Source organism: Cebidichthys violaceus, unplaced genomic scaffold (genome assembly GCF_023349555.1).
Source record: "Cebidichthys violaceus isolate CVI_PGR_0920_01 unplaced genomic scaffold, fCebVio1.0.p SCAF_17, whole genome shotgun sequence".
Lineage (NCBI taxonomy): Eukaryota > Metazoa > Chordata > Actinopteri > Perciformes > Stichaeidae > Cebidichthys > Cebidichthys violaceus.
Genome location: NW_027176340.1, coordinates 9495620 through 9567708, shown reverse-complemented (window position 1 = coordinate 9567708; position 72089 = coordinate 9495620). Strand labels below are relative to the sequence as shown.

Genomic DNA, 72089 nt, shown 5'->3' with positions numbered 1-72089 from the left:
CGAGATACTACAAGCGTCTGTTCAACCATCTGTTAACGGCGCCACGCCAGAGCTGTGTATGGCCATACAGCCAGAGGGAATTCAGTTTCTACTGCACACACTTGTCTCCTCATTAGAGTAAAATGCAGTTGTGTGAATGATCAAAAAGGTCACACCTTGAATTTGATTTGAACTATATTATTTAGCATCAAGTAAATTATACTTCTTCTTTACTTGAGTAAGTTTTATGCTACTTTATGCTTCTACTCCATTCGATAAATATCATACTTTTTACTTGACTACATTGAAAGCTATAGTCATTAGCTACTGTGCAGAATAAGAGTTTATGGGCAAAACGAATTAACATATAGATTATATACATATCACATATATAAGGATCTGAGTATTTCCACCCCTCTGAGTTGTATTGTATTACCACAAAAGAGAAAGACAGACGGACTTCTGTAGTTCATTTGGCCATGTTCAGCTTATTTCACGAGACTAGCTCCACTCAATAGCTTCACATCTATGTAGGACTGAACAGCATGTTCCTCAATGCTCTATTAATCACAGTGATAACACAGTTTAAGGCTGACTCTTGAGAGTTGGGATATTAGGATGGAAACCGAAATGTTTCAGTCAAGTGAAGGTAATACCACATGTATAGCACACTGCTTCCACTTGATTCACATCGGACTGCAGGCTTTCTGGGTGTGATAAGCATTTTGCTACGAGGGCGACTCCGGTCAATGTCTCATAGAACATTTTCAGTAAAGTATTCCTTTGAACGTATAATTCTGCTAAAATTGAGTTTTCCACGGTGTTGAGGCCATGACGGGGACATGATGAATGCCACTTCAGAGTCAGAGACGTGTGAAAAGTAAGCACTCTGGAGGTAAAGTAAGAAGTTTAGCCACCTCTTCTACACCACTAGGTGTGTGTGTGTGTGTGTGTGAGGGTGAGTGTGTGCTTCAAAGAGGTGAAAAGGTTTTATTTACTTGAACATCCTGGTTCAGAGGTGAGATAGAGGCCAAATCTCAGTCTCAACAACACAGTACAACGAGAGATAAAACCATTTCTATCCCCATTTAATGTGTGGCCAATGCATAGAAACATGGAAATTACACATTAATAAATACAATGCTAGTGAACAAACTCCCTGAAAGGCCTGTGCAAAGCTACAAACTCTGAAACATTTTTGCAACTTCTTTTAACACCAAAGGTTTAAGAAATATCTCCTGATTTATATTTGCTGCTGTGGGCTGAGTTCAGACCTGGATGTATCAGCATAGCAAAGCTAGTAGAGCAGTAAATCAGACACATGGCGTGACCTCATCAGCCCCTGGCTTCTTACAAGGATTGGGGGCATTACCTTTCCTGATGGCGCTGGTGCACTCCCTGAAGCTCCCAAACATTATCCACGGTTGATAAAAACGTCTCTCTGATTCTGACACTATTAAAATCATTCTGATGAAAGTGGTGCAGTCACAGACACCTGAGGAGGAGAGATGCTGGACTGCACTGTTGCCTGGAAAAATGTAACCTTTGCAGTTTAGCTGCTCTCAGTGCAAACCCCCCCCCCCTCTTTTTATACTGTAATTTTCAAATAACATTTGACAGCTTTTAAAGCAGCTTTCATGTAAAATTATGAAAACTAACAAAACGATGGATGCTTCACAGACAAATATCAAAAACAGCTACCTACGTCTGGCAATAATGAAGCGGCAAAGTGCTACATTGACCGAGACGGATCAAAATGAAAGAGAGTGAGATAAGACTATTGCTTGAGGGAGCAGGCTCAAAGGAAGGACTGGAATATCAAAGAATAGGTAGATATGGACGGTAAATGAAGTGGAAGGAAGACAACAGGGAGCCAGGGGACGTGGAGTTTGAATTATGACAGAGACGATAAAAACAGATGCAGACACAGTTGTAAGGAGCCAGTAGGCATCTGGGTCAAGGAATTTGGAGAATACTAAGGGATCACTGTACATATACCTGAAAGCTTTAATCAGTAAAAAAGTAAACAGCAGCATGAGGAAGCGAGTAATGGCACAAGAGGGGAGAACTTGGACAAGAATGTTATCTAAGATTAGTGTTTTTAGTGTAAATTCTCCCTTTTTTATGTTACAACCCCTTCACCGCAATTCAGGAAGGAAACACTGTCCGGGGAAACATAGTTTTGAAGTTTGTTAGGGAGGAAATCTCTTACTGGCCAATGTGAACAAGAGGAATGATAACTGCAAGCAAAACCACTTCAGTGTACTGTCTATTTTCTAGGTTAAAGATAGACTTGAAACATGTGAACCTATCCTTTATCAAAGTTTTGCTCTCAGTTTTGCAATGTGAAATAAAAATTAAATGCAGCCACTTTAGGACTGCTGAACCACTCCTTGGTAACAATACACCATTGTTCTTGCATTAATACAAAGTCGATTACATATGATTTATCAAAAATGTTAAATTAAGTTATCTAAGGTACAAGATATGGGATTGGAAGCATTCCTATTGCCTCTTAACAGTTCTCAAAATGGCGGCGGAAAACCGGTGGCTCACAGCTAGTGGTTCCAACAGTGCAAACAACTGCAACAGTGCTGACAGAGCAAACAGTGTTTACCTGAGGGGGAGCCGGAGGGTTGGACGCCACGCTCCCGCGATGACAACTGTTGGTTGGGTCTGCCGTATCAGAGCAGTGCAGAGCGGCGGCCTTGAGCTAACCAGTGGGGCATGCTCACATGCACACAGAGGGAGAGCCACTTCATTCTCTGCTCAGGTAGACATTATTACGTTATATCTTTACAGAGCCTAAATCAAAATCTTTATTTGTATAATATAAAAAAAATATCAAATTCACCTCAAGAGGCTTTACTATCCCCATTGACATAAATGGGGTTAGCAAAATAATGGAATCACCTTTATTATAACGCAGCACAGTTCAACAGCCCCACAAAGTATATCATCAAAATGATCATGCAGTCAAATGAACACCACTAAACCTTATCATTATAACCTTCATGACGGTAAGATATATTTAAGATTGTTGGTCTTAGACTGCATTTGATTTAGCTGGGTGTCCCCAATAAACTGGCAAATAACTTTTATGTATGTATGTGGATTTGTGTACTGCCTAAATAGATAATAAAGTTGTTTGAACACTGACTTGTTACACTATTTGTGGTTTACGATATCACGGTAATCCAAATATAGTTTGAGACCGTTTTTTATGCTCTCCGTCAACCCTAGCCAGACTTCACCCTGACCAGATGACATGGCTACAGTTCCGGCGTATAAACCAGAACACGCCTATGGTGTCATCTTTCCATGCATGTAAACCAATAAGCCAGTTGAGCTTGCGAAAATGTATGTATGTTTAAGCAATAAGCACTTATGATTGTATGACATCTATTAACATGCAAGCAGCTACTGGTGTGACTTAGCGTCTGAAATCACATACAATATATTTCTGAGTAGCTTAACATCATCAACATAAAAGCAGTATTAAATAAAGGTTGCACAGTAGTAATCTTTTCTTACATTTTTTATTTCAAAATAACACTTGAAAGCAGATCAGCACTGCTATGTGCAGTGACTTATATATTTACTAAGCATATAGTTTATGACTTATAGTAACAGAACCGGGATGACCACCTGCTAGAAAATGATACCTGGAGGCAAATCTGTTTAAGTGAGACAGATTTATGGTTGTTTATGTTTGCTGAAGGCAAAGTTTCCCAGTTTTACTGCTGGGGCAAGAAAGTCATGTGGTAAAAACAGGGAGATCTGTCATATTTGATTGTACAAATTAACAATAAATCCATAAAATCCATATGCATCAGCAGATATGTCACATTTATTAGCAAAATGTAGGTGTGTTTTATCATATAAGTCACTCCAGGAATCAAATCCAGGAATCAAAAAGAAACAAAATTCTAAATGCTGAGAAAAATAAAACACATACGTATACTATACTACTTTTTGTAAGGAACTAAGTTGGTTATACAAAAGTGGATGACTTTGTAAGTGAAATGTTGTTTTTATTTCATCGCTTCATTTACTGTATGTGTATTTATGGGTGTTTACGTTGTCGATACTCTTGATCAGGTTTCAGACGTTCATAGGGACATAAACCCGGAACAGCTGCTCTGTGTTTGGCACGGCACCCGCTGGGAGGGAACAATGTGTCACACCTACACATCACTTCTTTATTTAAGCCTCTAAGGACAGTGGCTGGCAACATTTATGGTGTGTCTTAAAATAATACAACTCTCGACACCACATGCAACTGGAATACCAGTCTGTAATAAAAGACGAGAGAGAAGAGCATTCAAGGGCTGCAGCCTTTAAGCCTTAGTTTAGATGTAACATATCATCTATAGGTTTCATTTACAGCCACAGACAGAATAACATTTTATAAGATGACCCAGTGTTTAATAGTATGTGACTAATAACTATTTTCATTCTAATGCGTTTGCTACATTTTCAAATACCTGCTGGAAAGAGTTAAAACTTTACACATGTGAACATGATCATTATATAGTTCCACCCAAGTTTGTCAAATCAATTTTGCCCATTTACACATTCCTTCTTTTGTTAATTGAAGTTGGCAGGATGGTTATTAATATGTCCCAGTTGTCGTTAAGAATGAATCATTTCGACTAAACATAATTACAGGTAATCAGCCTTACAAGATAAGTAAATGCATTGGACAGCATTCTGACATTATCACTGCACACAAACAAATATAGATTTTGATGGGCTTCATGTTAATGTACTTTCTTTAGGTTTTATGCAGTTTGTGGTTTGCAACAAAAGTGTGCTGAATGGCGTCAGATGAGCAGGTGCATAGTTAATCATATGTCTATTCTTATAGGCTGCTGCATTTCATATGTTTTCAAAATTAATATCCTTTAAAATGTTCTTGGAAAAACAGAAACAACGGTTTGATTGCACTCAGTCTTACCTTCTTTATTTCATTAAGAATCTTTAAAGTCAGTTAAACAATCACATTAACATCCAGAGCACACTTACACATACAGTAGCTAACCTAATCAAGTCTTAAACTTGTGAACTCATATATCTAGATTTGAGGCTTGTAAACAAACTTAATCTTCATTTGCGTCACTACATCTGGTTAATGGGAACAAATGATACTTCAAGAGGTATTTAACCTGCCCTCTGACCCACCCTTCACTGTGCCCCCTCTGTGCTTCACCGCCCACCCAACCTCCAATGTCTTTGGAGTCACCACAAATACAAAAAAGCCTAAACAGCCCTTGGCAGTAGAGTTCTACGCAGTAGAGGAGCACAGACTTGCACGCTGCTGGAGGGATCTATTACATTGAAAAAATTAGGAGAAGGCACAGTGTGACCAGAACTGCTGCCTGAAAGGGAACAGCGCTGAGAGCACTGAGGACTGTGAGCAGGTAGGTGGCCCTCAAAACGAAAGGCATGCTGGATGAGAAAATGTTGTGAGCAGAGAGGAGAAATGGATTACTGCTCAACCTATTTCTTGTAAGTCAGCCCCTGTAACATAAACAGGGTAAATACAATGTGTACCATCACTGTTTTGCATCTGGAAGGCATTTTGCGAGCAGGTGCACAAATTGTCGCAGTAAAAAAAAAAGAAAATAGAAGTGTGTAATGAATACACACTTCTATTTTCCTCCACAAAGACCTGAACTTGTGCTTAAAGAGCAATGAAGTGACTCAGAGTACAGTTTTTATGTGCTATCTAATTCCAGATGCTCAAATTACAGTGTATGTAACCATGTTAATAATTTTGATATTCATTGAACATTGTACAGGATTTAGTTACACAGAGGACACACACATTTTGGTGGTGGTGCATGAAATCACTTTAGTAAGGCATGCATGCTTCTCAGTTTGAATTTCACGGTTTTAAATCTGGGAAGCTGGATCACAGCAGTGAGGTCAGAGCTGTGAGGCTGTTGGTTGATGACTAACTTTAGATGAAGGTATCAAATCAATATTTAGCTTGAGAAACAGAGTTCTGCATGAAGGGTGTGGGTTGTGTTTTGGCAGAAAATAGGACCTCTTTTCACATTAAAATAAATACACAAGGCTGTGGTTGATACTATTTGCGCTACAGCCGATCTCTCTCTGCATTATGCACATGCAGAATGTGTTTTTGTTAAAGGCAATTATCCTCAACGCAGTCACGCTTCACAGATCTGAAAGAACACGATTCATTTCTCAGATAAGACCAAAAAGTAAATGAGAATACACACAGACTGATCAAAAGCATGCTGCCACCCACCATGCTACAGCGTAAGCACTTCTTACATGTTTTGAACAAGATATATCAACTTGTCAGCCCTCTTGAGCAAATCCAGTGGGAAGCTCAAATAGCACCATTGTCGCTCATTTGACACCAAAAATCCCTGTCATCAGGTGCAGTTTTGTGTGAGTTACACAGCTCAAGCTACTTTCTACATGTACACTTTGCTGCAGTCAGTGATGTGTGGAGAAATGCAGTGCAGGGACACTGTAGAACCTAGTAGATACCATTTCAAGAGTATGTGGTCAGTGGTGCAGAGATCTGTGTTGGGTAACCGGATCTCTGAGACATATCATGTACGACTGAGACGTTAGGCATAATTTGTTTGTCTGCTGTGCCGCATCTCGAGCGTCTTATATTTATTTCAATCTTCAAAGAACAGTGCTGACACTGTATTTCATGTTGTTAATTCGACAAGAGGTCAACTTCAAGTAATGTCAAGGGATTCGGTGTGCATGCAAAGATGACATTACAGGCAATTATCACAGGGATTTGACCATGCATGGACAGCTAAAGGAGCACACTCAAACTCGCGAATCGTTCTGTTAAAGACAGCAACGAATCGAGCGGAGTTAGTGATATGATAAACTGTCAAAACACTATGGGAGCAAATAATTACCACAAGGACCTTTTTTTTTAATTAAGTTACTGACATCTATTTAGGTAAACATCCATCATATTTATATCAACACAATGTTCTCCTCTGTGATTGTGTGTGCAGAACATACAGTGAGATTTCACACGAGGACTGAATATAACACCTTCAGCTTGTTAGTGACATCAGGCCAAGTACATGCTCATCCATCTGACAGTTGTCAAGAACAGCGATAGAGTCTGGTGATGTTTGGATCTTGTACACACACACACACACACACACACACACACACACACACATATACTGTATGCATAAAGTTAAAGGCAAGGGAAGGCATGTACAGACTCTGACGGTTGACTAAGGGTGAAAAGCTGGAAATATTTTCTTTCTGCTACAGTGGACCAACATTTCAGATAGCCTGTCTCTAATTTGAGGCTTGGTGACTTGTTACAGTATGTTGCCTGCAGTGACAGCCAGCCTGCCTACATACTGGTTAGATGTAATGATGTTATGTAGCACACTAAAACAGTGTTTACTGTAATGCAGCCTGCAGCACAAATCTTTAAAAAACGGCGGCTGGAAAAGATGCTCAGGATCTATTGACAGCTATTTTGTCTACAACGTCCTCTCCCCCACGAGTCAGATTTCATTTAATCGGATGATAGCCTCAGCCAAACATTAAACTATAAATGTTATGAGCTAAATCGGCAAAACTATTCAGTGGGAGGGAAGAGGAGTGTGCTTCCTTTAATGCAAAGGGCGTCCTGCCAAAATGTCTCCTGTTGCAGGCTGTTTGGCTTTTACCATATGTGTTGTGTGGTTCATTTTCAAAATCCACCAACAGCCAAGATCGCTGCTGGAGCCCAGAGCCTTTTCTGAGCACGAGCTCAACTAAAAATGAAATGCTTACTGTTCAAGACAGAGGGTTGTATTTACTAGTTGAAATCAGGACAGGCTGGAAATATTTAAATTTTGAGGTGAAATACTTAACATTCAGTATTTAATTGAAATTATGGAGCAAGATTCAGTTTGATATTTCAGCTTTCGCCCCCATAAATGTATTTCCTCAAACAGCTTCTCATTATGGTCTTACTCTGAGGTTTTTGATTGTCACAAATACTTAATAATAACACAAAATGTGCACCTGTAACCAAATCAGGATAAATACAATGTCTTTATTGCATAATAAATACATTGTATGGTATATGATGGTACATGATTGCAACATCCCTGTACCATCACTGTTTGCATTAGGAAGACATTTTGTGAGCAGGTACAGCAATGGTTGCAGTTAAAAAAAAATTTAAAAGCATAAAAAAGGGTGTAGTGAATAAATGCTTCTATGTTCCTTTACAAGATCTGAACTTGAACGTGTAAACAATGAAGTGACTCAGAGTACAATATTTATGTGCTATCAAATGTCAGTTGCTTAAGTTACAGTGTATTTAACTCTGTTAATAATTTTGATTATTATTATTATAGATAAATAGAAAATGTGAAACCAAGGTTTCACGGGTTTCAACGAACAGGTTGAATGCACATGCTGTCGGAAAGATGTAAAACCCTTTAAATCAGGCAGCACACTATGTTGGGTTTGTATCTATTACAGAAGACGGACATAATAATATAAATGAAAGGGTCATGCAATCAAAACTTAGGACTATTTTGTGGAAAGTGAGGTGTGCAAAATAGCTAGCATTAAACAGAATCCTAATCATAGATAGTTCAAGCTACCTGGTGGAAATAATCAGCATCATCATATTAGGTCATCCAAGTAAATGCAGAAAGCACGCTGTTATTCACATCGAGCATTAGAAGCAGAATTCAAACAGGACTCACCTCTCCATGTCAACAACATTTTCAGAAAATTCTTTGTTAAGCTGCAAAGTAATAAGGACAATAATATTAATTTTCTAATAAGTCCCTGTCCAATAACAACGTTAGGACCAGTTAACTTGAGAGTCATTTGGTCAAATTTTACAAGAACAATACATGTGATGACATAAAGTGATACATGTGACTTTTCATAACAGAGAGGAGACATTACTCATCTAACAGTTAAACAGAGTCATGTGAGTCAACTGTGATCAACATAAGTGACACATTACACCTGGTGTTTATATATAAAATGTTTCTGGTATCTTTAAAGAACATTCTATCCAAATATTGGTGGTGGAGAAGAAATTTCCTCTCAGAAAAATCTCTCTATTAATCTTTTAGTGTTTGATTTTCTAAAGCCTGTGAAGAGGCAATTACAAATATAGTTATTCATATTAATATTTACTAATATTAAATCTGGACAGTGAGGCTATAGCAGTGGCAGTGTGAGTATTTAGAAACTAAGCCTCACTCTTCACCCTGCTTATTTAGGGCCGAGATAGGCGTTCATCTCATGTCGAGGCCAACTGCTACTGTAAATGTCACTGGTTGCTGCCTCATACTGACTGGTCACAGTAACTGCAGTGAGCTTTAGAAAAATTACCATCTGAGTAATTCAGAGCAGCAGAATTTCCTCCAAACATATTCAATAAATATATGACAACCTTTAGGTGGCATCTGCTCACATTTTCAAGGGAGTGACCAACTGAAGCAAAGACTGACACCTCAAGTTCCGAAGAGAACAATATCACGTCAAGTCAATATCACGGATTTGCTTTTGAGCCATGCAAGTATGCAGTGCTAAATACTTCCTCTTGTATCTTTTGTCTTTCTGTTTTTTGCTGCAGAGCCTTCTGAATCAGCGGCGCTCGAGAGGAAAGGAAAGATGTGGAAGAGGTCAAAGGTGACCGATCAAACTGCCGCTGGGCAGACGGGTAAGTGTAAGGTGATGGATGCCCTCTCTGGTTGGGTCAGTCCAAGGGTTTGTATTGCAGCCGTCTCCTCCTTTATTTCCTCTTATCTGAGGAAGGATGACAAACATTTGACCTACACAACTAATCTTTACACAAAATAAAGATTCGAGGGAAATTGCATTCAAGAAAAAAACAACAACTTGGGAAGTTCACCCTGTCAAAGTTCACATACGGTCCGTGTCTACAAAATGCATCCTTTTTAAGAAGACTTGGGATACCCAAGACATCTGAAACATGCTGTATTATGTTGAGGGCAGACCATTTCAACTGAGAGAAAGGGAAGACAAGCACCAAAGCTTTTTCTTTTGTCAAGTGGAACAGTCCAAATATGATTCATGTTTTTTCAAGAAAACTCAACATCAAAGAAAGATGCCAGATGCCACTTTTCAAAGGAAGCTTTTTTTTTTATGTGAAAAAGCCACGCAGCAACAAGTTTGAATGTGGCGCATGGCCATACAATTTATCAACGTGTCTTTCCTAAAGATGTGATTATGAAGATCTCTGTCAACTAAATGAACAAGGGCGTCAGAGACGCAAGACGATCATATGCAAATAAGCTGGGAAACCACTGGAGCGTATGCTGTGAAAAAAGTCTCATGATAAAAAGTAGCCAGACAAAGAACCTTCACTACGGGTTACTCTGAGTGTATCTCAACAACAATGCAACGGTTGCTAGTCGCTGCTACAACTGAAGAGATGGGATGAAGAAATGGAAGACAAGGTTAAGGCGTCTTTTAAATCAATTTCCAAAATGTTGCTTTTCCACAAAGTGTTTGCACATTATTTCTCTCAAGCACTGCGCAGGAATCATCCTGAAGTGTTGTGAGAGCCGCGAGAAAATGCCTGAGCGAGCTTTAAGTTAAGTCTAATCAGCAGTTGCGCAGCACAACTATTAGCGTGCTGCTGCAACAACATATTGCTAACATACTGTATTATACTTTGTCTATGACTAACCATTGTTGTGTGACGTGTCTCTGAATATTTTGTTCTGCCCAAGTTGTGTCCGTGTGTGTGCTTCCCATTCCTGGGTGATACTGTATATTGTGGTGTTTTATGTTTATTATGTGTCCATAATCCTGTCGAAGTTCCAACCTGCCATGGTGCTTTTGTCAGGATTAATATTTACCTGTCCTGTTCCCTCTCCTGCTGTCACGTTGCGTGTTTAGTCGATGCTTCAGAGGGAGTTCAACCAGACGACACAGGTATGCGAGCGAAAAAAGAAATCAAATTACACAAACGACTCACCTTCTGTAAGTGCATGACTCCACGTTGGGTGAGTTGCATGTATGATGTGATCTTCATCACGCCTTGAAAGGTGTCATCCGAAATGGATGATTCAACTTTCAGTGTCACAATGGATGCATTTCATTGTGACATTTTAATCAACCTCCATATGAATACTAAGGCTGTTGCTATCGGGCACTGCGGTTGATTTCCATGTGTCTGCTTCATCTTGTAATTTAAAGGACAAATGCCACTTTGTAAACGTATGCCCACATGCTGATTAGTCCTGTAAAGTACGTTGGCACAGTTTAGTCTCAAAAAGTGAACTTGCTCTACAGGGACATCCCCAAAGGAGTGGCATGATCTCTCCTAAAGTCAAGCTAAACTGACTGGCCACCTCAGTAGCCCCTTAAAAAAAATAACATAACTCTTCAAGCTTCAACATAATTAACTTGTAAGTTTAGATGCAAACAGCATGAATTTGGTGTCCGTAAGTAGACGACAAGTAAAACATGTTTGAGGCAGTACTCTCATACGATCACCACCAAGGCAAACTGAGTCACCCCTTTAAGTTACTCTTTCTGTATTACTTAATGGTTTTTAGCCTGTTTTTCATGCCTGACCCTCATGCTCTCCTTGGCTTCAATGTGATGACCAGGACTGTCACGGACAGAAAATTGCAATTTCTGTGATCCTTGCAGTTCAAAGGTGATCTAAGAGAACCATATGCTGTCTAGTTATCAAAGAACATTGAGGTCTGGAGTTAATCAGCTGGAACGACACCTGTGACCTATGGGAGCCCTTTGGGCCTCACCCAACTCTCAATATCCTTTGCTTTCTTGTATTTCTTTGACTACTGCTTTGGAGGAATTTGTGGTAACACAAGTGTCTTTCTCTGTTAACATGACCATGGACTAAAATAAATTAGAAATAACAATAAATCAGAAAATATTAGTTTGCATCTATAAAACAAAAAACTGGTGATAAAAGTAAATCTAAAGAATACCTTGATTAATGCTATTAAGAATAGTGAATTAAATTACATTGGGACATAAACAAATGAAAAGAGTCTATCATTATCTACTGTACATGCTTTCTAGCTTCAAATAGTCAAAAAAGTCCTAACAGCCATCAATGGAAATGGTTAAAGCGGCACTACTGTCAATAGAAACAACATCACACAACAGTGGGAACATGTGGGTGAGTCAACACCAACAACGTTTTGGAGAGCTTATAATTTCTTCATTTATTTTATTTAATTTGGCATTTCAATGCCAGATGTATTTATTAAGCTCCTTTCATTCACAAAGGCATTTCAAAGTGCTTTAAAAGCCAAAGAAGACATTAAATAAGAAAAACAAAAATCTAAAGAGCCAGAAGCACAAAGAAAAGAAGATGAGAGCACAAAGCAATAAGTAGAGGAAAGTGCAGCACTCAGGTATAGGGTGCAAGTTCTTAATATTCAGAGAGTTAGGAAACTGAAATATCTCCCGTGAGTTTGTTCCAGCTCTGTGGAGCATTGTGGTCCACATATATGGTAAAAATATAAATTAAAAACTGTTAAAACTGCATACAAAGAACCGTTCCTTTTTAGGGAATGCTTTCCCTGTTAATAATTCATCCTCATGAAGTCCAGCTACAACAAAAGAAGACCAATAAACATGATGCAAAAGCAAAAAACTACAACTACAACACATTTTGAAAAAGGACTTAATAAAAAAGTAAAGCAAGTACAGAGTCCTCCAGTGCAACTCTGTATTAGAAACATGAAAAGAGCAGTTAAGGTATTTTCACCCTCAGGATTTTCAGACAAGGACCGAATGTAACACCCTCAGCTTGTGCATGCTCATCAGTCTGACTATACCAAGAATCTGGCGATACTTGCATCTAATATGACTCACATACATACATTTACCAAGCACGTAAATCATGTTAAATCTGCTTAGGAATGACAGTATCCTAACGATTCTTTCTGTTCAAAATGTATGCCAATTATACAGCAAAAAACACTTTTTGCTGACTGACCCATGAAATCAATGCCCAGCTTAAACAAACAGCTTTAAATACTGTTCATTATTAATAGGCTGATCAATATTTCCATGCAAAGAAATTGCTTTTAATGTCATCATCTTCACAATTCCACAACGTCCAGCTTGTTAACAGCAGCAAAACTCATGTAATGTTATTAGCGCTCTGCCACATACAGTACTGTTTTTCCCTGCCGCAAGCATTTTACCTCCATTGCGCTTAAGACTGCAAAATGCTGCGTCCCCCTGCTCATTTCTTCATACTTAAACTATATATTCTATAGTATATATTCTGCCTATTACAGGTCTTTCATGCCAAGAGAAAATAATTAAAGACCCCCGGACCAGCTGAACCTCTGTGATCAGCATTCAGTGATGTCGCCCTCGAGATTTCTATGGGTTAGTCCATATTGGTGCTCTCAGGTGTTCTGGGACTTCTGCAAAGCACTTGAACCTGCTATGATGCCTAATTCTAGAGTTTATAATGGCTTTAAAAGTGAACCAAGTTGGAATCATACTTTGTATCCTGCGGACCTCAAGAGACTGCAGGGGGTAGCATGTTTTCCCAACACAGAAGACTTCTGGCCAACTTCCCCTGTTTTGAGTGCTCACAATTTAGACTGAACTGTGCAGAAAATAAGAATAATATGAATTATGTAATTACAATATGGACATAGGGGGTTTAATTAATTACAAATGTCAACCTTCATGCCTCTACATAGCAAATTGTCTTGTATAAATGACATTCTATATATGACATAAATGAATAGTTCAAATGACAAATCAAAATGTCTAGATATTGTGAATGTTATGTTAAACGTTAGGTGACTAACTTTTTGTCATTATATATTGAACCTCCTGAAAGTCAACTACCAAGACATTTATGACATGTCCACATGCCACATCTCTATCATGGCCATGGACTGCTTCTTTAGGCTTATAAAAAGAGTAAAAATCATTATGTTATTAAGTCAAACGACTGCACTGCCTACATTTAAAATAAGATTTAGCACAAGGCTTTTTTAAACTTCATCCATTTACAACATATATGTTTTTCACAGAAAGTATGAAACTCTAGAAATGTACTTACACGTATGCAATGTGGACAAACAAAATGAACCAGTAATTTGACTGAAATAAGAATTAGTAGAAAAAGATAAATGTGTCAACTATCTTCAAGTCAACCAAAATTAATTCAAAGTAAATAGGAATTGTCTCATATTGTAATTAACATTAACTCAAAGTTCCCACTCACGTTTTCAACGATGTTTCAAACATCGTGTTTATGGAAAGAGTCCTACAACACTGAATATTAGCTTATTACGCCTGCTACTTACATAAATAAGGTCACTTTGGGGTGCATGTTTCTATGAAAATTAAACACTCACTACTAATGTCAAGAGGCCCATGAGGTGGGAGTCTAAAGTACATTATTACAGAAAACTTGGACACATCTTTTCCAAAGTTGCTTAAAAATTGTGGTGTTGGAAATTGTCTTGATGCATAAATTAGACAATCACAATAATTTTGGAAAGGTTTCTGACTTTTGACCATACTGTTGGTCGTTTGCACTGCTTCTTGTAAGCGCTCTAGTTTGAGGGTATAGTGTCAGAGCGAAGCCAACACACAGGAGACGTTAGAGTAGGTTGGGATGCAAATTACCGTACTTACATTCTGTTCTTCCAAAAAGAGCAGTAGGATTATTGCAAATGTCGTGAACAAGCCTAACAAACTTTTGGCAGGGTCAAATTTAGAGACTTATGCGAAAATATTTTATACTACTTTTGTATTTGCTTAAGTCATACATATTTAGATGTCACTCAGTTTATTCGTAAAATGCTAGATAATCTTAGAAGCTTTGTCGTGGTATTTTTATACCAAACGTTTAAATGTGACTTTGTGTGACGCTTACACTGACATGTGTTAACTGGGTATTTGTCTGGGTTGTAATTTGTTATCTGTTATCCGCTTTTGAACAAAATCTGAATACAGTCTTATTAAGTCTTTCTTAAAAATATCTTTTTTTTCTTCAAACATACTGTACTCATTCAAGTTCACTGAATGAGAACAGTAAAATAATTTTAACATTCTCATGCTTTGACAAATTGCACATACTGCATCTTTTATAACTTGTATCCCTCTATACATTTAAGGTTGTTTTATTAATATATTTTTTTTCTTCATTTGATCAGGCATCAAAAAGAAGTCGAAGGTGCCTGGTGTCATGATAACGCAGTTTATGGAGGAACTTCCAGAGGGAATGACAACTCCAGATTTCACCCGCAAACCCATTGCTCTGACTATTCAAGAGGGTAAGTCTTAACGTATTTGAGCGATGAACTCATTCCATCTTAAATCAAAAATATATAGCTTTTTCTTTTGCATTTTTTGTGCACTGGTTAGGATCACCAGGGGAGAGTAAATGATTGGGTGTTTTATTGAGGATTTCACCCTTTTTAAACAAGTTGACTTATTTGGTTGAGTTTTTTAGGTTACACCACATTGACATTTGTTGCCATCATTAGTATAAATATAACTTTTAGACTAGATCTTCAAACACAGAATGTATTTGTAAGTATATATTTTAAATTTAAACATTTTAAATTGAACTTAAACATAATGAAAAAATAAATGGTGTCACGTCATTGTAGTTGTCGCTATAAAGCCTACAGGCACTGGGAATGATTTGTCACTAATAAGTAAATCTTCATTTTATTCCATTCCAGGTAAATGTGCTATCTTTAAAGCCATAGTAGTGGGCACCCCAACACCTACTGTAACATGGGGCAGAGCAAACGGAGAAATACATTTTCACCCCGACATGTGTCTGCAAAAGTATGACGAAACATCTCATGAACACACCATTGAGGTAAGCTTTACATGTAGCCGTGAGGTATAAATGAGGACAATCTGCAAGAAACAATAATGGCACGATCACATTATGATTCCAATAGACAAAATGTATCCGCACTCTGCCCAAAAATATGGATGTGATATTACAAAAAATAAACATTGATCAACGATCACAGACGTGTAAACGGTGTATGACAGCGACGCAACAATTTGTTGTCTGATAATGTACTAAACAAAGTGCTAAAATGAGAGATTGCAGCGAAACATGCTTGAAGTTGTCCGTAGTTTGGGATTAAATGGAAGTGAATATGAGACGGAGCACTAGTAATGTAATGTGACAATGCCTTGAGACTCAATAACATAATGAAAATAATAAAATGACATTAACTCTGTGTTTGCATTTCATCAGTTTCCGAAGGTTGCTCCAGAGGATGCAGACACCTACAAGTGTTTTGCAACAAACGAACACGGAAGGGCTGTTTGCACTGTTGTCCTGAATGTTATTCAGGGTAAGATCCTTATTTTCCTTTGAATCACTGTATCTATCAAGTGCAATAGAAACAAATTGAATAATTGAATTAACCTCTTGATACGTTGGCACATTGGTGTTGAACGGTGACAAACAGAATGGAAATTAAGTTTACTGTTTGTTTACAGTTGGATTCTCTAAGACCAAGGAACTTCAAAAGAAACAAGGAGAAGGTGAGGTTTAAAACACATGCCATTTTAAAGTTATTTCTAAAGAGGTTTGTAAATACATTATTTAGCAAGACGTTTAATGTTGTTGGCGGTCATGTCAAGGCTAACCATTGTAAGGTCAAGTCATCACAACAAGAATGCTAATATACATTTCCCTTGCCCTCGTCAGACACAAACATGTGACAAACTAGCACGGCAATTATAAACACATTTATCCTGTTTTAGGGAATTGGACAACCAAATGAGTACAAAGATGAATAGAGGTTGCTGCTTCTTATCTAAGCTATCAATATTCTGAATGATGCAGCAGCTCAATTTATCTGTGCTAGAACCTAGCCCATATATTTTCATTGCAATATGACATTTTTTCACTAATTGGAATTATTGGGAAAAATCCTCCTGTCATGAAACATCTGTCATATTAGTGCTGTCCCATTGCATACTTGACACATTAATGATTCTCCAAGAAATTGACTGAAAAATTTGCACAGTAGAATTGTATTTGTGCATTATGCAATGTGTAGATGTGGTGCATATTAAATAGGATTAGACTCTTCTCGATTAGCCATTTAAGTGCATTTTTACTCCCAGGTGTGAGCCCTGAAAAAATTGGGCAAGGGGCCGAGGAGGGAGGTGGGGTGTAAAGGGGAGAAGTTGCTCACTGATTAGAGGGGATTTTTTTTCCAATATAAATTTCATGATGTAAATTAGTCTCAAATGGTCGACTCTATCTCAGCATTGGCTTTAGGAGGTTAAAGCCTGATTTAGAACAGTAGGCGGCGTGTCGAGCCATTTTTAACCGATGAAATTCCAATATGTATAAATTTGGTAAGAAATGTCAGTAATAACATAAGTATGTGTTTAATCAAAGTAAAGTCATATCATTTAGATTACAGCTAAAAAAAACAACTATATGTGTGCAGTACCTCTTTTAGTTAAAAATAGTTTTATTTTAAAAATAAGAAAAACTTTTAATCCAACTATTATATGTACACTAATAATGAAGTTAAATGAATCCTTTTTGAATACTATCATGACATACATTCAGTAATGGACTGATGTTTTTCATTGTGGTTTACCAGATACAAAGGACTTCAGAAAGAAGCTTAAAAAACGGTGAGTAAAATGTAACCCTAGTTAACATATCTGTTTGTCGCTTAAATTAACTGTTATGGTATTTGTATGATGCCGGTGATTCCTTTTCTATGACAGTGTGAGAGTTATTATTTTTAATGAAAACGCGTGGGTGTGTAGGGCTTAATGAAATAGCTCTCAACAGTAATGACGATGGAACACGTGAGGCGAAGCCGATGGAGCCAGAGGAGAAGGTCTGGGAAATTCTCCTTAGTGCCGACAAGAAAGACTACGAGCGCATCTGTGCGGAGTATGGTATCACTGACTTCCGCCATATGCTGAAGAAACTCACTGAAATGAAGAAAGAGAGAGAGGAGGAAATCGCAGCGGTACGTATCTTTTTAATTCTCTTGTAATTCTATCAAAAGCATGCCCAGCCAATCATCTCTCACTTGTTTAGTAGAATTGGTTTGTTTTTGGTGTCTATCTTAAACTGTATGAGCAGACTCATTAAATACATTTTTGTTTGTTTCTTTTCTTCTTCTTTCTACTGTAGTTTGTTACACACATCAGTACACTGAAACATATTGAAGTCAATGACAACAACTGTGCAACAATTGAGTTGGACATGGACCTCAAGGACCCTACCAGCAAACTTTTCCTGTACAAGGTGAGGGGTGTTAACTACTAACCAGAGTATGAACCTCACTGCGATTAACAATATGTTAACATGTCCATAAATTCTGCAGGATGGCGTCATGGTTCCATTCACCATAGAAGACAGTGATGCGATGAAGCATAATTTGAAACAAGTTGGCAAGAAATATGTATTCACAATTAAAAATCTAGGTTCAGAGGATGCTGGACTCTACTCAGTGGATGTTGGGGGCATCAATGTATTCTCTACAGATTTTAAAGGTATGTTTTCAATCAAGTAATTCAAATTACATTGGGTTTAAGTAAATTCAGTCCAAGGATCACTGATATATTATTGCTGACCACAGATGCTTTTAATAACTGTAACTAAATGCACACAGTGAGACAGGCCAGCTACCAGTGAGCCTGTACAGAACATATTGTTTAGGAAATGGATGGGATAGATTGATGAAGCTTCTTTTTTTTCTATTTTGTGCCTTTCTGTATCCCTAAAGTGCCTGAAGTTGACTTTGCTGTCAAAATACAAGAAGTTAAAGCAGCTGAACGAGAGGACGCCCTCTTTCAATGTGTCCTGACTGCACCTTTGAATGAGCTCAAATGGTTGGGCAAAACTGCTCCGCTGACAAATAGCGAGAAACATGAAATCACTGTATCTGAAGATAAGCTCATACACAAGTTGATTGTGCGGGACTGTATGCCTCTGGACGCCGGCATCTATGCTGCTGTGGCAGGAATCAAATCCTGCAATGCCTGGCTTGTAGTTGAAGGTGGGAAAATTACAAATTCCAGTTGCATGCATACAAGGAATACCTTGAAAATACTTTTCCCAGACACCAAATATTTGTTAAATATTATCTTTTATAGCCGACAAGGATCCTGCCAACAAGGGCAAGAAGGCAACTCGCAAAACTACAGTGGCTGGAGGCGGTAATGATGAAGATCTGATGAAAATAGCTAAGGAACAGCAGGAAAAATATCAGAAAGAAATGGAAGAGAAAATGGAAATTGCCAAGAAGGCTCAAGCAGAGCGAGAAGCGGCAGAAGCAGCTACCAAAGTGGAGGCTGAAGCAGCTAAAAAGGCAGCGGCAGAAGAAAAAGCTGCAGCTTTAGCTGCAGCTAAGGCTGCAGCTGCAGCTAAGGCTGCGGCAAAGAAGGAAGCGGCCAGCAAGGATGCAGCTGCCAGCAAGGATGCAGCTGCCAAGAAGAAAAAAGCTGGTGCCACTGATGGTAGCGGAGGTACTGGCGGAGCTGGTGGTGCTGGGTCTGATGGTGGCAAAGGAGTAGGTGCTGGTGGTGCTGGAGTTGCTGGTGGTGCTGGAGGTGCTGGTGGTGCTGGAGGTGCTGGTGGTGCTGGAAGTGCTGGAGGTGCTGGGGGAGCTGGAGGTGCTGGGGGTGCTGGAGGTGCTGGGGGAGCTGGAGGTGCTGGTGGTGCTGCAGGGGGGGCAGGGGCTAATGGAACTGATGGTGGCAAAGGTGCAGATGGTGGTGCCGGTGGTGGAGGCAAAGATGGAATTGCAGCTGGAGCTAAAGGTGGAGCTGGAGGTGGAGCTGGAGCTGGAGGTGGAGCTAAAGGTGGAGCTGGAGGTGGAACTGGAGGTGGAGCTAAAGGTGGAGCTGGAGGTGGAGCTGGAGGTGGTGAAGGTTCGGGAGGAGACTTTGAAGGAGAAGAAGAATACGATTCATTTGAAGATTCTGATGGAGAAATTGAGGGAGAGGGAGGCGGAGAAGGAGTGGGAAATAGAAAAGGAGCAGGAGATGGAAAAGGAGCGGGAGATGGAAAAGGAGCGGGAGATGGAGAGGGAAAAGGAGGAGAAGGAGGTGGAAAAGGAGGGAAACGCAAGAAACGTGCAAGAGAAGGTCCACTTGTTCCAGATACAGTGATAGGTAAGAACTATATTGTAATTTATGTTGATAGACTTAATGACAAACAATTGCTTCCAAAATGTGTCCTTTATTCTTGTTAATGATGTTTTTATGTATTGATATTAGTCTCCTCTTTATTTCTCTTATCTACATTTTACAATTCTCTTGATGTTTATTTGTTACTGTTGTTTGTCTTTTCCATTAACTTTCAGATTCATTAAAGTCTATTTGTGCATTGATCTTGAATTAATATCTTTACAAATATATATATATATTTAATCAACAATACTGTTATAGAAAACTTTGAAACATTTTCAAAAGAAAAACTGATAAAGATTTAGCTCAGATCATGCAGAATGAATGTCAGTATGTATATCACATTTATTTTTAGTGAGAGTCAAGTCATCATTAGTTTATCATTGATAGTATATTATTATATTTAGATGCTTGACATTCTGAATAAAGTTGGTAATTATTATCACCAATAGGAGATAATAACGATGAGGGAACCACAAATCAACCAGGTGAAAAATCTGGGAAAAAAGGAAAACGTCTCAAAAAGAAAAATGTGGAGGTTGAAGAAGCTGTTGTTGGTAAGAGATGTCAAAGGCTGCATGTTGTAGACAAGTTACTGACTATTAAAGTCATTTGGGAATGAAAATGACTTTGACATCACAAATGCAGAAAACTTTGATGCACGCTGACACAACAAAGCTCTGTGCTGCTCCGCTTCGCAGATCGTAGCGAAAAAGCTCCATGTGGCCGAGTGAATCTGAAAAGATAGTTTAGAAAGATTTTGTTCAGCCTCAGTGACGGAATTTACCTTATTTTATATTTTACTTATTTAGCATAGGGTTCAGAGTTACGTTTACTAATTCTTGAAAATCATTTCAGTTGTAAAAACTACAGTACAATGTAGTTTTCATCCGTCCCAGGAAACTTAATTGCTCACGTGGTTTTCAATTAAAATCATTTGAAAACCTGGGGATTTAACTATTTATTATTAACTAACGGCTACATTTTGCAATTATTTATTAATCAACACGTTTGACAACTTTGATTAATAAAACATAATTATATCTTTATGTTTGTTTGTTTTCATGCCTCTTCTGAGAAACAGACAGTAGCATACCATCTATATGCTATGCTATATTCTGCTTCATCTTCCATCCAATTCTATTCTCAAATTAATATAGATGGTCTATATTTGTGTTTTGCGTGTACATGTTTGTTGAGATGTTGGTCTTATTGTTGTTATAAATACCTTGTTTAATTCAAGTTTGTTATGTTAAAGGGGGGATATGGAAAAGGTGAATTAACTTAAGGTGTACTCAAGTTGAAATCATAAAAGGTGATTTTGTGGTTTGGTATATTTGAGAAACTAACTATTACACAATCAATTTACAATACCGTTGTTGAATACTACCAAAATTAAAATTAATGATCAGCACTTTTTTATTGCTCACTCTTTTGTGATACCATGTCTACATGTAACAAGTAACTTTAGTCACTAGACTACAGTCTGAACTACAAAAGAAAAACAATCAAAGAGACCTTTAGGTTAATTAAGTAAATTTACAAATACAACATTATGGAATCGATCTTCAATATACCACCTTTTCCACCACCTTCTTTTTCTGTATTGAAGTTCATGTTTGTTAGTTCTGTTGTTGCTGCTGATCTTGCTTTCACGCTCCATGTTAACATAACAAATTGTTACTGTTTTCATTAATGTTATTTGTAAGGCATATCCAACAGCATATGAGAAACATAGGATTGATGGTAATTACGATGATATCCCCTGAAACTGAAAATAAAGCGAAAAACAGAGAAGCGAGCGGTGCCAGTGGTGATGGCACCGGGCCAGCAGCAGGCTGTGATGAATCTGCTGAAAATGGTGAGGGTGCAGACGGCGGTGAGCCAGCAGCAGCTGGCAAGCGTTCAGGCCCTGCATGGCAAGGCCCATTGATCGTGGAGACAGTTAGTGGTAAGATTACTGGCGCTGCATTAACTGCTGCATGGGAAGCACTATCACTGAATAAAGTCATTTTTATGAGCAGATGACTTTTTCAGAAGTTTGAGGCTTAACACTCAACATGTGTGGCCACTGAGCAGAATGCTACATGTGATCTCTAAAGGGTTAAATGGCCTTTTAGAATGATCAGCAAGAGTGGATTTGACCTTGAGAGTGCTTTAAGAAAATTTGATGCACTATTGGATCTGTCAATAGCACACCATATAACAGTGCAATGAATCAAAACATACTTACGTCTTATGTTTTGTAGACTATAGCATTGGTTATATAATTTTATTTCTGTGACTTACAGGTTGGATATCAGCGGGCGATATTTATACGTCCACCTCCGTCTCTTATGTATTGTTTTGCAGTCTGTGAGTATGTATGTGTGTGTGTAATGTTTAACTGCTACTGTGCTCTGTGTTAACAATCTTGCTTGCCTTTTGAAATGGTAATTCAGGATGAGTCGGTGCATTGAGGTGAATTATTTACATGAGCAAAAGCAGAACTGATTCTGTTCTTGATGCAAAAACTGCAACGCTTGTACGTAAACACAACTCTTACACAACTTGATGATGGAAGACGAAGCAAGCCGACTTTGGAGGATGACAATGTGATAAAACCCACTTCTGCACAATGAAGACTGAATTCAGATCAACCAAGAGAAAAATGCTCATTTCTTCAACTGACCAAGGAAATGTTAGACTTGAGTGGGATTCTTTTTCTATTTTAAGGGCGTGTGTTTCTTTTAACTGTAAGTAAATGAACAGAGGCAAATGAGAGCCTCGCTGATGACATTCTTATAAGCTTCAACTCTGCAAACTGTTTCAAGTTGAAGAAAGGCCAATCCCAAACAAGACAATCAAGAAGAAGACATCTTCATCAAGTTTCAAATAAATACCAAATATGCTTCTCTTACATCTATTACAAACATGGATGATATAGTCTGTTTAAGTGTGATATTTTCTGACATGTCTGCATTTTATCATGTATTTTAAATACATGATTTAAAAAATGTAAAAAAAAAGTTTGATGACTGTGAGGTAAGTGTGTAAACATCCATACATGGATGCATTACAAAAACTTTAAACAACTACACAACTTGTATTCAGATGTGAGCTGTTGGCCGTGTGCATTCGATAACTTAGTGGTTGATGAATCCTCAGATCCAGGAGTTCACTTTCATGCTGGGCTTTCTAACTGCAATGCCATTGTTGGAGAAGCAGCAGAGCTGGAGTGTAAAGTGAGCAGAGAGGACTGTGAGGGACTCTGGTACAAAGATGGAGAAGAGGTAAGCCCAGGGTCTAAATGGCTTGGATGTTTTTGCAGTAACATAGGATTGTCATCTATTCATATATGTGAGAGCTTCAAATGAGACTTGATTCATATTTGATGTTACAGAAATGTGTTTGTTTTGTTCTAGATCAAATCATCTGAGGGTATAACCATTTCAAAGGACGGAACTTTCCACAGGCTCAAAATTCACAAAGTCACAGAGGAATTCGCTGGAAAATATAAATTTGAAGCAGATGGACGGAAGACAGAGTCCATGATTGTTGTTGAAGGTAGGAATCATTTCCTTACAGAAATTACTTATTTGCATAAAGAGGTTGCATCACTCATTAGAGAGCACACACAGGTTGTGATGAAAATAGATTTGTACAGCAGATTGCTTTGAAGTTGATCTTAAGTACATAACTAGAAAGCATGAGACTTTTTTAAAAGGTCTCTCTTTATTGTTTTACCAATCTTTGTAGATCCACCCAGATTTTCTGCTAAAGACCTGGAAGCATTTAAAAAACCTGTAACAGTGAAAAAAGGACACAAAGCTACCTTCAAACTACCTTACATTGGACGGGAACCTATAAAAATTCAGTGGTACCTTGAGGGTGAAGAGCTTTCGGAGGAAGCAACTATCAAGTTAGATCACTCGGAGGGCTCCAGCCGTCTGCTTCTAACCAAGCTTCAGCGCAAGGACAGTGGTGAAGTCAAGATCAAAATCAAAAATGAGTTTGGCACTGTTGAGGCCTTCAGCCAGCTTATTGTACTGGGTATGTATACAAACATTATTTAACAGTATTTTGTATGCACCTATAGAGTAAGTGGCCGACAAAATACCTGCCTTACTGAATTTTTTTGTTACACTTTAGGTAACATGTTCAGCACAGATTAATATTCTATATGCTACTTTTTTTTCTGGCAGATAAACCCACTCCTCCAATGGGACCTCTGGAGATCGTGGAAGCCTCCTCCTCTGCAATTGATTTCAAGTGGAGGCCCCCAAAAGACAGCGGTGGCTGCAAGATAGGCAACTACATCCTTGAGCGTCAACAAGTTGGCCGCAACACCTGGAAGAAAGTGGGGCCAATTGGTGCAGAGTCCAAATACAAGGACACTGATGTAGACCACGGCAGGAGGTACTGCTATCGCATCAGAGTGGAGACTGAAATGGGCACCAGTGAGCTGATGGAAACAGAAGACATTCAGGCCGGAACAAAAGGTAAACTCAAAACAATGTCTGAAGTTGCAATGCAAAAAATTGGCAGATTCACTTTCCGCTGCAAATCTCTTAAATATAATTCAACTTTGGTGAACCAACACATTTGCATAGTTGACTAATAGCAGATCAACTTGATGGTGTTGATGTTTGAAGAGAGTCTGATAATCCAAAATGGAGGAAGCTATTGTAGCTTTTTAGTTGTTTTGCATCATTCAGTTTAGAGTACACACTGCTCCTCAAAAGAGGCATGCTTTTCAGACAGTTATGGGTTAGTGGTTGATGCTGTGCATATATACATCTATTTAACTATGTAAATGTATTGTCCTATTAGCAACGCTTCAATGATTGTTAATTAACTAAAACATTGTATTATCCTGAGAACAAAATCCTAGGGGATAAAACGCCGCAATACAGATGAAATAGAAAGAAACTCAGAGGGCTTTTGTGACTGCATATAGCACTAGCACGTTCACTGCTTCCTAGCATGATAGCTGTTATCTCACCAGCAACAATAGTTCACCAACTAGTCTGGTGAGTAGACCCTCCATCATCAAGCCACTACCATCCCCCAATTTATGAAATCACCCTGAATTTCACTCGGCCACTTTCAGGTGTGACTGGGTCTTGCCTAACCAATGATACTCTTTTTGACTAAGAAATTATATCAGATCCTAATCTTTTGTGTACAGCATACCCTGGACCTCCATCAGCACCAAAGGTTGTAACTGCCTTCAGGACCTGCATCACCCTCTCTTGGTCTCCTCCATCCGACACTGGAGGAACCAACATTCTGGGATACAACCTTGAGAAACGCAAGAAGGGCAGCAACATGTGGAGCTTAGTCAATCCACCTGATGACATGATCAAAGGTTAATGATTATGCATACATTATTTCTGGTTGATCATGATCATGTTTTGACATTCTGTTTCAACACAAAAGTGAACGTCTTATTGCTGCGATTCCTATATTGCATGTGTGTGTTTTTCCTATACAGGTAAGGGATTTGGAGTTAAAGATGTGGCCGAGGGCGTGGCGTACGAATTCCGAGTGTCAGCAATCAACAACTCTGGAGCGGGTGAATTCAGTGCACCATCTGAGTTTGTGTTTGCCAGAGATCCTAAAAGTAGGTGGACATTTAGAACTGTTATCACAGTCATTATTTCATCAACACTTCATATAGCCTACGAATTGCAGCCCTGAATGTGATTCATGTGTTACAGAGCCTCCTGGTAAAGTCATAGACTTCAAAGTGACAGATTCCACCTACACAACCCTGTCCCTGTCTTGGACCGAACCCAAGGACATTGAGGGGGTTGAGGATGAAGCCAAGGGATATTTTGTGGAGATCAGGCCTGCAGAGAGCACAGAATGGGAACGCTGCAATTTAAACGCAACAACCATGACTTCCTATACAGTGAAAGGCTTGAAGTCAATGGGCATGTACTGGGTGAGAGCCATAGCTACTAATGATGGAGGAGAGGGAGAGTCACAGGAACTGGATAATTACATCCTCGCTACGCCCCCTCCAGGTAAGAAAATCACTTCAGAGTTACTTCTGTCAAACTGTAATATAATATAAATATTGTGATTACAGGGAAACCACTTCATAGTTAAAGAACCAGTAGTTGTACAACCAGTAAGTTTAATTTACTGATGAAAATAATCCGATTTTTTAAACTGATCTAAATCAACTATGTAGATGTGGGGAGCTCAAATAAAAGCAAAGTTTATTGTGAAAATCCAGACCTAAGTTAACCTAAATACATTAATAGATACTCTACAAACCAACTAACAGTTAACTTGATCAGGATCATTAATGCCTGGTTTGAACAATTAAGATAAATACAATGATGCACTGGGTTTTATGTTGACTTTAATCTACAAATTGGTTTGTGTCAATTTGGTTGGATTATGGTGGTGGGGGTTTGGATCAGTACAAATCCCAATCCTTGTCAAATTGATAACACAAATGATTGTAGCAGTAGATCTACTGCACATACTATAACAAACAATTAGAGTTTTCTGATTTGCACATTATCCTTAAAAAGCCATTGTAAACAGCTAAAACAATGACAATAAATGACCAACTTTTATCCTGCTGTTCACCCAGTGAGACCACGATTCTCAGATGCCAAAATCAAGAGTTTCATGGTGGTGAGAGCAGGGAATTCTGCACGATTCACCATTAACTTTGAGGTAATTTTGGAAGAACTTTAGACAACATATATCCATGACAATGAATATATAGGGATCTAATTTCGTCTTCTGACAAATTCATATTTCCATATTCTTTGTAGGCATCTCCTTGGCCTGAGGTCATCTGGCTGAAAGATGGATCACTACTGCCTAAAAAGGTGACCATTAGCAATGCAGAGGAAACATCCCAGCTGCTGATTCCTTCTGCTGAGCGCTCAGATACTGGAATCTATACCATCATTGTCAAGAATATTATCGCCCAAGAATCATTTAGCATTGAAATAAGAGTCACAGGTGAGTTTGGCAAAATACTCTACCTTCTTGCTGTCTAAATAATCCTCCTATTCTATATACTGTAGATACAAATATAAATGTTTGTATCTGAACTGCAGATGAGCCGAAGCCACCGGGTCCTGTAGAGGCTGACGAAAACGTGCCTGGGACAGTGACCATTTCATGGACCCCGTCACCAGATGAGAAACGTGACGACAGGCTGCACTACATGGTGACCAAGCGTGATTCAAGTAAAGGCATTTGGCAAACCATTGCAGATCACATCTTCAACAATAGATTGACAGTCAGCAACATAATGCCGGGCAGAGAATACCAGTTCAGAGTCTTTGCAAAGAATGACATGGGCTGCTCCAAATACTCTGAATCACCGAAGTGGCTGATTTCTACCAAAAAAGGTATGTAAATGCTGGATTACCCAGTTTGTCAAGAAATAGACAAATATCTGTATTTGAAGAAACATGTATCACCAAGACACAGAATCAAGCAAATTTACCATTGTCATCACATACTCTATTAGCACAGACACAGAAACAGAAACAGACAGTGAGAGTGTTTTGCTGTAATAACATGACGAACTCCAGTATATATATATATATATATATATATATATATATATATACACACACACACACACAGTATAGGTCAATGTTCTTCTGTTTGACGATTACAGTTCTAATTTAATGCGATACAAATGTTCTCTTTTCCAGAAAAGTTCACTGTGAACGTGCCAAAAACAAAGCCATGTAATCTACAGTGTCCTCCCAAGTTCCTTGTCCCACTGAAAATGCACACTGCTCCTCAAGGGTATGAATGCTACATGAGCTGTGCTATAAAAGGGGATCCAACACCTCATGTGACTTGGCTCCGCAACAATGTCAGTCTGAATACCAACACTAACTACTTCATATCCAACACCTGTGGAGTCTGCTCACTGCTCATATTGACGGTTGGATCCAAAGACACCGGGGATTACAAGATTGTTGCAGAAAACTCATTGGGGAGGGCAGAATGCTCCACTAAACTGACAGTCAGAGGTAAATCTTTACCAGAGTGGAACTGTATTTTTAAGATGCTTTCACCATGTCTGCATGGGTTGGCATGTTATACAGTGATGCTCTTTGAAATCTAAAACTAATAGCTGCCTTTGTCTTTTTTTACAGAATAAATGAACACACTGAAGATGGAAGAATTGCTCTAAAATGCTTACAGAAACTAATTTGTTGGTCATTCACATATTGTCAAATGTAGAATGAATGATTATTTATTTTGCCGTGATATTTTCGTTTTAGGTTGCTAACTACTTGACTAATCCCCATACAGGCCGGCATTTATTCAAAGTTAAACTCACAATAAAGTCTTAGAGATGCAAATTTTGCTGAAATAAAAGCCACAAACTTGGTTGGTTTGTTTTGGGCGATCTCAATAAAATGGAAGCTTTAAATACTAGTGTGCAATGCAACATATTTTAACGCAGGTAGTGTGCATGTTAAATACCAAAAACAGTGTCCTGTACTGAAAATACAGGACACATGTGTTTTATTGAATTTAATAGTTCTATTTTAAGATGTTTGTCTAACCCTAATGGAACTATCTGCTTGTGTCTTTCAATTATTTTTAAATGTAGAGATTGGTTGTTTGCAATTACCTTTCCGTCATTGTGGATTTACAATTTTCCTCTAAACTGAAATGACAATAAATTACTGATTTAACAAATGTATATGATAATGACTGATTGTCTGTTATGCATGTAAAACAAATCTGTGGGTTTAGTGTAAATAAATATTTCATACTGCTATTGTGAGGTGGGATTTTTAATCTGGCCTACATGTCAATTTGGAAAACAGTTAACTCCTAAGAAACTTTTTTTTTTTTTTTTTTTTTTTTTACTAAAAACCCCCCAAAATGCATATATCCATATATGATGATAGACATGAGCATATAGTCAGGCCTTTACATAGCAAGTTGGGTATCAAACTTCATACCACTTGTTCAACTCCATAAATGTTTATGTGGATAATTTATGCCCAGTCTTCTTGAATTACCACTCTGAGCATGATTTTTGTGAGGTCAGACACAAGTCCAAGTTTAGAATCACTAAAGAAGATTGGGTCAACAGTTGCACCCTGGGCTACAACATGTCTGACGAGAGCAGGATGACGCTTCTCAGTTTCAAAGTGAAGTTTTAGTTACAATGTTAAAATATATGCAACTACATACAAATCATTTCTGTTGGGTTTCAGTCGAACAAGACTCAAGAAATAATAGTGACTCATTAGTATTAAATTTAGGTTTTCAATTGTTGTTTTTGCTTTTTGACCAATACGTGCAGGGCTTGCAGTGTCAATAAGAAAATACGAACATTCATGCAAATTGTGAATTTTTTGGGATAGACTTTCAGTATTAAAATGATGGTTCATTAAATTTCTAGAACAAACTAATGCAAGGAAAACAATCAGAATTGAATTGACACCTACCTCTTGTTAAATGTTGGGATGAAGATCAGCAACCTACATGTTCAATTAAGCTAATGGAGAGGCAGCTCAGCCCATGGCACTTCTGTCACTTTCGATGAGACTTCTCTTTTGAATAGAAATCAGCCTGCAGCTGGAATTCCAGTTTTGAGGGAGGGATTAGGAGCTCCACTCCTGCATTTGATCTGGTGCCCCTTTTTCAAGATCCTATAGGACTTTAGGTCTAAAGTGCATGTCAGTAAACCTATCCCCAGGAGCCACAGTGAAAAAAAAAAAAAGGAGTGGGTTAGGTTGTGTGTCTCTGAAAGACTTTATTGCCTCTCAAAAGGAAGAGCCCTTACTCAAGAATCAGCTGGAACCTGGCCGGCAACTGACAGCAGGGAACAGCAGTTCACTTGAAAAAAAAAAAATAGTAAGTACATTTTCCAAATACTGGGGAAATTCCCTACATGGTTGGATATTTCCTCAAAATCTATGAGCCAATTTATGTATATATGTGTATGTTGGCTAACCTAACACTAGTTTGCATATTGATGTATATTAAACGTTGGTATAAATGGTAATGAGATCTTACTAGTTAGCCTAAGTCAGAATTATTATTGAATGCTGTTTAGTATCTCCGAAGTTTGATATGATAAGAACCAATATGACGAGCTTTAATAATGCTGTTTATGATACTTGTGTTTTAGACAAGAAAAATTGATAGATGAGAAATAATGAAATACAGGAACATTTTGAAAAAAGATCTGGATCAGATTAATGATTGTGCAGTTTCAAAAGATCAGCAGTAACAGATAGTCAAACTATAGAAACATATAAACATATGTGTCTAATCAAACTAAAAATGGTCCTACACTTTCCTCCTGCAACAAACAAAGGTTTACAGTACGTTGCTCAGTTTTAATGTGATATTTTATTTATTAAATCACAAACAAATGACAAAGAAAAAGGATATGCTCACCTCTGCTATTAAATGCAGCTCTGAGATTAAGGACATAGACCTGACAAGTTTTTCAAGAATCAGTCCACACCCTTTGTCTGATATACTTAAGCATTGATTGATACTTAAGTAATTATTTATACTTAAGTATAAATCAATTAAATCAAATTAGGAACTACTAATTAGTATATTGGTGTAAAAATAGATTTGTTTTCTATATTTTGAAATGCTTCTAAGAGTATTTGATTTTGGTGACTGAAACTTGCTTCTAGAATCTAATTATGAATTGATTGATCATCAAAATTCCCATCTCATAGTTTCAGAACAACTTTGATTCATGTAAACAAACTTAGAATATTTTTAACCAACCAAATGTTAACCTTTGACTGTGGTGGTACAGTCAAATTGTATCTTTTTACCTTGAGATAATTCAGAGCTAAAAAGAAATGGTTCTTTGGTTATGACTAATAAATGACATCTGCAGTAAGGCACCCACGTGTGCCACCTCCTGAGTTATGATACAGTACTGTAGATGTTTTATGAGGTATGTGACCTACTGCCTGCCAAATTAGGCCAGTCACTTACAGGAATCTACAAAGAGTTGATCTCAGGAATTCTGTCACATATAGAACAGATAGAGTTACAAATGCATGTAACCCTTACACCATTTGCGACATACGTCTTACTCTCATAGTGTAACACTGACGTCAGACAATGCAGCGCGTGTTATTGGTGGGAGGAATAAATTGTGTCCCATTACATCTCAACGATCTCTCAAAGGATAAGATTTACTTAAAAGTGCATCAACATAGTGTTGTAAAAGCGGGCGCACTGCCTTGAGCCACTAGTTAAAACAATGATGTGATACCCATTACAGATTCAGACCAACTGGTAGAGCTCAGCTCCAGACTACATTGGAATTCTAGGATATGTTGGGCACAAAGGGAAATAAGCCAATTATATAATCAAAGAAACCATCAAAGTGAAAACCAAGTCTACCAACGGTATATAAGCAAACCTAACAGTGTTGCCTTATTAAATATTAAGCGTTTTAAAAGTGCATGTTTTTCTGCATGTTTTTTTGCAGTAACAGAGAAGCTGTGTCAAGATCAAGATGTTTAAAATACGTAAAGCAAAGGAGGAGGAGCCAACTGCTCCAGGACAGGGTATGTAACTGGAGTTTGAACACAAATTACAAATTACTGACAAACAATAGAATAAGTGATGAAAACATATAGCCTTTTCTGAGACATATGAAAGCTGTTAAACCTTCAAATATTTGTAAATAATGCAATTTATCTCATTGATTGACAGTGAAAATTAAAAGGAGGTCAAAGGTGCCTGGAGTTATGATCACGCAGTATGTGGAAGAACTACCTGAAGGCATGACCACCCCAGATTTCACTAGGAAACCTATTGCTCTAACTATTCAAGAAGGTAGGAAGTAAAATCACATTTCCAAACTTATTCCTTTTTGATTTTTTATAATAATAAAATAATTTTACATTGTTTGTTGCCATTTCTGTAGGAAAGTTGGCTATCTTCAGAGCAGTCGTTACTGGCAACCCAACACCGACTGTTACCTGGGTGAGAAATGATGGGGAAATTAATGAAGAACGGAACATAATAGTCTTTGATGAGACTGCTGGTGAATACCAACTACAGGTGAGATCACTGACCATGTGTGATAAGGAATAGTTATTCAAATAACAAAATCTAAAGGAGACTGGTGAATCAATAAATACATTGGAATGATCATTAAGCCGCCTTGTTGCAAAAATACTGATAATCATGTATTGATTGATAGATGCCTGATGTAGCGGCGGATCAAGCCGACACCTACAAGTGTTTTGCCAGAAATGAATATGGAAAAGCGGTTGTAACTGCTGCGCTTAATATTATAGAGGGTCAGTTCCTCACTTCTATTCCATTATACATTGTTTTACAATAAATCAGATAGATACCATCTGTCTCACTTCTCTGAATTATTTTCCATTTTAGTTGGTTTTAAGAAGAGCAGAGCCATGCAAGAATCGAGAGCAGGTACACAGCCAACATTTAATCTGTAATAATGCAATGTCAGTCATTAAGTAAAAGCTGTTAACATGCTGTTGGTTTTGTCGTAGCGATCAGAGAGACACCTGAGGACTTCAAAAAGGCCTTAAAAAATAAGTAAGTAGTACATTTACATTGTATGATTATTACCATACAGTATAGTGTTTACTAATATTTTTTGGGGGGTTTGTAGGGTTGACATGGACGTAAAAGAAGACAAAAAACCAGAAATTGATGAAAAGTTTTGGGAACTGTTGATGAGTGCAGACAAGAAAGATTATGAGACCATCTGTGCTCAGTATGGCGTCACTGATTTCCGTGGGATGCTTAACAAACTAAGTGAGAGGAAGATTGAGAGGGAGCAAGAGCAATCAAAGGTATGTTTCTGCTTTATCTAAGTGGCATTTATAATTATATAAATAAATACTGTAGTACAAGTACAAACTCTAAAACCTATTTTTCTTAATTCCAATTAATACAGGTTGTTGAAAGGCTGTGTAACCTAAAGCCCATTGAATTGAAGGCTGATGGTGATGCAGAGTTTGAACTTGAAATGTCACTAAAAGACCCTAAAAGCAAAATCTTCTTATTCAAGGTGAGATGTCTCATTTTAAATATTTACTTTTTTTTCCCCAATGGTGAATTAATTAAACAAAGGGACTGACAGTCAAACACTACAAACTGTTCTAACATTTATAACCGCTTATGTTTAAACAGGATGGAATTATGATTCCCTTTGAAGCGGACACAGAAATAAAACATGGACTGAAGCAGGTGGGAAAGAAGTTTGTGTTTAGCATCAACGGTGTTGATCCAGACGATGCAGGGTTATACCAAGTGGAGGTTGATGGAGTTAAGATCTTCTCAACTGACTTCAAACGTAAGAAGATTCACCGAATTATTTATCTACACACAGAAGTCGAAAAAAGCTGTGATTACATGAGTTGTCCTGAGAAAGGAAATTTGAAATACTGAAGTTATTAAATATTATGGTTATAATAATTTTGTTCTCCGTCTAGTTCCCCCTGTGGACTTCTTGGTCAAGATTAAAGATGTGAAAGCAGAGGAAAGGGAGGACGCTGTGTTTGAGTGTGTCCTCTCACAGCCCCTGAAAAAGCTCAAATGGATGGGAAAGAATAACCCACTAGAGCAAGGGGAGAAATATGACATTACTGTGTCAGAGGACATGCTGATTCACTCATTGGTGGTGAAGGACTGCCTGGTATTGGACAAAGGAATTTATGCGGCTGTGACTGGACTTAATTCCTGCAATGCCTGGCTTATAGTGGAAGGTATTGTTTACATATTTTAAACTGCATCTTGTCAGACTGTTCAACATCAGTTTATCTAATACTGAAAATGTACCATGAAGCCTTAAAAAATGTCCTTGTTCTGTCTATTTTTTATTAGCTGACAATGATCCAAACTCACACAGAAAGAAGAAAGTTCGCAAAACTACCAGAGCAGGTGGTGGGGGAGAGGAACTTTTGAAGATTGCTGAGGAGCAACAGGCTAAGATACAGATAGAGAGAGAGAAGTTGATTGCAAAGGCAAGAGCCGAGGCGGAAGCTGCCGCTGCTGCCGCCGCAGCGGCCGCAGCGGCAGCAGCTGCGGCAGCAGCTGCGGCAGCAGCTGCGGCAGCAGAAGCTAAAGCTAAAGTGGATCCGGAAAAGGCAGCCAAAGTTAAAGCCAAGCCAAAAGCAAAGGCAGAGACAAAGAAAAAAGCAGTGGAAGTGGAAGATGGCGCAGAAAAAACAGAAGCGGAGGAAGAGGATGAGAAAGAAGATGTAGAGGGAGAGGTTCCTGCTGAAGTTGCTGATACTGAAGAAGAGGAGCCGGCTCAAGAGAAAAGAAAGAGAGTGAGAGCAGGCCCACTCGTCCCTGATACAGTCATTGGTATGCATTAGAACATAGTAATTAAATTCCAAGTACTGCTTCGTTCATATATTCCTGTTCCTGGTTAACAATACCATTGTATTTCCATTAAGACCCAGGAGTATACTTCACGGGTGGACTGTCAGATGTAACCGCAATCATTGGCACTGATGCAGAACTGGTCTGCAGGCTGAGCAGTGAGGACTGTGACGGAGTCTGGTATAAAGATGGGAACAAGGTGAGGAGGAGTTGAGAGAGGAGTAGCTTTCATCTTTAACTTTCATGAGATTTACGTGTGTTTACATGTGTGTGTTCATGCATTTCAGATAACGGCTACAGAAGATATCTGTATTGTTAAAGACGGGACTTATCGCAAACTAATTATCAAGAACTGCAAAGAAGATGATGCTGGAAAGTACCGCTGTGAAGCTGATGGCCGTAAAACAGAAGCTGCGCTAAGTGTTGAAGGTATATTAATCAGAATCAATTTGAGGCACTTCAACTAAAGCTGAGCAAAAAGGCAGCCACTGTGAAAATGTGTAAAACAATATTCTTTTCAGCTCAGCAATTAAAGTTTTCAGTTTAATAATATGTCTGTTGTTCCTGCTAGATCCTCCAAGAATTTACCCTGATGACCTCACCGAGTTCAGAAAACCTGTCACAATCAAAGTTGGGAAAGATGCAGCCTTCAAGATGTCCTTTGTGGGCCGGGAACCCATGAAGATCCAGTGGTATATCGAGGGCGAAGAGCTCTTGGAGGACACCCATATCAGAATAGAGAAGTCTTCCTCACACAGCCGCCTGGTGCTTACCAGGTGCCAACGCAAAATGACAGGAGAAATTAAGATTAGGATTAAAAATGAATGTGGAACAACTGAGGCCATAACTCAGCTTGTTGTTTTAGGTAAGGTTTGTTGAACACTGCATGTTGAGAACTGCATGTTTTCAGTTGTACGAAGGTTGTAACAGAAGTAGAAATGAGTGTGTTTGTTCTCTATTTCGTCTCCTTACAGATAGACCAACACCACCCCTGGGCCCGGTCGATATTATTGAAAGCTCGTCAACTTGCATTGAATTTAAATGGAGGACTCCCAAAGACAACGGAGGTTCCCCTATCACAGACTACATCCTGGAGCGCCAGCAACTTGGCCGAAACAGCTGGAAGAAATTAGGCAAGATTGGCCCAGAGCCTAAATACAGGGATGCTGATGTAGATCATGGCAGAAAGTACTGCTATCACATCAGGGCGGAAACGGATGAAGGCATCAGTGAAATGATAGAGACAGATGACATTCAGGCAGGGACAAAGGGTGAGTCTTTTTACAAGCATGACGACTTGTATTGACGGTGTCTCAAATACAAAGGGCTTTGTGTGAGTTTGTGAAAAGTGACAATGTTTTTTTTTCTATTTCATCACTCAGCATACCCTGGATCTCCTTCTAAACCAAAAGTTGAAAGTGCTTTCAAAGACTGTATCAATCTTGTTTGGTCTGCACCCACTAATACTGGAGGAACCAACATTTTGGGATACAACGTCGAGAAACGCAAGAATGGCAGTAATCTGTGGGGCCTTGTCAACCCTCCCGATGAGCCCATCAAAGGTACAGTGCTGCATCTTGAATACAGTCGTAGCGTTGTTATTTGGAAATGTGCAAACGTTTAGAATTATATTCTAAATTGTATAGTCTAAACTATACTTTTTGACACGCCAACAGAGAAAACGTATGCAGTGAAAGATGTTGTTGAAGGCTTCGAGTATGAGTTCCGTGTATCAGCTATCAACATTTCTGGTGCTGGAGAGCCAAGTGCGCCGTCTGAATTTGTGTTTGCCAGAGATCCAAAGAGTGAGTAATAAGCTGATAAAAGCTACAATATTATTATCTCAACACTTAATTGTTTAAATCTCAATGCTTAAATGTTCATGCTTCCAGAGCCCCCAGGTAAAGTTACTGACCTGAAGGTGACGGACTCCACATACTCAACATTGTCGCTGGGCTGGACCAAACCCACGGAGGAGGAAGGGGTCCAGGATGAGGCCAAAGGATATTTTGTGGAGCTCAGACCAGCAGAAAACCCAGAATGGGGTCGCTGTAACTCCAATCCTATCATTATGAGCTCCTTTACTATTATGGGTCTGAAGTCCATGGCCATGTACTGGGTAAGAGTTCTAGCCTCCAATGAGGGTGGAGACGGGGAGCCCCAAGAGTTGAACAACTACATCATTGCAATGCCTCCTCCAGGTGAGTAGGTGGAAATTGTGAACTGTCTGCAGTCAAAATTTGATACATTTCACCTTCATTTAATTACCTTTTCCTATACTTTTACAGTGAGACCTCAATTCACTGACAAAAAGATGAATAACTTAATGGTGATGAAAGCTGGGAACTCTGCTCGAGTCAACTTCAACTTTCAGGTTCAGTATAACTCACACAAAACCTTCCACGTCGTTTTGTTCAAAGTCCCGTTCAAAGCGTCAGATTAGACACTTCTCTGCTGCTCTACAAAAAAAGTATGAACCCACATCTTAACCCTGTATCTCCTGTTGTTGGCAGGCCTCTCCAATACCAGCTATCAAATGGCTCAAGGACGGTAATCCTGTCGCCAAGCATGTGACAGTCAGCAACACAGACACATCATCGCAGCTGATGATCCCCACAGCAGAGCGCCATGACACTGGGATCTACACAATCATTGTCAAGAACATTGTTGGTCAGGAGACCTCCAGTGTTGAGATAAGAGTCACAGGTAAAGTGAAAAAGGCGAATTTCAACTAATCCGTAACAAATACAAGTTGAGTATCAATGGTTAATGGATTTGCAGTGTGATATGCATTCTCTTTTTAAGATTATTCCATGTAGTTTTTGAAAAAAAGCAAATAGAGTCCAGAAGTGCAAAGAAAATGTAATTAGTGCTAAATAAATGAAGCAAACACGCATACAATATATACAAAATCTTGTGTCTACTACATTTTGTGTATCCTGTGGACTTTAGGGATGGGTGGGGAAAGTTTAGAGAGCAAAGCAAAGTTGAGAGAGTAAAGACACCAACACTAATAGCAAGATATTACAAACCTTTTCCTACTCGTTTCTAGACGAGCCCAAGCCTCCAGGCCCCGTGGAGCTGGAGGAGACTGTGCCGGGAACGGTGACGGTGTCCTGGACTCCCTCTCCAGATGAGAAGAAAGACGACAGGCTGCACTACATGGTCACCAAGCGGGACTCTGTTAAGCGTTCTTGGCAAACTGTGGCAGACCATCTCTTCAATAACAAGATCACTGTCATCAACATCATGCCGGGGAGGCAGTATAAGTTCCGGGTCTATACCAGGAATGACATGGGGCTCTCCAAACCTTCTGAGTCCACAATCTGGGAAGTGAAGAGAATTAAAGGCAGGTTTAACAAAAGTGATACAAAATTGTGCATGAAGCAGAAACAAGTAGTTCGGTATTCAATTAGTTGATCAACTGAAAATTAAATGGCAACCACTTTGATAACTAATAAATTGTTTTCAGGTATTTTTGTCAGATGAAACAAGGCATGTAAAGATGTCATATAGGCTCTCAAAACTTGTGACAGGAATTTCTCACAATTTTATTGACCAAACAGATTATTCGACAATGAAAATAATTGTTGGTTGCAACCTCACCGCAGTTTAAAAGACATCAACCCAGGTCTAAATAAATGTTGATGAGTATAGAGCTGCAAACAATAAGTCAATCGGTCAAGTAGTTAAGTCAAAAAGAAATATCATCAATTTAATTTTTTTAAGTCTAAATGCAGAAAATTAGCTGGTTCCAGGTTCTAAAATGTAAATTAAAAAAATACTAATTATTTTTCTTTGGGGTTTGGACTGTTGGTACAAGTCAAGCAATTTGAAAATAAATCACAGCCCTAGATGTGCAGAAACCTATAAGGAAACAAGTGATTCGATGTTCTTAATAAAAGTATAAAAGAAGTAATAAAATTATCATAAAAATGCAATTAAATAATATCAACAGACAATTTAGAAAGATCAACTGGCTACTGTCAGTCTATAAGTCTGAGCTGTCACCTCAAGTCATCTTTTGTGCATATGGGTAGGGCATACTGTATGGCAACGTTGTTTATCATTGCGAATAAATGTTTTGTTTGCCTTATGAAAAATACCATGGAAGTTATATCATTTTATATCGCTACATATTCTGCCATAGACACTGAGGGTAGTTAAATTAAAACTTGGGAATAGAGAGACTAAAGTGATGGAAAATGTATCAATAGTTATGGATTACTCTGTATTGACTTTCATTTCCTTTCTCTTGCCTCCTTCCAGAAACATTTTCTTTGAACCGTCCTGCCACTAAAAACTGCAGCTTTGAGACGCCTCCCTCATTCTCTGTTCCGCTAAAAATGCACAAGAGTCCAGAGAGCTACGAGTGCTACATGAGTTGTGCTGTGACAGGAAACCCCAAACCCCATGTTACCTGGTACAAAAATAACATCAGTCTCAACACCAACACTAACTACTACATAACAAACACATGTGGCGTCTGCTCCATGGTGATACTTACAGTTGGCACGAATGACAGCGGGGATTACACAGTCATTGCAGAAAACCCTCTGGGCAGAGTGGACTGTTCAACTAAACTTGTTGTGGAAGGTAAAAACACATGCATATGTATTTGTTACATCTTAAATTCTACTCCTCTGGCTACATGTTTGAATAATTCTCTCTTCTCTCCATCCTTCTTCAGAATAGGACGATGCAGTGGGCCTGAACTCCTGAAGATGCCATGTTCCATTTAAGATGAATGGAATAGAAAAATTTGCCAATTTTGAAACCTGCTTTTTGTGAATTACGGTATTACTGGGTTTCAATAAACTATCAAGAAGAAATTAAGGATGAAAGAGAGAAAGATAGTGCTCTTGGTGTTTAAAAGCAAAACAAATGGACTGGATAAAATTAGATTCTGTTGTATTTAAATGTAGATTTTACAAAATGCATCGGCTGGATGCAAAGAGCCCTTCGATAGGAGACAGTAATTACATGCTAATCTTTGCACCAAACATGTTCAATATTCATTGACCTCTTTTTCCTCTGCTGTTTCATGTAAAAGAAACAAAAAATCAGCTGGCTTCCTCATGGAAAATTGCCGATCTACAATATGGCTTTAACTGAGTATGTTTTAGTGTTTGCATATTCCCTGTATAAATTATTAATAATTATTCCAAAAATGTAAATAAAGCCCTCCTGTTCAACACTGAACTGTCTTACTTGTCAATTGTTACCCTAAATGTAATGCTGAGCGTGTCACTTGATGTCCTATGTATATATATAGATATATATATATATATCTATATATAGATATATATATATATATATATCTCTCTCTCATATATATATATATATATATATATATATATATATATATATATATATATATATATATATATATATATATATATATATATATATATATATATGTGTGAAGCACTTTGTGAAGCACTTTGAATTACCTTGTTGTTGAAATGTGCTATACAAATGAAGTTGCCTTGCCTTGCCTATATACCAAGATTAAGAGTTTACACTTTACCTGGTCTGTGAGGCTATATTTTGGCACTGAAGTGCTTTGAGCTAAATGCTAACACCAATATGCTATCACTCCATATTGGCCTTGTTCACCAGTATCTGTCTGTTCTTATTTTTTTTCTTGAGAAAGGTCCAAAGAAAAGTCTAATCCAGACGTAAACCGCAGAATAGTTTGTACCAGTGTTCTTATAATGATGTGTTCCATTGTCCTCGCAAAAGCATGTACGAGTTGATCCTAACTAGCATAGGTAAACGCCCTGCCAATCCCAATAAAAGGGCGTGAGACTGCAGGTTGGTGTGGGCTCAGAAAGGTTCAGAGAATTAAGCAAAGAATGATTCCAAACGTTAAAAATAACTCAATAGTTTTGATGCAGTGGTACTTCTGCAAAAACAAATTTCATTACAATCAGGGTTCAACATTGACTTTTTGAGGCATGCAAGTTAGTTTACCTTTCACTTGTCCAGGCACAAAAGTCACTTGTCTGGGTAAAAATGACAATAATTCACTTTGTTCATATTGTTTGCGAATGTACTGTAGATGAAAGCATCCAAACAATACCAACATATATCTAATTAGATTTATGAATTTTATTTTAGTGCCATGTAATAAAGAGGAAGGGGTAACGTCTGCTTGGAGCAACCCAACATGTCTGACCAGCAAGTGACATTAGATCAGAAAGATATGCTTGTTCTATTAAGAATATATGGACAGAAATATTTAATCAAGTTTCTATTTGTTATATATACCAATGGAAACTCGTAGGCTTATAATTTCGTGTCAAATTTAATATTTTTCTGTATCCCTAAACAACTTTTCATCCTTAATGATATCCCAGAGCCATTCTTTTGGCCAAAAGAGTCATTTTACATTCTAATTCAATATCAACATGACCATCTTTATTGGCGAATTCAAACTTCATGATAAGAAATGTAACCACCACCTTACCAGACAGAAGTTGACCAATGACTTATATCCAAACCAATTCAACAGACTACTTGATTTAAACATGGATCTTGTAAAGCACCAACATTTAAAACTGAATTTCTACATCCTAAATTACCTAAAGCTAAATCCCAAAAAATAATCAATAATATTCTATCCTTCCCCCCTAAATACTGACATTAAGATTCAGTTTTAAACGTAACATTTGTCTGATTTGCAATACAGATGTATCTACGAACCATATTTTATTTTTTGTAGTCTCTCCCAACAATATGGGATACAAATCGAAGACAAAAAGGATATATCTGTCAAATTCTAATCATAGGTAGATGTTGTGTATATGGACACCCTTACATACTGTTAGGGTCAAATTTGACCCTTTTTAACATTTGACAGCAGTAAAAATACCCTAAACGTCATTCTTTTAGCCTGAAATTATTTCATAACATTATAAAGGTACCTGAGCTGCCATTTCAGTGACTGACATCATGGCAGCAAGATTTAGTGTGTAACTGGCCCTCGATCTGTTCTTCCAAGATGAGGAGGTTGAGAGTGATTTGGAGGATGTGTCAGAGCAGGAAGATAACGTGGAAGAAAACTCTGATTGCTGACTGATTATTGACTAGTTTAAAATAAGCATTTTATCATGTAATGTTTTGTGTTCTAAGAGGTAAATGTTGAATTAATATTGATAATTATGATTTCTTATGATATAGCAGTGAGGACAGAGTTTAATGGTTGCAATGATTAAAAATGGTTATATTATAAATTACAGCAGTTCCAGAATGTTCATGTCATTTTCAAATTCTATAAAATAAACTTATGTTTCCATGTCTTATGTAAAACAGGACATGATAATGTGTAATAGTAGATGTTTTTCTCCAAAAAACAAATGTTGTAAAACTTAAAAAATACTGAAACATGTATTAAGGATTAATCATACATGTATTAATGAGACATAGGCTATTTAGACATTCTAAATAGATCTGTAGCTTAAAATTTGGTATAGACACTTACTATGAGGGAAGTCTTGGTCTGGGTCAAAATTGACCCGAACCATACTGTGAAGGCATCAAATACAGTATGTAAGGGTTAAGGAAGAGAAGCTAGAAAACTGCTGGTTAACACAATGCTTATAATGGTAAATATTGTATAGTGTAGGCCTACACAAAGCCAAATTTATAAAAAAAAGAAAAAAAAAGCTTTTGCTAAAATGCTTTTAACAATTAAATCACACACACACACACACACACACACACACACACACACACACACACACACACACACACACACACACACACACACACACACACACACACACACGCAATCATCTCGTTACAGGATCAAACGTGACAATATTAAAATACATATTGTTGTGTTTTTAAATAAACATATAAGCACGTGAGAACAAACTGCTCTTAACTGCAACTCTTAGCATAACTTCCCAGGTTCCCATGCTTCACCTACATTCCCCTGGGTCCTAAGTCCCTACAAAGTACAGCTTCTTATCACCCTCTACGTACCAACGTACATTTATTACAAATACCACACATATTACAGCATTTCATATGTGTTTTGAAAGTGTTTTTGTTTGGAATATGTATAATAAGCATATCATTTAGTTATCGCCATTGAGAATTTAACAAACATTAAAAAAAGAAGTAGATAGGTTTGCAGTTTTCAAGGTGTATATTTCAAATTGCATCTATTACACACATGAAAATAAAGTTGTGAACACCGGCTGAATATCTATTATCAGAATCATTATAACTGTATTTTAACTGCTGTGTAAAGGGAATACTGCTGTTAAAAAGCACCTTATCTGTTTAAAGTGTTTGCAAACCAAATGTTATTGCATTTTTGTTTATATAGCAGTACTTTTATTAAAATAAAAGTGTGCAATACACTACTTTTGAATTCATTATTGACTTTTGCACATAACAATGTAATTATTCGCGATTAATCGCAGAAAAATCATGCGATTAATCGCGATTACAATTTCTAATCGTTGCCCAGCACTAGTTATTTCTTTATACACAGACACAAAAGGATTCTAACACTGTGTTCAACCTTGCCTTGATTGTGAATCTGATGTTCAATAAAAGCAATAGAAGCTGTGTAATTCACTGGATAATTCTAAAGTTAGATAGGCATGGTGACTGCTCTCGCTGAATGAGTCGCATTGAGCCAAAAATACATTTTGAGATTATCTAAGATACAAACATAGCTAACTGCAGGGCGGGGATTGGGGGGGGGGGGGAGGCACTGAGTGTGATTATTGAGTGTGGCAGCGAGCGGCAATTGGGGGGGGGGCTAGTGGCGAGGCACTGAGTGTGATTATTGAGTGTGGCAGCGAGCGGCAATTGTCACATTGTGACAAGTGAAGTGGAAGTGAAGACACACAGTATTCTGTTTTTCATGAATTTTAACTGTTCCAGTGGGGCATGTAAAATTCTCTTCCACTTTCCTTACAAGAAATGAATGTCTAGCCCTGATTGGAATACAACCAATAGCTATGGAGACATTTTCCACAGAACCAGATGTCAACTGCTCAAGAGGAAAGATCAGGGGAACTATAAAGTCATTATGATTCATCATCTGGGCACCGTGAATGTTTTTACCAAAGACCACGGCAATACATCGAATTGTTGCCTAGACAGTTAAATAAAAAAACAAAAAATACCAACACCATGGTAGTAAAAGATCCAATATTTCTTGGCTACAAATTTGTTCATATGCCCAATATTTTGTGAACTCAATTTCCAATCAATTATGTAACTTTGTTTTGGCTATACTTGTACTGTATTTTATCATTAAGTAGTTTGTTTGCTGCAATCACATTTAGCTAACCACAAATGCGTGGCATACAGTGAGATACAGTATGTATTGTTCCTTTCCATTTTGTGCCCTCTGCTTCTGCTTTGCCACCTGTCGCATGGCTTCAAATGTCTCTTTGACTGCCTGCATGTGTTTGCAATGCTTTCAAAGCATATCGCAAGTTTATTATAGAAAGTCATAAAAGATAAAAATTTCATGTGCATGACTAAGTGCAACCTTGCAAACAACTGTGTATCTTCCTGGGGCGACTGTGGCTAAGTCTCAGGACACACTAATATTATCATTGGCCACATGGCATCCTGTTATTTTAGACACAATTATTAACTGGGAGTTTATTGCACTCGGCTTTGACATTCAAAAGCCTCAAACAACATGCCAATAGTACACAATTCCTTGCAGTGATACACAAAGATTTTGTTTACACATAACGGCTGTTAACATACAGTACAAAAGAAGTTTGCTTCAATCCGACATAATAAAGACGCCTTCCTTTTATAACATAAAAAACACAGATGCAGTAGATGTTTTTTTCAGACTAGAATTAATTTTGCAAATTTATTGAAGTTTAGGTTTAGTAACTAATTAGGCCGATGCAGGGTACATTCCTATGAAAATAAATTAATAATGAAAAAATTGTTGCCAACGCACGTATGGGGTTACCTTTGTCCATGTTGCATAGCAGCTGGGTTGTGTGATGTCCGGTTGTTTTGTCATTCTTTTGCAGGGTAGAATTCTAAACTCCTGACTTCAGTGACCCTATGCAATAAATGCCTTCAAGAACATCAAGCCTCTCATATCAGCTGCCCATGCCTGAGAACAGTCATAGTCTCTGGGCCACGCATCCGATTTAATTACACTGCTTAAAATATTCACACACGCATAATCGTGCTCAAACTGAGCATAGCTCTGTTATTACTAAGAACACAACAACTGGGTTGTGGTTTAAAGTGGCAGCAACACAGACTCCATGAGGAATCTCAAGGTGGTTTGTGTGTATGTAACAGATATACAGTACATGTTGCATTGTTGAAAAGCTGTGAATCCAACCTTCAAACAAAGGTAGGCAGTGGCAGTAAAGTAACAATAATACGAAAATTGTTAACACTGTCATAGTAAAAGAACACAACAGCATATGCATACATTCTGAGACAGAGAAGTCTCTAAGGGCCACAACAAACCGAAGAACTAGCGGCGACGAAAGCCGACTGGTGCGTCGCCTCACATCGCCCGTGTCTTGCCCAAAAAGTTAAACTTAAAGACATCTCCAAAACTGCAGCCAACAGCCAGTACGCGTGTACATCCTGCATCAGAGGAAATAACTCTCTATATCAGCAGCTGGCACAAGTCTCATTCATCATTGAAAAAGGAAAACCTGAAGACTGCGGATAGAAAAGCCATTGTTACAATACAAACATGAAACAAAGCAGTGTTTGCCAACCGTTTTTCACATCACTCTCACTCACACTCTCGCTCACCACTTCACTGCTTCATTCCAGATGGCCATGTCAGTGTGAACACACTTATGTATTGGAGGGATCAGATGAGATGAAGATGAAAAATGAGAAGAGCCTTATGTGTGTGTGCCCTCTTGACTTAAGTCAACATGCTGAATCGGCCAAAAAGCCGCCCACACGGTCAGAATAGTGACAGGGGCGCGGGACACACAGCAAACAATAGGGCACCAGACGCTAACTGATGGCTAGTGGTCAGGGTCTTAACATCCAACATCATAGCACTACTTTTAGTGCAGGAATGTATATTTGCCTATACATCAGTAAAAAGTTATAATAATCTTGCAATATTCTTTAGCTGAAAAATATAATAAATGAAGAAATGTGAACTCTGTGTGTGTGTGTGTGTGTGTGTGTGTGTGTGTGTGTGTGTGTGTATATATATTTAAAATAAGAATATACATTCTATATAAATATAAATATACGTATATCTCTTTTTTTCGATACAGTGTTTTGGGGAATTAATACAATATCAGAAAACATAATATCGTAATGTAAAATGTAATAATATTTTCTTAAACCCCTAGACATAACTCTCAAATCTAACAAAACAAAACAAAGACAACACAGACATTGAGGAAGTAATACGTTGTAAAATATCAAGTGAAAGGATACCGATCATTTGGAGAAACTAATACAAAACAAAAGTCTACTCAAAAGACAAATTTCATACAAGTATATAGCCCACATTGGATGTATTGATATCACGATGACAATTGGTTTAATTCCAATTTTCAGACGGAAAATCTGCATCATTCAGAGCGTTCCTGAGGATTGGTAAATTAACTGTATTTGTATAGCGCCTATCTAGTATTCCGACCACTCAAAGCGCTTTTACATTACATCTACGTCATCATTCACACACTCATGGCAGGGGCTACCATGCAAGGTGCCACCTGCCCATCAGGACTATCCAACCATTCACACCCGTTCAGAAACAGCCTGTGAGAGCAATTTGTGGTTAAGTGTATTGCCCAAGGACACATTGACATGGACTAGTGAAGCCGGGGATCGAACCGCCGATCCTCAGATTGAAGGACAACCCTGTACCACCCCTGAGCCACAGTCGCCCAAGGAAGCTTATGCATTTGTCAGAAGGAGCCAGAGTCATGGTCATCACACCGTGAGGCTTGTAGCCTTGGCTTTCCCCCCTCCCCCTGATTTATGCCAAAAACAAAAAAAGCAATCCCCTTTCTTGGCAGGCTCCCTGTCATTACAACGTAGGTGCTTGTCGCAGAGTCATTGGCATTCCTGGAAGCATTTAATAGCTGAAAGACCAGAGAGGCAACACTCAAACATCAGATTGGGAAGTAGCACCACTCAAGAGGATCACAGGAGTACTGAGGTAAGTTCATCATCCATCTCACATACACCACCACTCTTAGATGAAGGCGTTGAATATTTAGACTTGGCTACAGTCACCACTGAACAAATCTTGTGGCTGATTCACTCTCAAGTCCAAAGATAACATTGACTTAATGTGGCAAACTGCGGAAAGTGTTTGCCTTTAAACACAATGGAGCTGCATTGTTTTAGTAAGTGCTCCGATTTGTACAGTGCAGTATTTTCCATCATTAACATAATTTAAAAGCATGATATAATGTCTTTTACATTTTGCTGCTCGAGTGTTTACTTACATGTGTACTTTTTGTATTTATGTTAGGTATAAACTTTGTGCAAATTTAAAATCAGATGTCAAAAGGTTATCGGAGTCATCGGAGAGCTTAAAAATGCAAATATATGCTAATGTTAACCTCTAATAGCACCAGTTGCTTCTTACCTCACTAGTTTGTGTGGTCACTGTTTTTTAGCAAGTTGGCAAATAAAATTAATTTACTAATATTCATAATTATATCTATACTTTCCATCACACATAGCTTGTTAGATAATACAAATTAAAACCATTAACAATCCTTTAATGACTTCATGGCGAATCTGTTTTTTCTGTCTTAAAAAAAATACTTTAAAGGACATCCTTCTCTTTTCTGTTTAACTCCAAGCTTTCATTTTTATGTTTACCACAACACTGCCCAGTTTCTGCTGTTCACTGAAGATGATAACTTACAAACCATAAAATGTCGCTGTGATTAAGGCAAAAAGAGAGCTTGGTGATAACCCAAATCAAGCAAACCTGCCACTCTCAGCTATTGCACATGCCAAGCATCAACGTCAACGCCATAGATAGCCATATGCTTGTTAAACATGCCCTTAGTAGTATCTTGCCTCCAATCATTTTTATGATGCTCTCAGTCCCTGAGTCCCGTGCCGTGTTTCACATAAGCAGCTGGTAGCGTGAACATCCGTGTGCAACACGGGCCATGTGAACCCCATAAAAACCAACTGTCATAGCAGGGAGGCTGTTCACTTAGTAACCATGTCCGAAGTACACATAACCAGTTCTGAAGTCTTAAAGCTAAAGAGAGTAGCTCAAAAATACCTTTGACTTCTCACAATCCAAAATTAAGAGCAGTGTTTGGTGAAAAAAAGACTTGTAGTCATGTGAAGTGCTCATCATATATACAATATACTTTATGAAGCTACAGCATATTTAGCACAAGACAATTTATGTTACCCTATAGAGTACCTCTAGAGAATAATTTATCATTAATCATTTAGACATTGATTTAGTTCCTATGATGTGTCAAGAGACGGAGAGTTATATATATACTCCGTATATATATATATATACACACACACACACATATATATATATACATATATATATATACATATATATATATATATATACACACATATATATATATACACACATATATATATATATATATATATACACACATATATATATATATATATATATATATATATATATATATACACACATATATATATATATATATATATATATATATATATATATATATACATACATATATATATATATATATATATATATACATATATACATATATATATATGTGTATATATATATATATATATATATATATATATATATATATATATATATATGTTTATACACACACACAGAATACCAGAATAAGAATGAGATGATCTACACAGGCAGGTTTCACCCCATCAAGACTCACTCATAATGTCAACAGTGATTTACATGCATATTAAGACGTTCAAGATGGGATGTTCACAGTTGTATGTGGCATGTGCCATATCGTATGACAATCCACTTTTCTCATCTTCCAACAGCCACGGTCCATCGACACCCAAGAATATCACGCGCCTAAACTGGGTGGTGCTAGACATGTACAAATACTATACATGAGAGAGGTCAAACATGTCAGGGATAGAAGTTCAAAGTGTCTATTTTATCAACACTGTGGCAACGGTGTCAACAATTTTGTGTAACATTAATTTACAGTGACAAATGTCATGTAATTGTTCATTCAGGTTCCTTTTTCTTTCATAGTGCTACTTTCAATAAAAGGCTTATTTTCCCAATAATAAAATGTATTTAATTAAATTGCTTTGGTTGAACTTAATAACAACACTATGAAACAACAATAATACAGCAAAAAACAGCAATAATCTGGTTGAATAATTTTATTTATGTGTCTATCAAACGAGAATGTAGGTTTGAGTTCTTTAGCTTGAATTCAGGATTTGGTCTTGAAAAAACACTGGCACCTCAGCTGCAGTAGCACATCAGCGATACTATCGACAGCTCAGACAGTGAAGTCTGTTGGTCTGTTCGTCATTCAGCTGCTCGGTCAGCCAGTGAGACAGTCTATTCAGGAACCCTAACCCTTGAGCTTTAAGCAGGCGGCAACAAAAAGTAATGCAAATACGTACTACCTTAAACTTGCATTTTTTTCTAATGACCAACAGGGGGAGACTCCTCCAGTTGCAAAAATAAGTCTGATTGTACAGAAACTTTGTACTCCTTACTTGATTTAGTACCTCAGTAAACATAGTAAACATAAGTTTATGGTCTCAAGCGCTAGTTTCAAGTTTTCCCCAACACACCATGATGTTAATTTAGTAAATTATGGTCCCATTTAGAGTAAAATAGACCATAAAGGAGAGTGTGCTTTAGGGCTAGGCTATCTTGTGATTGTCACTTCTGATTACAAAAAACCCAGATGGCAACAACAATCCACTTCTTATATATGTATATCTTACATGTATGGCTCTGTCGTTAGATCGGAGATACATAACTCATACACAGTGCACAGTCCAGTCATGATTACCTCTACTTTGGAACAGGTTGGTCCAGTTGGGCATATCGGGCTGTTAGTCTAACAGCCCACAAGGGAAATGGTTGTGACAAGGGAAATTGTTTCAGAGCAAAGAGTTCAGACAGCCTCAGCAATATATAAATTAAGGAAACTAAGTTTCCAAATGAATGCCTCACATTTACTTTTAGCAATGCACCTGAAGAGCATACTGTAATGGGATTGTTTTAATCAATTTCAAACAGTTACAAATATATAGTATGTCTGTGGTGTGGCGTTAATGTTAGCGGTGGGTGCTGTGATCACAATCTACAAGAGAACATGAAGGAACATGACCATCTCTCCACCAAAGCTATAAACCAAAGATCTAACAAAAAAAAACAGGAAATAGGACATTCTAGTAGCTGTAACAGAAAAATATATTCTAGCTCCAGGCAGTGCTCTACAAAACTAACATTTGAACCTACACTGTAATTATGATGAGTGTCATGCAATAGAGAATAGCTTGGAAAAGATGAGATTTTAAACAATTTACTGCTGCAAAATTCATCCAAAGTTTTTTTTCCTCTATTTACTTCTCCATTACCTGTTTTTGGAAGGTATATTATATTGATCGACTGTCAACAACAATGTCAACATAATTGCCTAGGGAGGCAGGTTGCTCTAATAGCAAGTACTCTTTGCCCTAGCTTAATTTCATTTGCCAAACTGCTAGCTAAACCTACCCCGATCAAATAGCAACTAATGGTCTTCTGTGGAGTTTTCCTGTCAACAAAGTTTCTGTTTACATTCAATGTTAGTCACCAAAACGTATTGTGCATATCCTAGAGGTGTAAGATGCAAAATATATACTTTTGTAAATAGCAGGATTAAGTCAAATACAGTAGTAATTTATTCACTGTACTTTGACTTCCCATAACTTCATACAACAGCATATTTATTTGAATAGATTAGTCTTACACAGAGTCACTTTAAAAGCGAATCAAAATGCAACAATACAACAGATATTGGAGGCAAGTGGGGTTTTCTTGCGATAATTATGCCCCTCAGGCAAGTATACTATATATATATATATATATATATATATATATATATATATATATATACATACATACTCACTTCACATGACTATCATATTGTTGGCGTTCTAAAAAAAACAGTAACATGTCTGTAAATCCACTTAAGCAATTAGCAACACTTACTCCACTACAATTAATGTTCCATCAATCGTCTATTTTAGCGAAGTGACATTCATTATTCTAAGTTTAGCAACCATGTGGGTAGTGAAAGATTGCTATGAGCAATTAGAGATCCCTGCTGCGACTGGATCTGACAGATCATAAAAAATGTTCACTTGATAAGCATGTGATCATTTGAACATCGCGCCAGCCTGCTGCAGCTTAAAGTGATAAAACCCTTGAATAATGAAACGTAAAACCTGCTAAGAAATTATATCATGAGGTTGACGTAATTATATACTCCAGGTCTAATTTTAAGAGTTTTTTTAATCTAGGGAATGTTATAACACTCAAGACACAGCAAGCAGCTGCATGGCAGGGACCCACAGATGATCATGTTTTGAGTCTTTTACTGCAGTTATTCATGGCCAAAGGTAAAGTTTGGGGAGAGCTGTCTTTTAAAACAAAAAACATTTGTGACAGTAAAAACATTTGCTACCATATCTGGTCTTACTTTTGTTTAATTTTATAACGTATGTGCCTGTTTTTTGGAGAAGCTTTAACTTTCTTACTTTTTAACTGATTTAAAATAATACAATTTTCAGTCTCTTCAGGAACTTAACAGTAATCAACACACATTGAACTAATCTTCTAACATCTCCACAATATCTAAACAAACTGAAGGAGCACAATTCACTTGAACAAATAAAGTATAAGTCTCGGTCAAATTGAATCAAAACAAGATGGAACTTTCTTGACACGAGTTCTTCTGCCTAAACTGAATCCTAACACAAATACAATCTCTTTCAAAGATACTACGAATTTACAGCAAAATAATACTTGAAAGCTACCAGTGAATTATTAACTGTATTCTGAGAAAACATGCAAAACATTCGGTCCTTTCTTATTTGAAGAGATCCCTTCCATTCTATATTGCAGTTGGGGAAATCTTGCTGAATCCATCAAGGAATCAAAGGAGCCAAGATGTTTAGAAGATCAAAAGTGACGGATGGGACAGCCACCGGCCAAGGTATGCACTCAAGCAGGAGCTCATTTTCTACAGAAGGAACGTCCTATATCACGTTTACTTCTGTTTGGTTTTCTTTCCTCCAAATTCTGAAGATCAATTAGAAACACAGACGTGACAAGTGAGTTTGATCTCCTTGACAGACTGACAAAGTAATAAGATGACACATTTCCAGATCAGAGTCTAACGGAATTGATAGAATGAGGTTGGCAAGGAGACTGTTTGTGAATAAATCCTAAAGACATTGTGAATAGCCTATATCTAACAACTGTCTGTATCGAATGGTTGAATACTTGCTAGTATAAAGGCTACATCTTACCTACAAAGAGTTCAGCTGCCTTTCACAGTGATGCTACTAAAGTCAGACTTTACTCAGAAAGTTCAAGACTGCAATTTGTACATTAGCAACCATATTTAGATTTGACAAGAGTACATGTACATATCTATTACAGGTCAACAGGAGCTCATAAAGTAAACATATATAGCAGACTGATCATAACACTGTACACTAAAGAGCAGATGAACTTTACCGGGTTAATGCTCCTCTGCATCTGAAAATGAGAATAAGATATCCATATTGATATGTGTGTTTTTTGCATTGATATGTCACAGTACACATATCCCATTGTTTATAAAAGCAACCTGATATAGAGTAACAAAAACAAACTGCTAAAAACATTTCAGTTCTACCTGGGCTGCGCCAAAATGCTGCTCTGTGTTTGTATTTTATTTCCTGTCCCTCAGTTTCAGTAATTAAGTCAGATCCTGTATCAAATGTTAAAACCATGCTGACGTGCTGTGTATGCTCTTTAACATGTGCCTTATCAGATCCTGCTGCAGAGAATGGTAAAGAAGGTAGGCTTAGCGGACAACAGGGAACCCGTCATCACCTATCTTTTTTTACCTTCCCGACTGCTCACGAAGGCATGACGAACTGATGTGCAATCGGTTTATTAATGCACTGTTTCAGCGTACATATGATTTGTGCGTAGATATGTAGGTGCATCACTACATATCTGTTCTCAGGTTGAACGTTAGGCATGGATTCCCAAGAAGAAGAAAAAGGTCAACGGGATAAAGTTCTTGAAATGTAAATGTAGTGAACATGTGACACAAGTGAGACTTCTACACCAGAGCCACAAACACACAGCTCTGAGTAATAACTGATAAAGTGAGTAACATTAAACATTCTAATATATCATGTATTAGAATGTATATCAGCATGGTTTATGAGGGTGATGAGTTGATTACAAAACAACAACAGATTTTGATGGTACATTTTTAATTCTCTTCTCTTCTCAAGTGTCACATGTGTTGTCACTGACATTTCTTTTCCCAATGCCGACAGTGGGGATAAAGAAAAAATCGAGGGTCCCCGGGGTGATGATTAGGCAGTTTATCGAGGAGCTTCCAGAGGGAAAGAGCCATCCAGACTTCACCCGCAAGCCAATTGCTTTGACCATCCAAGAGGGTAGGTTGAATAGTATGAGAATAATTTTAAACATTATTACAAAATATTCTATGGTGGAGTTTCCATGATTCTGCATAATGGATTCGATCCATGACTTTTGTGCAATGGGCCAGCGGGAGCAGCGTACTTTCATTAAACACCTAAACAGCTGTGCTAGTCAGATAGAATTAAAACACACACTGGCTTCAATTTATTTAAAGCTTGGAAAAGTGATATGATATCAAAATCTGTGTTGGTATCATTTTCCATAAGACAAATTATCCACTGCGAGGTGACCTTGTCTTTCCTTTTTCTTTTTACAGGCAAATTTGCTTTTTTTAAAGCGATTGTCATTGGAGACCCACAGCCGACCATAACATGGAGCAGAAATAATGGAGACGTGTCTGATGTGTCAAGATATCAGACTAAATACGATCCCAATTCCAATGAGCATACATTTGAGGCAAGCGAAAAGGGGCTATCAAATGGCAGTGATACTATACAGCAACATGCTGATGTAAGGGAGCGGTAAAAATAGCCCAGAGAAAAATAGATTAATTCACTGAGAAGGAGATAGGGGACAAAAAAAGCCATTTCATAATATCAATGTCATTCAGCCTTCTGACCCATCAGTTTGCTTTGCCAATTACTTTTTCTACAAAAAGGTGATTTAACTGATCTTGGGAGGAGCACACTCCAACGTCAGTTTCATCAAATGGACTCAACATGTCCACCAACATATCCAGTCAATGTAAATACACATCAAGAGGCCATCTACTAATCAGGCAGAGTGCAAGGACTGGAAACTGTTCTATAGTATTTCAATCAAATTGGTCTGTCTGGTGCAAGATGTCACATTAGGATATGTATTATATCACTATTCATTAGATACAGTATAGCTGTGATTCTCAAACAGGGGTAATACCCTAGTGCAGGGGTATTCAATTCAAATTCAACGAGGTCCCATTAGAGAGAATTTCCTCATGCTAAGGTCTGGAACATTACAATAATGTCTAACTAGCGCTCTGATTTATTCCATATGTTTGACGTAGTCTAGCAGTCTGTATGCAGTCAACAACTGACTGTCAAATCAAATAAAGAAAGTTAAAGAAATATTTATCGTCAGATTTCAAATTGAACGTGATAAATTATGAATAATGCATACTCTATTAATGGATAAATGTACTGGATTAAACAATAAAATACATAACAGAAAGCTTCAGGTAAGCTAAGGTACATTTGCTCAAAAGATTTGTGCTTTGTCAAGTAGTGGCGCTTCACATACCACCTTTAATAATCACCACGGTGTTTAATCATATGCAACACACTGTTTTGAACTGTCCATTGGATGAATGAACATGCCTGTCCATTCTTGGTTAAAGCCTCTGGTTAAACTGTCCACATTTCTCTTTTTGGAGAACGGCATGTGAAATAACTTCTCATGTAATTCTCAGACTATTCGGTCTCTTCCGCTGAATGAAAAATAATAAATAATTCTCAATTATACATTGGTTATAGGTCTGTGTTCGCCGTCTGTGTCTGAACTCGGACCACAGCCCGCCTATTAGTGGCCCCTGCCCTAGAGGGTTCATCTGCATTTGGGGTCCAGGGAAATAGCTCTGCTACTTTGGAAAAAAAATTAAATTATGATTTGGTGAAAAAAAGATATCCACTAATCCAATGAACTAGCTATGATAGGCTGACAAGGGGCTTTTAACACCTTAACACCACATGATAGAGTGATAGTGAAGGCATTAAATCTAGTTAGCAAGGGAGCAGCGAAGTTGAATAGAGTTCTAAAGGAATTGGTCAAATGGTTGAAAAATACATCTTCTTCAATTTAAAATTTCAAAAAGAACAAATGAAACCAGAAAACCAAAACCAGAAAAAAAAAAAATTAGGAGTGAAAAAAGGCGTTGATTAATGTGTACTTGAGCTGATCTGATGGCTCTGTGTCGGTGCATAACACAAGACTAAAAAAGGTTGGGAAAACTGATACTTATTGACAAAGACAACTATTTCACCCACTGGATCTAATTTACTGAGCATGTCTCATGTCTTCCAGATGCCAAATGTCATGCCAGATCAAGCCGATACCTATAAATGCTTTGCCGTGAATGAATATGGACAAGCCGTGGTCACAGTTGTTCTGAACGTGATTGCAGGTAAGGACTGTCCGCTTACTATGGTTATGACAAACAAATATAATAAGTAATATCATGCAGAGTCATTTAATCTGATACAGCATGTAGACTCAAGCTTTCCAAAATATACTTCAAATTGAGTACCCAATTTGAAATTTAGCCACTTCATACCCTTGAACTTATCACTCTGCAGTCCCTCTTGTCTGTTTAATTACATGATTGTACAATAATGTGAGTACCTTCTTTTCTGCTTTCAGTTGGTTTTAAAAAGAACAAAGCCCAGCAAGAACCAGCTGAAGCCCCCGATGGGAATTTTAAGACCGTACTAAAAAGGAGAAGGTGGGGTTGTGTTACAAGTGTTGACGGCTTCCGTGTTCCCAAAGGTTTCTGTTGTCCTTCAACTAAAAGCTTCCTTTTTTTAATTTCCAGTAAGATCCGGCCGAAATCTGAGCAACCTGAGAAAAAAGACGGAGAGATCGATCCTAAATTTTGGGAGCTCTTAATTAGCGCCGACAAGAAAGACTATGAGAGCATTTGTGCCCAGTTTGGAGTGACCAACTTTCGTTGGATGCTTAAGAAACTCAATGAAATTAAGAAAGAAAGGGAGGAAGAACAAGCCCAGGTTTGTCGTCTGGGATATTCTCATTTTGATATGATTGCCTTTTCTGATTATGAGGTTTGAAGCTGCTTAGCTACATTAAAAGAAATGTTTAATGACACTCGGAAAAAAAGCAATTCTGTAACAATACTTATGTCTTATTCCTTCCTTTGTCCTAGTTTGTGAGCAACCTGTCTAACCTGAGACACATACAGGTCAATGGAGATGGCACTGCATCCTTTGAGCTTGACATGGACCTTCTTGAACCAAGCAGCTCTATATTCCTGTACAAGGTTAGTGTGAATACAAGATGATAACTAGCAGCCTTACCACACTAAAGACAAGGAAGTTACCCACATAAATCAAAAGGAATCATATTCTAGGCACCTTTATCATTAATTAATTAATTGATTTAATTGCAATCTGTCCAGTTCTTGTAAATATGCACCAAGATTTCTGGAGTATGGACAGATGGATCAGCATCATTGGGCCCATCTACTTGTTAACTCACACCTCTGAGACGCTTTATCATGTTACTAAGAAATTAAAAACACAACCATCAATGTAGAGTTTATGGCAATACGTTTTTGATAAATTCCTGCTATGATGCTTTCGATTTGAACTCAAACGAGTGACATTTATTCAGCTATTTTCTTGCAGCTATATTTTGCACGCACAATTTGAAGCAGCATATCGAAGTAATTTACATTATTATCCCCGCAGGATGGTGTAATGGTTCCATATACAAAGGATTTGGGAGATAAGATGAAGCACACTCTTAATAAAGTGGGGAAAAAGTATATTTTCAGTTTGAGGGACCTTATGCCAGACGATGCTGGACTGTACCAATTGGATGTGGGGGATGTGAATATGTTTTCCACTGATTTTAAAAGTAAGTCATACTTGCACACACAACTAATTTGTATCCCCAATTAAAGCAAAGGAAGATCATTTTTTTGGATGCTTAAAACAAAATAGCCCTAATTCTAAAGTGCAAATATGCTTGTTATTTTTCAGTCCCCATGGTGGACTTCTTGGTGAAAATTCAGGAAGTGAAGGCAATAGAGAGAGAAGATGCTGTTTTCGAGTGTGTCCTGTCCAATCCCTTTTCCAAGATTTTGTGGTTTGGCAAGAATTTACCGCTGGAACAAGACGATAAATATGATATCCAGGTTTCTGAAGACAAGCTCATTCACAGGCTGGTGGTCAAAGACTGCTTGATAGTAGACAAAGGAATTTACTCCGCCTGCGCAGGAATCAAATCTTGCAATGCATGGCTTGTTGTTGAAGGTAAGATATTATACTCCACCCGAACACTAATCTATATTATTCAATAATGGTTAATGATCATGGTTTCTAATAATAGGAAAGAAAAATGTGCCAGATTCATTTTTACCAATTATTTTTCCAATTCAGCTGATAAAAATACACAAAAGGGCAAGAAAACAGCAAGAAAAACCACAAAGGCAGGAGGATCTGGGATGGATCTGCAGAAGGTTGCCCAAGAGCAGCAAGTCAAATTAGTGAAGGAGAGAGAAGAAAGAATAGAACAGATTAAAGCTGCACCTCCACCTGAATCTCCTCCAGCTCCTGCACCCCCTAAGGCTGAACCTAAGGCACCGATAGTCGCTGAGCCAAGTAAGAATGCCGACAACGGTGTTTATGAAACAGTGTTTTCAATTCACAAACAACGAAGCTGCATTGGAAACTCCTCAACTTTAAGGATAATACGAATGTGATAATCAAAACTATAGTTCTTGACATGAATATCTATCTATGCGATTATCTTTGTTATTTCTTTTACATCTTCCTTAATTGCATCATCTGAACTTTGTACTATAGGCAGCAACAGTATTATCAGTATAATAAATTAAGTCAAAATAATTTCAGAAACTGGAATGGTTTGGGGGAAAATTGATAATTACAATATTTGAAAAATGTGCATAAATGACTTGGCGAGATATTATGTTGATATGGCAACCACTAACTAGTTTTAATGGTTGTTAGGAATTGTAAGCGAACCAGCAGCAGCGGTGGATCCACCCATTGTGGAGGTAGAAACCATTGGTAAGAAACTTGAATTGTTGTGACAACCTCTGCATGCATTCTAAGGTGAATATGACAGTTATTTGAAATATAATGGGTTCAGTAATAACTTTCTTTATCCTGATATACTTTGATAAAAAATTTATACGCACTACACACATTAAAATGAATGGAAGGACTGGCTTTTCTGCTGCCGCGCCTGATTTTGTGTGAATAAAGCCTTAATGTCAGGTTTTGCTTAATAGTATTTGCCTTGTTTTGATTTACTGGTAAAATCAATATTGTCAGGGTGACCGGTTGCCATGCTTCTACACAGCCGTGTACTGTGGTCTGCACCTTGCTGACTGCTTTAATGTCAGTTTAGTGGTTTTGTCCTTTATGTCTTGTACTGAAATATGCACAAAAAGAAATTGAATATTGCAACATGAAAATTAATGAAAGTAAATTCTTGACACCTGTCGACAACTTACTCTTATCTTGCTCTCTTACTCTCATGCAGTGCCTCTGCAGGTTTTAGCCCATTTCTATACAAAATCGCACTATTTTCCAGAATCCTTTTAGACTTTTGATTGTTTTCCAGCATTGAAAAAGCAGACGTTTCACTGCAATATATAAGTCATCTTGCAGAGATTTGAAACTTGCCTGATCCAGGTATTATGTCTGGTCTGATGTTAATGCTGTAATGTCTTAGTGTCTTTGCATTTGCAGACTGGTTGGAACAGTAAATAATAGAGACATGGTCTATAAATGAAGTAAGGTCTCTGCCATACTGTAAATAAGACATTTTAAAATACTTGCAATATGCATACTGTCCAAATAGTTGCTTTTTCAACAAAAAAGTTAAAAACTACCAAAAATGCAATATATATACACTGTATATATCTGGATCACTGAACATCAAACACAAAGTAATAAATACCAAAATATTCTGGTAAGCAGAATCCTAAAGTGTGCAATTTCATTTCATGACAGTTTTGTGGATTCATTATTTGGAAGAGAAAAAGTTAAAGTGGTAAGAAGCTAACAGTTGAATGATTTCTTTTCTTCCCTGTCTAACTGTCTTGTATCGTGGACAAAGACCTCATTGAGTTAGAATGACCCTATATAAATGAGGGTCCATTCACCAAATCCATTTTACTCTACATTGAAAACGTAATTCAAAGTCTGACATGTATTTATGGCTGGAGCACTCTGAGTGCCGGAGTCCAGTTCCGTCGATAACAATAGTTTGAAAAAGGTCCTATCTGCGCCAATTAATCCGCTTAATTGCCACCGTCCACCACTGCTGTTTTGAAAAAAGAGCCAAAATGAGTGGAGCTGATTTTGTTTCATTGCTGTACGTTGAAAACTTGCAAAATTATTGAAACGCAAAGCAGCGTGATTCAGAATGAAATTACAGTAACGGTAAAGGCTGTGACCGATGAAGTTGGCAGGAGAGCATTGAGAACAATTTGAGTTTTCAATAAAAAGTTTAAGTTTAGAAAAATTTAAAATGCAGCTTTACAATGGAAAACCTAGACTCCTCCCCCTTCACAACCCTAAAGACATTTAAAAAAGGTACAACACTATGGCATACTTTGGAAAATGGTTAAATATTAAGTACACGTGAGTTGTAAAAAATGTACTAAAACATCCCAAAGACTATGACGCTTCATCAGAAAAAAGTCCCATATCATCAAATTCATGAGGGCAGGTAAAACATCTCCACTGTTTTCATACTGTCTGTGATCACTGATAGGTCATTCAGTCCAATCATCAACAGCACCGGCTGCAGACTCGGGAAGTGGTAAGTGCGACAACAAGGGAGCATATCAAATAGTGGGAGTAATTTACTAAATCAAGTTTAAATGACTTACTGTTGTCATTGCTGTTCAGCCAATTGCCAATCAGCTGAGGAAGCCGTTAGCTGCTGTGAAAGGCTTGATCCACCACTTGCAGAAGCAGGAGGTGGGATGCCAGATATCGAATACTGAAAGTACAATTAACACAGATATTAAATGACTAAAAAAATAACTTTGTATTAGTAACACAAGAGTTTTAAAATAAACTAATCAATATATAATCAAATTATGGTAATCTCTCTAACATAGTTTCTCTAAAATCAAATGTAAATTCATAAACGAGAGGGTGTGAAACACTAACGAGCATGTGTAAACACCGTTTTTTTAAATTATACCGATACAAAGACTCAAACTTGCTCATGTCGTCTTAAAAAATGTTGTGACCTCATTGGGTTCCTGTTAACGTTTGCAAAGTTTTACGTTCGCAGCTTGTCGTTGTATTTGCTTTTGATCTCATGTCCATGCTTTGTAACTTGGGTTTATCATAAACTTTCTAACACTATCACACATAACTAATATTTGAACTATTTATTTGGTATGCATTTATTTAAAACAAATGTATTTTAAAGATGTTGTTTAAGTTATGATTATACTCTGAATGCACATGGATACTCTGCACATGGAGGTGCAAAGTAGTGAGTAATTTTGTTTCATGTCGCCCAGAGCCTGAAATTACATGTGGACTTTCCGATATTTATGTTCTTCGTGGAAATCCGGCTGAATTAATGGTGAAGATGAACATAGACTGCGACGGCACCTGGTTCAGAGACGGAGAGCAGGTACGACCCATAAATCGACATACTTACAATATGTATATTTTACAATTAGAGTAAATTGGGAGAGCAAATGTAAGAGAATTCCCAAGTTTTCAGCATTAGAAATGACAAATTAAGAAGTACAAAGTAACCAACAGTCTTGCATCTTTAGGTGGGAGGTTTTGTCATTTTACAATTTTAGTAATGCAACACACAAAAGTATAATGTTCTGCCTAACATTTGATTTGCTAGTTGAACTCAGATGCTGGGGTCACCATAACCAAAGATGGAACCTCTCACAAGCTGACAATGCAAAGCTGCAAAGACGACAACTCTGGAGTTTATCGTTTTGCATCAGGGGATCAGAGCACACAAGGAAAGGTCACTATCGGAGGTATGATTTACTCCCCTCTGTTGTGGAACATATTAAATGCCACAACAGTCTCTGTGCATTACACTGAATCACACTTCATGTTTCACAGGCGTACCTGAATTTGACCCAGACGACCTTCACAAGTTCTCCAAACCTGTGATTATACGAGTTGGCCAGAACGCTGCTTTCAAGATGCCCTTTGCTCCTCAGGAGTCTTTGGTGGTCAGTTGGTTCAAGGACGACACTGAGCTCAAAGACGGAGGAGGAGTTAAGATCGTGAGGGAGCCCAATCACAGCCGGCTGCTGCTCAGAGACTGCCTGCGGACAGACGCAGGGGAAATAAAGATCCAACTCAAAAACCCATTTGGGGCCGTGGAGGCCACATCCAAGCTTATTGTGCTCGGTAGGAAAAAAAAAAAGAAAAGTTAGAAATACTGAGAGATAAAAAGATTTCTAGTATTAGTTTACCCCTCCACTCAGAGCCACGTTCAAACACAACCATCACCTTACTAAGCATCACATTTATACCACTGCATTTGAAATGTAACACAGCTTTTTTTTGTGATAGATCGGCCAGATCCTCCGGAGGGTCCAGTGGAGACTGTTGAAACAACCTCAACTTTAATTGAGATTAAATGGAACCCTCCCAAAGACGACGGCGGCTCCGCCGTCACCAACTACATTGTAGAACGGCAGCAGGAAGGACAAGAACTGTGGACGAAGCTCGGGGATGTCTCCGCTGACAAGACCTCCATCAGAGACAGGAATGTGACTCATGGAAAGAAATACAACTACCGCATCTACGCAGAAAACCCAGAGGGCCTCAGCGACACCCTGGAGACAGCTGATAGCATTATGGCTGGCATAATGAGTAAGTGCAGAAAAAAAAAAGGAAGTCTCATTTGGCATTCCTCAGCAAATCCCAAATTAATCTCCCTCAGGTTGTAATAAATGAAAAATGCCTCTGGATAGTTTTGTTATTGCTTCAAATCGTTTGTCACCAGCATTATTTAGTCACTGTAGAAACCTACCTTTATCATTGCTGTAAAGGTTGCGCCATCTCCAAGAGGAATAGTTTGCAATATCCTGCAGCGGTATCATGTCCTCAATTTATTCCATGCCTTTAATCACCTCTTAACTATTAATAATAAGCTTACTCAATTAATGAGACTATTTGTCATTCCTTAGTCCTCTCCGGTCCACCTGGCGCCCCCACAGTCGTGAGTGCCTCTAAAACCTACATCAACTTGACCTGGACCCCCCCAGAGGACGACAGAGGAGTACCAATCATTGGTTACCAATTGGAGAAACGAAAGAAGGACACAAACCAGTGGATCGCCCTCAATGCACTTAATGAACCGATTGAAGGTTTGTCAGAAACACATGCTATCGTGTTTGGATTGAGGGTAAATTTGCTACTTTTTCGTCATGTCTTTTTCCTAAAATGCTTTGAATTTCATTCTCAGACGTGAACTATGCAGTTAAAGAGGTCACTGAGGGAGCAGAGTACGAGTTCAGGGTTTCAGCGATTAATGAGTCCGGAGCAGGAGACCCAAGCCCTCCTTCTGTAATGGTGTGCGCAAAGAATCCCAACAGTAAGCAGTTAACTTCCTCCGTTGTGCGTATTAATAATGTAACACTTTGTTATCCCGAGCAATGTTTGCTCCCCGTCTGCATTCATGTTTTGTGTGTTTTCTTCCAGTGAGACCTTGTTTTAAAGACCCAGAGGACTTCATTGTTGTCAGAGCAGGAAATTCAGCTCGTGTCAAAATTTGCTATGAGGTAAGCCTAAAAGCTGAGGCATACTTCCATGTGTGAATACTAAATATTTTCAAGTTTAGTGCATTTCACATTTCATTCCCTCATTCCAGCCATGTCATATTCTTGCGTGATGAGTTTACTACAGTGTGACTTTATCTCATTAACGCGATATCTTCAGAGTGAACCTCCACCTGAGATCACTTGGCTGAAGGATGATGAGCCAATACCCCCGTGGATTAATATCATCAATACAGAGGGAATGTCTCAGCTTGTTATCCCCTCATCAAAGCGCTCAGATTCAGCCATTTACACTGTTAAAGCCAAAAACTCCGTGGGTGAGGCTTCGTTTGACATTGAGGTTAGAGTCACAGGTAAGGACAAACTATGATATTACATTACATTACAGTCATTTAGCAGACGTTTTTATCCAAAGCGACTTACAATAAGTGTATTCAACAAAGGTATTCAAGAGAACTACTAGTCACCAGAAGTCATAAATGCATCTCCTATTTTAAACAAGCATCTAGGAGCATAAACCAGAGCAAAAGTACAGTGCAAAAACAAACTAATACCAATACAATACGTGCAACAAACTAATATGAATACAATAAGTGCTAAGTGGAAGGCTAAGGGTAGTACTTCTTGAAGAGGTGATATACTATCATGAGTGCAGAAATGTTGTGGAAAAAGTTGTGATATTTTTGTACTGAAACTACAATGATTTTGTGCCGATATTATCTGCATAAGAATCACAATAAGTTGTTTTTGTTTATTCACTTACAAGGAATTTGCCTTGGTGTTTGGTGCGTATATAAACATTCAGAAAAAAAATACAGGCAAATTACATCAAAAATCAAAAACAGTAAAATTACAATAAAAATTGGACAAAGATACTTAAAAACGTCCACTACTTCTAAGAAAAATGTACAGTATAATTGTAGTATGTACAATATAGCTGTTTTTAGAATGAGAAAGCTGTACAGTTCTCTGTAGAATGCGCAAGTTAGTTTGACAATCTTCTCCTTTAAATTAAGAATGAACTTGTTGCAACAAGAAATAATTGAATTGCTTGAATTGTGTTCCACTGGCCAGAGGAGAACATCATTAATATGGACACTCGACGATATTAATTGGGTAATATTTATCCAATTAAATACCAATGACACACCAATGTATTGGCAACCGAATGTCAAAACCTAATTAGCGTGAACAACTTTTAAATGGAATGAGAAACATAATTCATACAGCGTAACATGCACTAATAAGATGTGATTAACTTAACAAACACAAATGTAATCCTGACCAACACCCACAGACGAAAGGCCTCTCAAGTATGGGGAAATTATGTAAGGTTTCAAAGTAGCCGCATTGCAAAGAAATGTATGAAAATAGCTTCTAAAAAAAGAGGGAAAAGGGACAACTGTTGAGCAATTGATTTTGTCTTCTCTAATACACTCTGCATCTTGTCGTATTTGCTAGATGAACCCAAAACTCCAGGGCCAGTGGAGCTGGAGCAAACAGTCTACGGCAAAGTGGTGGTATCATGGGCTCCTTCTCCAGACCAGGAGCTCGACGACCGCCTTTACTACGTGGTGTCTCAATGCGACTCCAACACCAGACTGTGGAAGAATGTAGCAGACCGCCTCTTCGCTAACACATACACAGTCAACAACCTCCTTCCTGGGGTACAGTACCATTTCCGGATCTACGCCAAGAATGATATGGGCCTCTCAGATCCATCTCAGTCACCTACATGGGGGGCTAACAGCAACAGAGGTGGGTTCCTGTTTGTTTATTACAATAAACCACCATGCACTGCACATGCGGCTGACAATTTAGTGTAATCTATTTGTAAGAATGTTGTGTACTCTGCGCTATAAAAGGAATATTGAATCATCATGTCCAATAACATATCATTGATTAGAGCGAATCTGTTTCCAGTAGGCATGAGCTATGATTCCAATGTGCAATAGCTGCCGTCAATGATCTGGGCTTGACATTTACCTTTTGATTCGGGTGAGATGTTTTACTTGCCCAAAAATACTTATCCGAGATGGTAAATGTGAGCTTATCAAAAAGTTAATGAATATATATTTGTAAAAAAATTACTATTTACAAAATATTTACAAAATATACAATTAATATTTTTTCCTAAAATCCACAAGACTCCACTGACAGAAACAATACTTTTACCCTGCTGGTCATTGTAAAAAGCACTCTCTTTTTTAATTCGACAGAAACAAAATAAAACTCATAAACCTGTCTTGGTTAGTCTTTCTACTGTTCCAACAATCCCCAACTCTGTTTGTTCTCGACAGAAGCTTGGCATTAGCAGTTATGATTATGTTGTATAAGCTGCTTAGAGCTAGTGTTAGGAAGTTAAACAGGTCATCATTGCCTCTCCAATATCTTTTTTTATATTGCTGTGAAAACATCTCCTTCAAACAACTGGACTTATTTAAGTTTCATGCCAAAAAATATTTTTAACAAGATAAGATTTAAACATCATGATAATGTTATAATTTACTTTCAACCAATAGCTATTTTTACTGAATAGAGCTTGAACGCATAATAATGTAAGTCAATCAAACCTCTGTTAACGCTCGCTGTTAGCTCCGTTTTAGCCAAGCAGGACTGTGCTGCCCACCGGCTGCTAACAGCCAATATTTCCTAGCTCTCCTTCTACACATTTCATCACCGATTGGTTGCTCACAATGTAGCATTATCAGGGATCGGCAACTAGAAGGCATTAATGCCAATCTCCCAATCACATATTTTTACTGAATATCATCCGATCACTAATAGGGAGTTTACTTGCCCCGGGCAAGCGGGCAAGCGCTAACTGTTGTGCACTGATGATAGTTGAATATTCCAGCTTCTGTTTGTTTGGAAACATCAGACACATCCATTTCCATGATACAATTACTTCAGTAACCATAAAACTCCCCAGACTCCCGAACAATTACACCATCTCAACAGTTCTGAAGTTGTCTGTTTCCCTATCGCTCCCTTAGTAACAGTTTAGCTACAGTAATGTACATGCTCCCTAACTGCCCTAGTACACTAATAACATGCCCAACTGTTGAAATTGAATATATCAGTGGTGGTTACAGTCCAAATTTGGAGTAAATGTGTTATGGACAGAGCCCCAACACCAATTTTAGCCCTGCTACTATAGGCTATGTAAAAAAAAAAGGGCTCTAAGGATGGCAACGTCGGTCGGTCCAAAGATCAGTACAGTCAAGGTTTTTAATTACCCAGTAAAATATCTCTACGTCTACTACATGGATCGGTGTGAAATTTGGTACATAGCATTAATGGTTCCTGGACGATGCATCGTGAGGACTTTAGCTGTACCCTGATTTTTAACACAGCACCATCATCAGGTCAAAATGTATATTTGTCAAACTAACGACATTCCCACTAGTCTCAGCAGTACTTGTTCTTTTTAATAAGATTATAATGTGACCTAAATTACATTTTCAATCCTTTTTTTCCCCCTATTAAGTTCCAATCCCTTCAAATGGAGGTAAATCATCAGGGGTCAGCTTTGAGAGGCCTCCATCCATCTTGGTGCCTCTGAAAGTCCACACACCACCCAAAGGTTACCAACTGTACATGACATGTGCTGTCCGGGGATGCCCTACGCCCACTGTATCCTGGTACCTGAACGATGTCTGCATCAACTTCGACAAAAACTACTACATCACCAACTCATTTGGTGTGTGCTCCATGTACATTCTCAGAGTCCGGTCAAAAGACAGCGGTGTCTGTAAAGTTGTTGCAGTCAACTCTTTTGGCCAGGCAGAGTGTTCTACTAAACTTATTGTTAGAGGTGAGATTTAACTTTAGAATTGGAATGGTTTCAGAATAATCCGGTTTGGTTCATGCTTATAATGATTATCCTTCTCTCTATTTTATCTCAACAGATTGAAATGACGTGACGACATGAAGCAGCCTCTCCTCATAACGACATATTCTGGACAATAAGGAAGGGGAATGCTTTTTGTTTCACTACATAGACTGCATTAATATATTTGAAATGTCACAGTTTACAATTGTTACCCCATCATCAGAAATAATAGCACAAGTGAAGTGACACACTAAAGTGCAAAGACATCTGTCAAAATCTATTGTGGCAACTCCAATAAATCCAGAAACTGACAAGTGTGTAGCTTTCTTTTTGGTCTTGTTTTGTTCCTGAATTATTCCTTTATCAATAACTTTGCATATATTCTTCACTAACTTCCCTGACAAAAACAAACTCGGTGGCTGTCGTTAAAGCAACAGATGTTTCCAGCATGTGTTTGCACACAACATCATGCACATCACATTATGCCTTTATGAACCGAGTGCACATTTACATTGCATTTCCATATATACATCCACCTGAGCCTCCCAGTAAATTGTCTGTAACAAGATCCTCAGCTGCAAACCTCAAATGAGTCAATTTTATATCTACAGTCAAATAACCATTACAGGGGGGAGCTTTCAGGGATACCATTGTTTACCGACTCACATGTGAAGCACTCATTCACATTACATACTTACATGGCCAATCTGACAAGGCCAACACAAATAAAGACCATACTGTACATAATGTGACAACTATAAAACATATAGGATCACTGCTGGATAAAACCTGCTGACTAAACACATACAGCAAAGACGCCTATTTTCTCTGATGGAATCACACTCACTGATAAGAGCAATATAATGCAATATTGTTCTTTCGATAATATTTAGTGCAGTTTTTTATGTCCTTACCTTGTTTCCTGAAGGTAAGGACAGAGGCGATATTTGTGTTTATTCTCCACGCGTGTCATCAGGCTTTTTTGCAGTGATGCCACAGTCTCTTTTATGAGGTCGGGGTTACTATTCAAACTGTCTGGAGAAGACATGCTGGTTTAACCTCTGACAATGTGAACCCCAAAGCCTGCTCAGTGCAACGAGTCCATCACCCCAGCACACCATGAACAACCATCTTTTTATAATGCTACCAGAGGTCCAGTGTGACTCACCCAATACCACAGGCATGCTGTGGGATACTTTTGGAGGCTAATTGGAACGGCCAATTCATTCATATCAACCAGAGATTATTTTACCAAATAAAATGGCTTGAGTTAATGTTTATTGGCCAATAAAGTCCATACAGCGATCCCCTTACAAGAGACCTTGTGAAGCTGCCAGTCGACAGCTTTTGGTTGGAGGCATTGAGTCTTGCATGGCTATTGTGGATCCATAAATCATGAAGCCTTAACCATCAACCACTTATGTACAGCAATATCTGTCACTGATCCGTAATAGTTTTAAGTGTGGATCTTGAGATTAGTATCTAATGCACCTGGTGTTTTTATATTGTCAACAGCAATGGTGGAAAACCGTTGACTGGATATGTCCAATCTAAGATTAAATGAAGAGTCATAATGTATTTCCAGTGCGAACTGCAAAGTGATCACTTTCATAGGGATAAGTAAGACGAACCTCCATCCTTTACCACTGCTGTAATATGGGTTTTTAGTAACTACATGTATGGGTTTTTATGCGCCCCAAACTTTTATCACCAAACAAAAAGGGGTGTCACCTCTGAAATATTGGACAGTGAGAAGAGTTCACAAGCTGAAGACAGATAGCGGAACATAGACGAAGAACTGAAAGTAAGTCTGATTTTAATTTTTTTGAACCAAATTTCTTGTGTCAATAATTTTCATCGAATTAATATCCTGACCAAACGCAACAAGAGCATCTTACATGGTGTAGCCTCATACAGGACGGTTTCAGTCAACAAGCATGTCAGGGCAACTGTATGATTATCTAAATATGGGATCGCAGAAAGGCAGCATTTGTTGAAAGACGCCAATCAGGACAGAAAAACAGTACGGACTAGCTATATTCTTCAGTCTTATAAATATTTAATTTGTGACAGTTTACTTTAAGACATATGGTGCTATAAGTGATCAGGTGGGGGTTTTGTACATCATTTCATAAAGATAAGTACAAAGAACTGTTTATCATAGATAAGCATTAGATTGGGTTCATGGCTGTCAAAGTATTTGATTTTGCTGCTGCAAAAATCTGCTAATCCTGATTAAAAAAAAAAGATCAGATTAGCATTTTTAAATGTTTTGTTTTTTTTCTATTTAATGACCTGCAGACAAAGAAAGACATGTTTTTTTTATATCCGTTAAAAATGGTATGGCTGGTTAGCATAGCATCACTAATGTGGGCCATAACAACAAGAACCGCCAAAATATACTATATATGCTGGTACTGCCACAGGCACAGTGGTATAAAAATAGACCCTAAAATGTTATCGTGCTATATATCAAGAATGACTGCAGTGAAACGGACGGATTTTGATACCCTGTAAAAGAAGAAATGAATGGACCTGAGATCTTGCTGTAATACGGATGTTAAAGATCTAAACCGTGTACCATATTTCAGTCACAAATGTACCCTTACCCACTGGCTTCCCATGACTAACAAAAGGGTTGAGCAGGACACTATGATGTATTCGCACTACAGCATGTGTGACACATTAAAAACTTAATGTAAATATCTTGCTTACTTTAAAAAAAAAATAATTTAATATACTATATGTATCCCGTTAAGGGGGAAATTTGTCTCTGCATTTGACCTATCCCTGTATCAGGAAGCAGCCCATGACAGCCTACTATCTGACCTTAATCATTGCAGATGATTAAGGTCAGATATTCTTTGTCACATTTTTCACTTTTCCTCTTATGGTCCTTAAAATTAAAGGGCCATGTAAAAAGCCTTATGGCCATTATCTCGATATACAGCACCTTTTAGTTCTCATTAAAATCCCCTCAGCACCGAAGATACTAAACAAATTACTCAGCTAACATTAAGATTAAAATGACCATACATTAATATTTTTTATGTCATTGCCATCAACTGGTACTTGACTTAAAGGTCTTGTGGGCGACAGTCACATTAGGTCTATATCATCTCTAGTATCGTTCTATAAGATTGGTTAAAACAAATCTGTCTCCCATTAACTCTCTGGAGAGAGTTTATTTAATTAACAAATCAAGTGCCCAATCGGTGCTTTCTGGCCATCCAACACAAAAACAAATCCACATGATCGCTCAGCACAAGCAGTTTGAGTTTAAAGTTTATTTTCAGTCTTTTGCTGGTAGTTAACAAATAGGCACCTCACTGTGCAAAACGTACATTTTTAAGAGTTGGTGGCATAAAAAAAGATTTACAGATATGTGCGTTGGCTTAACAGTTTGATTGGAAGACATTCTGCCCCTGTCTATGTTTGGACCTGAGCAGTTAAATAGCTGGCACAGGCACTTGACTCCACAGGCAGTTGGGCAGAGTCAGCCACTAGGTGGAATTTCACATTCCCCATTTACTGTGTGTCCCAGCATGTCTCCAAGTGTCTGCTCACATCACGCAGGAGTCAAGGCATCCCCACTTTGACAGGCTGATGTCATACGGTAACATAGACGACACATGAGGAGAACCTCTCAGGCGGGGTTTCTCAACCTTTTCCGGTCAATGTCCTCCATTTTGAGGTTTGTCTTGTTCTCATGACGCCAGCAGTTACCGAACGGTCAAATTGAGTTCTGTGACCATGTAGGGAGCTCCATGTGAATTACATAAATGTATCAGCAACTATTTTCATAATAGGTAATTTGTTGCTATTTTCTGACATTTAGTGAACCTAGCAATCAATAAACATCTATTAACTGAGAAAAGAATCATTAGTTGCAACTATAGGAAATATATGTTTTCATAAACATGCCATATAACAATATACCTATATATATAATAATTAAATAAACCAATTATTTATTTATTTAAAATGTTTTCTGCTTTATTTAGTTTTTTGTTTTTTTCAGCCTTATCTCATTATGTTAGTTTATATATTTTTTCTTCCTGTATTACTGAAAAACACTGGAACTGTGCCAAAAGGGACCTTTTAACTGTTCAAATAAATAATGGCAAATACTTGTCCTGTGTTTTTATTAAAACATTATGTGAAAGATTTAGTACAAAAGAATCTTTATACAATTCGACGGCCATGAAAATTGTAAACAATGAAAACTTATATGCTTGGTTTTGAATACCGACAAATGAAAACTAATGTATTTACAATTCTTACAATTTTTTCTATGTGTTTCAGCCAAAAGAGATAAAAAAAACTCTGGGTTGACAAACAACCAACGACAGATACTGCAATGACTTCAAAAACGAACCAGGACCCAAAAGCCTTAGGTAAGTTCGGAAAATGTGAAGGTTTTCTGTTTGTTGTACAAGGAGATATGGTGTGGTTGTTATAAACTGGCTTATCATATTTAGCATGAACCTGACCAACAAGGTTATGGGTATTAAAAAGGGATTCATCATGAAAATGATTTCATCATTATTAGTTATTATGCTTGTGCTCTAACATTTTGGTATCTGCCAGTGCCTTACCAATCCACAAACTGTGACATCAGACAACCCAGTCAGTTAGGGCTGCCTGGATCAGAAAATCTAAGATTCAACAAGCCAATCAGATTTGTCATTCTGCTCTATTAAAGGCAATAAAAGCCCAATAAAAATTCGTAAATAAAAAAAATAATAAAATAAAACGTGGCTCCCCTTCCTATCAAGTGCAGGCTAATTACGATGTACCCCCCCATCTGAGTATCTCCACTCACAGCTTGAGAACCACTTTTGCAAAGGTGCGCCATATTTTTTCGCAAGTCAATCTGAGCAGACTGGGATTTTTTTAGGAATAAGGAATAAAAGAGACAAGCACTAACAAGGGGAGTTTTAGACAGAGGGTGAATACAGGTGCAAAAAGACAGCAAGAGAAAAATTTGTTTTTGTTTTTTAACATTAAGGCTTGTTAACATATTCTAGTATGAACCCGAACCTGAAAATTAACCCATGTCCCCTTTAAGTTTAAGCCCTTCACAAATATTTAAAATATTTACATACATTTTTCTATCCAGCTGAATAGAATAAGCAACAACTGCAACAGAGGAAGAAAGAAAATGTAAAACTAAGAAAGAAGAAAAATAGTTACACTTGCATTCAAACTTCATTTGACATCAGAAATACTACTTCTTTAGTACTTAAAATAGAGTGACGTCTATCCCGAATACATATGAAGGACAATTTTCATTTTATACCAGAGTAACACTCTGAGAGTGTCTGAAACCATTCACACTCATTCTAGAGGCCTTGTGTTGGTGACTCAGAGTGGTTTATGGAAATTATATCTGCTTTTAAAAAGCCAACAAATTCATATTGAAAGTGTCCAAGATACTGCTGGTGTCCAAATCTAACAGTTTCCTCCAGGAGTGATTGGTATGCAGAGGCAAACGGCTGACTGCTGTCCTACCAGACTTGGATTATGTGTGAATCAATACTTGAGGAGCAAGAATCCTGCCTGCA

General features: G+C 37.9%; 3 protein-coding genes across 4 annotated transcripts; all 3 read left to right on the top strand.

The window, feature by feature from the left end:
• The first annotated feature begins 13312 nt into the window (after positions 1-13312).
• igfn1.1 (immunoglobulin like and fibronectin type III domain containing 1, tandem duplicate 1) lies at positions 13313-28846 on the top strand. Of its 2 annotated transcripts, XM_068712533.1 has the most exons (24): positions 13313-13374; positions 15168-15287; positions 15702-15844; positions 16238-16337; positions 16486-16530; positions 17610-17643; positions 17807-17990; positions 18158-18271; positions 18351-18519; positions 18753-19025; positions 19123-20142; positions 20610-20714; positions 23305-23429; positions 23562-23703; positions 23896-24189; positions 24342-24638; positions 25328-25507; positions 25634-25762; positions 25860-26168; positions 26750-26835; positions 26937-27129; positions 27228-27524; positions 27837-28163; positions 28290-28846. In XM_068712533.1, the coding sequence occupies exons 1-24, from the start codon at positions 13371-13373 to the stop codon at positions 28292-28294; spliced, it is 4695 nt and encodes a 1564-aa protein (XP_068568634.1). In that variant the 5' UTR covers positions 13313-13370; the 3' UTR covers positions 28295-28846. The 2 variants fall into 2 exon arrangements, with proteins under 2 accessions (XP_068568634.1, XP_068568635.1); XM_068712534.1 differs by lacking the exon at positions 20610-20714.
• A 2808-nt stretch (positions 28847-31654) lies between these two features.
• Positions 31655-39204, top strand: igfn1.3 (immunoglobulin like and fibronectin type III domain containing 1, tandem duplicate 3). Its single transcript, XM_068712728.1, has 23 exons — positions 31655-31706; positions 31855-31977; positions 32069-32205; positions 32348-32447; positions 32542-32583; positions 32667-32712; positions 32789-32972; positions 33077-33190; positions 33313-33475; positions 33615-33887; positions 34006-34491; positions 34584-34708; positions 34797-34938; positions 35081-35374; positions 35484-35780; positions 35892-36071; positions 36186-36314; positions 36402-36710; positions 36798-36883; positions 37023-37215; positions 37562-37858; positions 38779-39105; positions 39200-39204. The coding sequence occupies exons 1-23, from the start codon at positions 31655-31657 to the stop codon at positions 39202-39204; spliced, it is 4104 nt and encodes a 1367-aa protein (XP_068568829.1).
• A 7434-nt stretch (positions 39205-46638) lies between these two features.
• On the top strand, positions 46639-66720 carry LOC137873528 (immunoglobulin-like and fibronectin type III domain-containing protein 1). The gene is made up of 24 exons (XM_068711759.1): positions 46639-46672; positions 51614-51704; positions 52530-52556; positions 53050-53172; positions 53475-53614; positions 55217-55316; positions 55553-55634; positions 55725-55917; positions 56073-56186; positions 56617-56785; positions 56911-57183; positions 57310-57531; positions 57901-57960; positions 60444-60559; positions 60788-60929; positions 61018-61311; positions 61477-61779; positions 62097-62276; positions 62375-62503; positions 62611-62690; positions 62848-63040; positions 64149-64445; positions 66178-66504; positions 66599-66720. Exons 2-24 carry the CDS (start codon positions 51659-51661, stop codon positions 66601-66603), a joined length of 3615 nt encoding a protein of 1204 aa, XP_068567860.1. The 5' UTR covers positions 46639-46672; positions 51614-51658; the 3' UTR covers positions 66604-66720.
• The last annotated feature ends 5369 nt before the right edge of the window (positions 66721-72089 follow it).

Bases quoted from the DNA above. Each gene is read 5' to 3' on its own strand.
- igfn1.1 (XM_068712533.1), top strand. The intron at 23,430-23,561 runs GTAAGCCCAGGG...GTTTTGTTCTAG, and splicing joins GGTACAAAGATGGAGAAGAG to ATCAAATCATCTGAGGGTAT. The intron at 25,763-25,859 runs GTAGGTGGACAT...CATGTGTTACAG, and splicing joins GTTTGCCAGAGATCCTAAAA to AGCCTCCTGGTAAAGTCATA.
- igfn1.3 (XM_068712728.1), top strand. From the start codon at position 31,655: ATGTTTAAAATACGTAAAGCAAAGGAGGAGGAGCCAACTGCTCCAGGA. The intron at 34,709-34,796 runs GTGAGGAGGAGT...CATGCATTTCAG, and splicing joins GGTATAAAGATGGGAACAAG to ATAACGGCTACAGAAGATAT. The intron at 36,315-36,401 runs GTGAGTAATAAG...TCATGCTTCCAG, and splicing joins GTTTGCCAGAGATCCAAAGA to AGCCCCCAGGTAAAGTTACT.
- LOC137873528 (XM_068711759.1), top strand. From the start codon at position 51,659: ATGTTTAGAAGATCAAAAGTGACGGATGGGACAGCCACCGGCCAAG. The intron at 57,961-60,443 runs GTAAGAAACTTG...CATGTCGCCCAG, and splicing joins TGTGGAGGTAGAAACCATTG to AGCCTGAAATTACATGTGGA. The intron at 63,041-64,148 runs GTAAGGACAAAC...CGTATTTGCTAG, and splicing joins CATTGAGGTTAGAGTCACAG to ATGAACCCAAAACTCCAGGG.